Here is a 72,089-nt window from a genome sequence, read left to right as displayed (position 1 = left end):
AGTAATTATCATCAGTGTTAGTGTAGATGGTTTTTCCTGATATTGTGAACTGTTTTATCAATCTTATCATTACTTGCAGACTTTTTAAAAGATAAGTGTTCTGAATCTAATTCAGTAAGAAAGAGAGAGAGAGGAAGCTTTGTTTTGTTTTTAGATAGATGCTTTCCCCATGTCCCTAGGTCAAAATTGCAAACACTGTACTCTTTTTGACATTCACCAATGCATTCATTCATTCACTTTTTTTTCACTTAAAAAATATTTATTGAATATTACACTGATTTTATACTAGTCACTAGGGTGAGCAAATGCAACGCTATCTCTGCTTCACAGGACTTCCATTTTAGTGGAGGAGATAAATACTGATCAAAAATCAGATATATAACCACAAGCTGTGATATGTGCTATTTAGGAAAAATAGCTGATGCTGTGAAAACATGTGCAAGAAGAACCAGGCTAATCTGGAAAACTCACGAAGACTTCTGTATTAGTTTCTCAGGGCTGCCATAACAAATGACCACAGACTGTTGGCTTAAAATGAAAGAGATTTATTCTCTTACAGTTCTGGATGTCAGAGACTAAAATCAGGTTTCAGCAAGGTTCATTCTTTCTGAAGGCTCTGAGGAGAATGTATTCCACGCCTCTCTCCTAGCTGCTGGTGGTTGCTGGCAATCCTTGGTGTTCCTTGGCTTCTAGATGGGTCACTCTAATCTCTTCCTTTATTTTTACATGGCATTCTCCCCTCTATGTGTCTGTGTGTTTGTGTCTCAATTTCCCTCTTCTTAAAAGGACAGCAGTCCTCTTAATTTGATTACATCTGTAAAGACCCTATTTGCAAATAAGGTGATGTTCCTGGGTACTGGGAGTTAGGACTTGAGCGTATCTTTTGAGGGGCGCGACTCAACCCACAGCAGCTTCCTTGAGTCAATTACATTTGAGCTGAGATCATTAGAATCTAAGGAAGAGGGTTCCCTGTAAAGGTCCTCAGGCAGGAAGGAGCATCCTATTTGAAGACTTGAAAGGACACAGAGACAATTACATGCACAGGAAGCACAGGAACAGAGAGACTGAAGGACGTCCGTGCACCACACGTGGGCTTCCACACACAGACCCGTCCTCCCCACCCTATGAGGCATGAATATCACAAACCTAGTCCTCTTCATTCCAGGTCTGCATCCACTGACCAACCAATACCCTCATGTGCCCTTGAGTCAAAAAAGGGGAAAACACTTCCCCTTTCTGGGCCAGACTTTAGGAGAGAAATTCTATGTGATAAAGCTTTCTTTAGGGCCAAAGCTTGGGCTGGGGCATGACATGAACTCAGGGTTTGGAAGAAGAGTTGGGGTAAATCCCAGCTTTGTGACAACTTGGGTAATGGCATGATTCTGAGCCTCAATTTTCTCATCTAAATAGTGAAAAGAGTGGTATTTGCATCAGGGTGTTACTGTATATACTAAATGAGACAAAGCATATTCAAATACTTCATTAAATTCTAAAATAAAGGGAAAGAATGTTACTTGGACTAGGGAAGATTCAAAATCCTTGGCCTTTTAAGCCTAGCACAGTTCAGCGAAATGCCTTCGCAGTGACAGAAGGAGCTGCGGTGGGGGAGGGGGAGATTATTAATAGCATTTCTCAGTCTGTATTCGGTGGAGGAGGTGAGAAGGTTAATAATAACAATAACATTTCATCTGTGCACAGTGGAGGGAGTGGAAGAGTTAATATTAATCATTTTAATAACTGAATATATGTGCAATGGTTTATCAGTAGCACTATTTTCTCATATCCAAGTTTATGCAATGTTTGTGTCTCCTAAACCCCTTTTTTTTTTTTTTGAAGCTAAGATGGTTTTATTTTTTTTTTTTTATTTAATTTTACAGAATCAAAGAGTCTAACAGTATATCTTGTTAGATACAGTATGTCCTCATAATGTATACATTATTTCTTGTACAATGATATGAAATAATATGGGAAATGTTCATGATAAATTATTAAGTGAACAGTGCAAGTTAAAAACAATAGTTTCATATTTTTTTCCCCACCCCCCCTTTCCCGAGTCAGCACCTTCAAGTGTTACCACTCCCCAAACAGTGCGCAATGCACTCATTGTGTAGGCATACCCCCATCCCCTCCCCCACCCCCCACCTCAGTCTGATGTCCAATTGGTGTCGTTTCCAGATTTGTATTTAGGTGATGATCAAGGAAACCAATTTTCTGGTGAGTACATGTGATGCTTGTTTTTCCATTCTTGGGATACTTCACTTAATATAATGGGTTCCAACTCTCTCCAGGAGAACCATAGAGATGTTGTATCTTCATCATTCCTTATAGCTGAGTAGTATTCCATGGTATACATATACCACAGTTTACTAATCCAATCATGTATTGATGGGCATTTGGGTTGTTTCCACATCTTTGCTATTGTGAATTGTGCTGCTATAAACATTTGGGTACACGTGCCTTTGTTACAGAATGACCTTTTTTCCTTTGGGTATATGCCCAGTAATGGGATTGCTGGGTCAAATGGCAGGTCTACTTGAATCTGTTTAAGATACCTCCATAATGCTTTCCACAGGGGTTGCACTAGTTTGCAGTCCCACCAGCAGTGTATTAGTGTTCCTGTCTCTCCACACCCACGCCAACATGTGTTGTTTTGGGTTTTTTTGATAAAGGCCATTCTCACTGGGGTTAAGTGATATCTCATTGTGGTTTTGATTTGCATTTCCCTGATGATTAGAGATGTTGAACACTTTTTCATATGTTTGTTAGCCATTTTTATATCTTCTTTTGAAAAATTTCTATTCATGTCCTTTGCCCACTTTTTGATAGGGTTGCTTGATTTTTTCTTGCTGATTTTCCTGAGTTCTAAATAGATTCTTGTTATCAGTCCTTTATCTGATGTGTAGTATGCAAAAATTTTTTCCCATTCTGTAGGTGGTCTGTTTATTCTCTGGACTGTTTCTTTGGCTGTGCAGAAGCTTTTTAATTTAATCATGTCCCATTCATTTATTTTTGTTGCTGCTGTGATTGCCTTGGGGGTCTTCTTCATAAATTCTTTGCCTAGGCCAATGTCTGTAAGAGTCTTTCCTACATTTTCTTCTAGAATTCTGATTGTATCACGCCTAAGGTTTAAGTCTGTTATCCACCGTGATTTGATTTTTGTGAGAGGTGAAAGCTGTGGGTCCTGTTTCAGTCTTCTACAAGTGGCTAACCAATTCTCCCAGCACCATTTGTTGAATAGGGATTCTTGTCCCCAGAGTATATTCTTTCCCGCTTTGTCGAAAATTAGGTGACTATATGAGGATGGTTCTATATTTGGATTTTCTGTTGTGTTCCACTGGTCTGTGTCCCTGCACTTGTGCCAATACCAGGCTGTTTTAAGAACCACGGCCTTGTAGTATTGTTTGAAGTCTGGCAAATTAATACCTCCCATTTTGTTTTTGTTGCTTAAAATTGCTTTTGCTATACGGGGTCTTCTTTGATTCCATACAAAATGTATAATTATTTTCTCTATGTCTGTAAAGAATGATGTTGGTAATTTAATAGGGATTGCATTGAATCTGTAGATCACTTTGGGTAGTATAGACATTTTAACAATGTTGATTCTTCCGATCCACGAGCATGGTATATTTTTCCATCTATTTGCAAGTTCTGCTATTTCTTTTCTCAGTGTTTCATAGTTTTGCTTATAGAGGTCCTTTACCTCTTTAGTTAGATATATACCTAGATATTTTATTTTCTTTGTTGCTATTTTGAAGGGTATTGAGTCTTTAATTTGGTTTTCCGATTGACTGTTATTGGCATATATAAATGCCTCTGATTTGTGTATATTAATTTTGTAGCCTGAGACTTTGCTGTATTCGTTAATCAATTCCAGGAGTCTCTTGGTTGAATCCTGGGGGTTTTCCAGATATAACATCATATCATCAGCAAAAAGTGAGAGTTTGATCTCTTCCTTCCCTATTTGGACTCCCTTGATTCTGCTCTCTTGCCTGATAGCTCTCGCAAGGACTTCCAATACTATGTTGAAAAGTAATGGAGACAATGGGCAGCCCTGTCTGGTTCCAGTTCTAAGTGGGAGTGCTTTCAGTTTTTCCCCGTTCAGTATGATGTTGGCTGTGGGTTTGTCATATATGGCTTGTATCATTTTTAGGTAGGTTCCATCAATGCCTATTTTGTTAAGCGTTTTTATCATAAAAGGGTGTTGAATTTTGTCAAATGCTTTTTCTGCATCTAATGAGAGTATCATATGGTTTTTGTTTTTGCTTCTATTTATGTGGTGAATTACATTTATAGATTTACGTATGTTGAACCACCCCTGCATCTCGGGGATGAAGCCCACTTGGTCGTGGTGGATTACTTTTTTGATAAGTACTTGGATTCGATTTGCTAGTATTTTATTGAAAATTTTTGCATCTATATTCATGAGGGAAATTGGTCTGTAGTTCTCTATTTTTGTTGTGTCCTTTCCAGGTTTTGGTATTAATGTTATATTGGCTTGGTAGAACGTGTTAGGGAGAACTCCATCCTTCTCAATATTGGAGAATAGTTTATGTAGGATGGGCACCAGTTCTTCTTTGTATGTATGGTAAAATTCAGGTGTGAACCCATCTGGACCAGGGCTTTTCTTTTTGGGAAGGTTTTTTATTGCTGTTTCGATTTCAGTTCTTGATATTGGTCTGTTCAGGTACTCTATTTCTTCCTGGTTGAGCCTGGGAAGACTATGTGTTTCTAAAAATTTGTCCATTTCCTCCACGTTCTCCAGTTTGTGTGCATAAAGATTTTTGTAGAATTCATAGATGATATCTTGTATCTCTGTAGCATCGGTTGTGATTTCTCCTTTCATGTTCCTAATGGAGGTTATTAGAGATTTTACTTTTGTGCTCTTGGTTAGTCTAGCCAGAGGTGTGTCTATTTTGTTTATCTTTTCAAAGAACCAACTTTTTGTTTTATTAATTTCCCTTATAGTTTCTTTGTTGTCCTTTTCATTTAGTTCTGATTTGATCTTAGTAATTTCTCGCCTTCTGCTGGGTTTGGGATCGTTCTGTTCTTCTTTCTCCAGTTCTTTGAGTCTATTCGTTAGGTTGTCTATTTGCATGTTTTCTGTCTTTTTGATATAGGCATTTATGGATATGAATTTTCCTCTCAGGACTGCTTTAGCTGCATCCCATAGATTTTGATAAGTTGTATCTCCATTGTCATTTAATTCAAAGAAATTTTTGATTTCCATCTTGATTTCTTCTTTTATAGAATAATTATTCAGGAGAAGGTTATTTAGCTTCCCTGACTTTGAGTAAGAGTGAGGGTTTCTGTTTGTGATCATTGTTACTTTTATTCCGCTGTGATCTGAGAAGATGCATGGTATAATTTCTATTTTTTTGAATTTTTGAAGACATGATTTATGTCCTAGGACATGGTCAATCTTAGAGAATGTCCCGTGAGCTGATGAGAAGAATGTATATTCTGTGGACTTTGGGTAGAATGTCCTATAGATGTCAGCCATGCCCATTTGTTCTAGCATTCTATTGAGGTCCATTATGTCTTTGTTTATTTTCTGTTTAGAGGATCTGTCCTGTACTGTCAGTGGGGTGTTAAAGTCTCCAGCTATTACAGTATTGTTATCTATCATTTGGTTGAGATCTAGTAGGGTTTGCTTTATGAATCTAGGTGCACCTAGGTTGGGTGCATATATATTGAGTATAGTCATGGCTTCTTGATGAATTGTGCCTTTAATCAGTATGTAGTAGCCATCTTTGTCTTTTATTATTTTTGTTGGTTTGAAAGCTAAGTTATTGGAAATTAAGATTGCCACACCAGCTTTCTTTTGGTTACCATTTGCTTGAAATATCGATTTCCATCCTTTTATTTTCAGTCTAAATGCATCTTTGCAGGTTAGGTGAGTTTCTTGAAGACAGCAGATACTTGGATTGTATTTTTTTATCCATTGGGCCAGTCTATGTCTCTTGAGCGGGGAATTCAAGCCATTCACATTTATTGAGAAAACTGATAGGTGAGACAGTTTTTTGTTCAGCTTGTTGGGTAGAACTTCATTGTGATGTTTTCTCTCCTGGGCCATTGTGGTATCTGGAATTTCATCTTTAGCTCTTGAGTAGTTTTACATTCGTGGATCTTTCTTGTGCTGATCCGTGTATAATTCTCTTTTGAGTACTTCTTGGAGGGCTGGTCTTGTCTTGGTGAATTCCCTCAACCTTTGTTTATCTGAGAATGTCTTGATTTCTCCTTCGTATAGAAAACTTAGCTTAGCTGGGTACAAGATTCTAGGCTGGGCATTATTCTGTTTCAGAAGCGTGAAAATGGGGCCCCAACCTCTTCTTGCTTGTAAGGTTTCAGCTGAGAAATCTGGCGTAATTCTGATGGGTTTTCCTTTGTATGTTACCTGTTTCTTTCTCCTTACAGCTCGGAGAAGTGACTCTTTAGTGGATATTTTGGTCAGCCTGATGACTACGTGGCGTGGTGTTTTCCTATTTGCTATGAATCTCCCAGGGGTCCTTTGAGCTTCTTGAATCTGTATGTCTAGAGTATTGGCAAGGCCTGGAAAATTTTCCTCGATTATGTCTTCAAATAGCTTGTCCAACCCTTGCTTGTTATCTTCTTCATCCTCAGGAATGCCAATAACTCTCAAGTTAGGTTTCTTCACATAATCCCACATTTCTTGAAGACTCAGATCATTTCTCTTACTTTTTCGATCTATCTCTGTGACTGACTTATTTAGTTGGAAGGAGTTATCTTCAATTTCTGAGATTCTTTCCTCTGTTTGATCTACCCTGCTCTTGAGACTTTCCACAGTGTTTTGTAGCTCTCTGAGTGAATTCTTCACTTCTAGGAGTTCAGTTTGGTTTTTCTTCAATATTTCAATTTCTTTAGTGAATTTTTCCTCCAAATCGTGTATTTTTTTTGTGTTTTCCTTGTGTTGTTTATCCATTGATTCTTGTATATTATTCAGCTTGTTTATAATCCATAATTGGAATTCTTCCTGTGACATGTTGGTGTTTTGAGTCTGGTTTGTGTCAAATGGTTGGGAGCTGGTATTTCTCTTTGGGGATGAGCTTTCCATTTGATTCTTTTTGCTCTCCGTGTTTTTTTGCTGGGCCCTTCCCATCTAGATTTGTCGTTGGATCTTTACTTATAGGTTTAGTCTGGTTAACAGGACTCTTTGTGCTCTATTCTTAGGCTGTGAAACAGTCTAGGTATGTTGCTTCTTTTGGCAAGAGGGGGAGACTGTTGTGTATTGTTCAGAGATTTTTCTGTTTCCGTTGGGGGACTGCTTCCGATGGGTCCAATCCTAGAGGATTGGAGTGATCCAGGACCGCTTTGGTGAGTTAGGACACTGTGTTGTGATCTTTCAGAAGGCAGGCAGGGTCCACACTAATAGTAGACCGAAATTCTCTTTGTTTGTTTGTTTGTTTGTTTCCCTTTGGTTCTTCCTCTATAGGGGAGGTTTCTGACTCTATCTGCCGGCAAGATACTAGCTATGGGGAGAGGACGGTGACTTTGCTTGCTCAGCACCCCAGTTGCTGTAGCTCCCACGGGCAAAAGTCTGTCTTGGCCCAATGTCCCCAGGGATCAGGTTCCACACTCTCGCTTCTGGAGAAGTATTCAGTGTTTACACTTGGGCAGGGATCCTATATAAGGTCCGTGGACCAGGGGAGAGGGCCGTCCAGGGAGCCTCTTGGTACCCTATTGCTCCGCAGTGACTTGGCTGTGGGCCCTAGAGTGGCAATTGCGTGCCCGCAGATCTCCGGCCCTGGGGGTGACTACTCAGGATCCGGTATGTACCAGAGCCAGGGACCTGGCCCATTCCGAAGCTCACCGTGGGTCCCCAGTTAGAAGGCGAAAAGAGAGGAGAAAGAGAAGAGAAAAAAAAAAAAAAAAAGAAAAGGAAAGAAAGAAAAGAAAGAGGAGAAAACGAAAGAGAAAAGAAAAAAAAGAAGAAAAAGAAAGACAGAAAAAGAAAAAAAAAAAAGAAAGAAAGAAAAGAAACGCAAAAAGCCAAACCTAAAAACACCAAAAACGCCAACAAAAATGAACAAAAACAAACTACATAGCACTTCACCACACCGCAAGGCAGAAAGATACACAAATCTGAAGTATATAATTCAGCGACTCAATGTTTTTTTGTTTGTTTGTTTGTTTTACGCCTTAGCACAGCTCTGCCCCTTCACTTCCGCTCGGCTGGGTCCGGAGCGGCCATTAGATGTTTTTGTTTTTACGCCTTAGCACAGCTCCGCCCCTTCACGCCCGCCCGGCTGGGTCCCCGATGGTTTCGCAGTGGATTTCAAGATGACGTCTGCGCGCCCGCACAGCTCCGAGGGTGGTGGGGATCCAACCTCCGTGCTCAAAAAGGCGCAGCAGCCAGAGGCCCAGAGGGCAAAGGTGCCCGCAGAGGCTGTCCGCCGCCGGAAAAAAAAAGAAAAAGAAAAGAAAAGGAAAGAAAAAAAAGAAAAAACCCAAAAAAAACAAAAACAAACACAAACACAAACAAACAAAACCCAGAAGAAATTTACCAAGAATAAAATATACAGTTCGGCGAGCCTATTCTTCTTGTTCGTGTTGTTTTGTTTTTTTTTTTTTTTTTTTTTGCCTTAGCGCAGCTCTGCCCCTTCACCCCGAGCACGGCCCCGGCATATCCCGCACTCCTGGCGTTGGTTCAGAGACCAGCGGAGGGCGCCGGGCAAAGAGAGCCGCTCGGCACTTTATGGCTCCCGAGCGGTTTCGCCCTCGCTTTCAAGATGGCGCCTGCAGAGCTCCGGGGCTGGAGGGGACCGGCTCCCCGGCAGGCAGAGACCGCCACTGCCCAGGGGCTGGCGAGCAAGGACGCGCACCGGGGGGTCACCGGCTGGAGAACCGCCGAAAAAGGAAGCACGGGCAGAAAGAGCCGCTGGGCACTTTTTGGCTCCCGAGCCGTTTCGCCCTCGCTTTCAAGATGAAGCCTGCCGAGCTCCGGGGCTGGAGGGGACCGGCTCCTCGGCAGGCAGAGACCACCACTGCCCGGGGGCTGGCGAGCAAGAACACGCACCAGGGGGTCACCGGCTGGAGAACCGCCGAAAAAGGCAGCACGGGCAGAAAGAGCCGCTGGGCACTTTTTGGCTCCCGAGCGGTTTTGCCTTCGCTTTCAAGATGGCGCCTGCCGAGCTCCGGGGCTGGAGGGGACCGGCTCCTCGGCAGGCAGAGACCGCCACTGCCCAGGGGCTGGCCAGCAAGGACACGCACCGGGGGTGACCGGCTGGAGAACCGCCGAAAAAGGCAGCACCGGCAGAAAGAGCCGCTGGGCACTTTTTGGCTCCCGAGCCGTTTCGCTCTCGCTTTCAAGATGGCGCCTGCCAAGCTCCGGGGCTGGAGGGGACCGGCTCCCCGGCAGGCAGAGACCGCCACTGCCCAGGGGCTGGCCAGCAAGGACACGCACCGGGGGTGACCGGCTGGAGAACTGCCGAAAAAGGCAGCACGGGGTACAATGCTATTTGCTGTCCGGGAGTCTTTTGTGTTTTTCTGCCCTGGGGCAGATCCGTCCCTCCTCGCCAAGCGCTGTCTCAGCTGAGATCCCCCAGGTTCTAAGGTAATTTCTCAAAAAAAGCCTCCTGTCTCCAATGCGCCACGTATCCCTCAGTGATTCTGCGCTGGCCTGGGTCAGGGCTCTGTTCAATTGGGAGCGGAGGGCTAGCCGCTTTCCCGAGAGGCTGCACCCGCCCCGGCTGGGGGCGGGTGTATCCGACCCGCGCTCCGCTGGCTAGTGTCTGTCCCGCGTTCCCAATTTTCGTTCACCTCAGACCTCACTCGCTCTGTTTGTCCCACGCTGATTCTCCGTGGATTCACACCGCTGTTCCTGTGTGGGAGCGGTCTTCTAGCGTTGTGGCAGGTCCGGATCGATGCCTTCCTTCCCAGGAGCGCAGATTCAGGCCCCTGCAACAGGTCTGCCAAGTTTGAAGTCTAGGTCCTAAACCCCTTTTTTAAAATAAAACTCACATATCGGTGGATAAGAGGTTTTTGGGGGTTTTTTGTTTGTTTTTAGTATAGACATATGACAATGAGATTTTAATGATCGTTTTAAGATTTCCTACTTAAGTAGAATATGATCAGAAGTAAAAATAACAATGTTACAGATGCATGGAACAATGAAGTCTAGGACGGACAGTGGCGGATGAGAGTTTTTAAGCACAAATCTTCCCATCCACTAGGGCGTTGGCAGGAGTGGTTTATCACAGTAACTGATCTGAGAAGGCTGAAAGGAGTGGTGAGGAGATGGTAATTAATGAGGAAAAGGAGATAGGAAGCTGGAACAGAGCTTCAGGCACCCCCACCCCCCAGGGGGGCCCTGGAGATGGGGGAGACTGGAGAAATCGCGTTTTCACCTGGCACTGGTCCTACCCACCCTAAGGGTCTCAGTACTGCCAGAAATTGATCACAGTATGTAATCTGTCAGAGTTGTGGTCCAGGTGTGGTTTCTCATGCAGGGGGCAACGCAGTGTGCCTCATACGGTGGCCACCGAGCTGTGGAGGGTTACCTGCGGACTCACCTGGGGGGGACGAGGGGGCAGCTGGAGGTGAATTCCCAGAGGCTTTGACATGAGCAATGTAAAGCATCCAGGAAAACTTTCTGACCCCCGCGTGAGCTGGATCCCTTTACCCCATATACCTTTCCAAAATATTTTTATGCATTTGTATACATGTATGTACACAAAGAGTGTGCGTGTATATATATATGTGAATATATATATGTAATTTCTTTAGCTTTTACATGAATGACATTATGCTTTGTGCTTCATTCATCATCCTGCTCTTAGACTGAATAATGTTTGGAAGTGCAGCTATCCTCATTGGTTCATAAAGATCCACCTATGTATTTTTAGGCAATTGGGTAGTAATTTGTATATGGGACATACCACTTTATTAAGCTGTTCCCTTTTACAGAGACAATACTTTGTTTCTGACTTTTCATTATTACAGTGTTGCACAGGTGTGGGTTAGATCTTCATTGGTACCTTTTAATATGTTATATAATTTATATATTTATCTTGCTGATTTTGTTTCACTCTACTAGAGCATAAACTCCATGAGGACAAGGATTTTTGTCTATTCCATGTACAGCTCTATCTCTAGCCGTTAGAACTATGCACACAGTGCGATGATCATATTCTGCCTCCACGTAGAGTTTTGCAATAACTATTGTCCTCTTATTAGGAAGACAGCTCTCTGAAGACAGGGACAGTCACCCTCTTCTCTTTTAGCTGTGGTGCCTGGCACAGTGCCTTGCTTAGAGTAGGAGCTTAACAGATTTCAAAGACAAACAGTGTAGAGTATCGTTTCATACTTCATCAGCCTGTTCTGGCCCTGCGTCTCAGCTCAACAACTTCCTGACCCTGTGCTTCTGACCAAACATCTGTGTGGTCCATCTCCCCTCCGCCCCTGCTCCCACGCTAATCTAAGCCACTACCCGCTCTGGATTCTTGCAGGGGCCTCCAAACCAATCTCCTTGCTTCCACCCTTATGCTAATTCTCTTCTTAGCAGGAACAGTCCCAGTGAAATGTTAAAACCTAAGTCAGATCAGGGCCCTGCTCCTCTCACCCCTGCCTGTGGCTTCCCACCCACTTTGGGTGAAAGCTCGAGTCGATGTGAGATGCCTTACAAACCCCACATGATCTGCACATGCCGCCCTCCCATTGATGTCTGCCCTCCGCTTGGCCGCTGGCCCAGCCCCTCATTCCTCCAGCCTTCCTGGCTCCCTGAAGTTCCTGGACTTTGCACACCTCTGCTCACTACTCTGGAACACCTTGCACCCAGACACCAGCCTGTGATCAGATAGCAGCTACTTAGGCCTTCCACAGCTAAGTGTCCAGCCCCACCTGGACACTTCCTGTGACCCTCTGTCCTATGTTGTTTTTTTTTTTTTTTGGCATGACATTTTATCATAATCCAGCCAAGTTTGTTTATTTATTTATCGTAATTATTGTGTGTCTGTCCCCACTAACATGTTAGCTCCGTGAGTCTGTTTTACTTATTTATTCACTGCTCTATCTTCTGTGCCAAGAACAGTGCTTGGCAGCTGTGACGTGTTCCGTACTCATTTGTTGAATAAACTGATTTTAAAACAGAGCACTTATTTAACACATAACATGCTAAGCCTGCATTATTGCATGTGACTTTCACGCAGTCCTCTGAGCAGGGTGCTACAGTGATAGAGGGAGGAGAATGGGCTCCACAGGCAGAGAGCTTGGATTAAATCCCAGCTCCATTGGTTACTGGCTTTGAGCAAGTCAGTCATTTATCTTCCCTAAGCCACTGGTATGCCATTTGAATGAATAAAAGGGAGATAGTGGCTGGGTGTGGTGACTCATGCCTGTAATCCTAGCATTCTGGGAGGCTGAGGCAGGAGGATGGCCTGAGCCCAGGAATTTGAGGTTGCTGTGAGCTAGGCTGATGCCACGGCACTCTAGCTGGGCAACTAGAGCAAGACTCTGTCTCACAAAAAAAAAGGGAAACATTAACAATTATTACTATTTCTTGTATTTCATCAGTCTCTGTATGAAGCAGCGAATTCAAACTATAAGAAGTTTTTCGACCACAGTCCTAGATTTAGGCATCAAATTCCCTCTTATTTAATTATTTATCTCATGTGATCACTTAAGACATAATAGCTATTATGTGTGCACTTTTTCTCAGGAGAAAAGTACTCCCTTGTCTGTCCCCTATTTCACACTGGAAAAATGTTAAGTGCTACGTTATAAGCGCCCTGAAGAATGGGTTGTCTAAGTGAAATGTCCTAAGTGATGAACTCAGTCAGCACTCAAGGCCGTGTATTCAACAAACAATGACTACTCAGCCTTGTGTTAAATCTTTGTAATGCTCTGGACAACAAATGTGTTCAGTGGCCTTATACTTTGATTTCTATAGAACAGGACTTGTTCTTAAGTCATCTGAGAGTTTTAAAGGCAATAATAGATATGAAAAAAAAAAGTATTTTCTTTCTGATCCTCAAGCAGAGACAAGGACCATATAGTGGTTAAAGACAAATGTTTTTGAATCAGGCTGATTTGATTTTAAATTTTGACAGATCCATGATAGGTTGTCAAGAAACATCAGTTCAATCAATGAATGTTCATATGCATATAAGTTGTATGGTGCTGGGCAAATTTAAACTTTTAATTTCCTTTTTTGTAAAATAGGAAAATGATAACTACTTTATGTGTTGTTTTAGTGAAATAACACATGTGCAATGGTAAATACTGTGCTTGAGGTATGGAAAGATTTCAATCGAGTTATGATTCAACAATCTTTTCCATTCTACAGTTCAGAAAATAGAACCCTCCTTCTCCAAATTAAATGCTTTACCTGAGTTGTAAGAATACAGATGAGTTTAGGGTCAGACATAAAAATGAGCTCTTTCCAATTTCTCTTCTTCTCCTGCATCTTACCCCAACTCCAAGTTAATCAGTAGCCTTGATTCGTGTGTAATTCTTGCCAAATTTTCTTATACAATATTTACTCATTCCGTGGACCACATGGCAAATCCTCTCTCATCTTTCAAGACTCGGCTTGGCCCTCCCTTCTGCTAGAAGCATTCTTTGTCCTCCCCGGGGAGCTGTCTCCTTCTCTGAGCTCCGGTCCTGCCTGGTCTGCTTCTCTACGGTAGCGCTCATTACACCTTCGGGCCTGCAGCTCATTATTTACATGTTGGTCTCTCCCAGTGGGGAAGAGTCGCAGAGAGATTCATAAATCATACATTCAGGGCTGGACTAGATGACTTGTAACACCCACCTCAGAGCATTAAAGAGATAATGCGTGTAAATAGCCGAGCACAAGGACCAGCAGTAGTAAATGGTCAACAATAATAATTATGAATATGATGCTGATTAGCAGTAGTGGCAGTATTCATCTGTCACAGTACGAGGCGAGTAAGTGGACGAAGTATAGTCATTATCTTTACAAATGCTATTATGACCTAGCATATCATAGGCCAGGACTCCAGGGCTTTGGAATATCAAAGATTGCTTACCATACAAAGAGGAAATACTGGCTCTCAGAATCTTCTGAGATTCTGAGACGTGGAAGAAAACATTTTGACCCTTTGGGACTTATTTTTTGTAACAAAGCTGTCTATAGAAATAGCTTAAAACTTACAATGAGAGATTGTAGTTCGTAGTTTCTGTGCCAGGAGGTAATAAGTCAAAGAAAATACTGGGGAAAAAATGTTTCTCAATTATAAATTGATTACCTTTGAAAACTAACATGTTTTGTAAGCTTAATATGGGGTAAAATAGCATTATGATCAATGGTGAATTACACCTTCTCCTGTAATAGTCCGTAGTTTGGGAGAACAACATTAAGATTTTGTGGGTTTAAGGAGTTCTTTACTCTTGCCAATAACAATTCCATTTGACTCCACTCAGGTACTCCTTCAACAAATATTTTCTTTTTAAGTATTTACTGTAAGGCACTATGGCGTGAACAGGCCCAGGGAAATCCCTGCCTCTACAGAGCAAAAGGGGGTAGAGATATTGAAGGGGAAAAAGTCAATGTCCTAGGTAGTGCGATGTGTTTCCCTGAGCGACCCGTATCCTTGAGCTCTGTAGGATACGCATGGAAGAGGCTGCAGGCAGAGAGGTGCTTCCCTGAGAAACGCAGGCTTGAGAGAAAATAATGCCCCCAGCGAGTTCCCCAAAATGACTCATTCAAGCTCCAAGCTAATTGACTACATAGTCCCTTCGTGAGATGGGCTGGCGTACGTTCAGAAGGAGTTTGTTATGGCCTCGTTGATTCCAATTAAGTCAGGTTTTGCAGACTGGACAATTGTTCTGTGACTTGCTGTGGCTAATGGCTGGTTCTCTCTGCAATGGAGAGGAGCGTCCAAAGCATTCCCGGTTAGGAACAAAGTCTCCCCCACCTTTTCCTGATGTGGTATCAAAAGCATGACCAGCCTGTCCCAGCCTTCCGCCCAGCTTCAACTGGTTGTCTGCCTTTATTTTCTCTTTGCTCCCTTTCGTCACCAAGTTCTTGTGTTGTGGTTTCTTCCCCTACCCCCTCCAGAAACATTATTTCATTCATACTATAGAAGTGATACAATTATAGAAATCTCGAGGAAGAGAAAGAAAAGCCTCAGTTTAACTTAAGATCTCTTATCATCTACCAAAGAAATTATTGCTATTTGAACATCTATCTTTATATCTTTATATATGTAAATGCATGTACTATCTCCTTCATCTTAAATGTCTTAAATCATATTATGTTGATGTTTATTTCTATAGAGTGCTTGGAAATTGTTTCCCATTAATGTGCGGAATAAATTTTTAAAAATAAATAAATATATAAGATGACAGTACTGCTGTCTCTCAAATGAGATTTCTCTAAAAACAAACAGGAGTATTTCTGTTACAGCATTATTTGGAACAGTTGGGTTTATAGGCTCTGGAGTGAGGCTGTCCATGTTATGTACCAACTTTGCTATTTACCCCCTACAATTTTGCACAATCCATGTTTCTTCTTTGAGCTTCTTTTTTTCTTAGCTGTAACAGTTATAATGTAAATTAAATGAGAAAATGAATAAGGATCATTTAATGTAGTGCCTTGCAAATATTAAGCACCCTGAAAATATTTGTTGTTATTATTTCTAACCACATGGATGACTCCTTTCATCTTACTGAGTTTATTGATTCTACACATATTCTTCCAGTGTCCCTGCATAAAAGCTGGGTGTCACCTTCAACCTTTCCTTTTCTCTTTCACTACTTCCCAGTAATCTTCACATTTTATAGATTTTTCACAGACCAGCTGGAGAGAAGCATGAAGAAGCTTAGGGCTCCAACACATCTTCATTGGACCATTCACCTAGCTCTGTGACTTTGAGTGAGGGAACTGACCTATCAACTCAATTCTCCCATGTATAAATTGGTAATAATGGCGACATTATCTCATACTCTTGTTTTAAGTCTGAAATGGGAGAATGCACATAAATTGCTGCATTGTACAATGCTTGGCACATATTAAGTGCTCTATAAAGAGACGCTGAATGATGATGAAGAAAGTTCCTTTAACTTAGGAAAGAGAAAAGCCCTTCTCCTCCTCCATTAGAGTCCAAGCTTCGCTTTTTATGTCTGAACATTGGCAATGAATTCCTATGCAGACTTCCAACCTCTAGTTTCTTTCTCTTCCATTCTGCCCTGCACGTAACTTCAATATTATTAATAATTTTTCTTAAAAACAAACTGGAACATGCCTCTTTTCTTAAAAATGTTTATCAGATTCCAAGATACCCATGTTCTAGCCTGCTGTTTTGGTGAAGTCATCTATTTATTCAGAAATATTTATTCAGAATCTTCTTGTGTCCAGTACTGTACTAACAGTGGGATTTAACAAGGAGCCAGATAGACATAGTCTTTGCCTCATGATACATTTCATCTTGTTCTCACTGTGTGTGCACATGTGTTCCTTTGACACTTAAAATGGCAGATTTATTTGGTAGATACATATTGTATCATCTTCAACTCTAACATAATACCTTGCACATAATTATGGTTTTAGAGATAGTTGATCTGATTTTTAAAATGATTTTTCTGTGGAATTTGGTCCATAGGGTTACATCAACTACATTTCATTAATCAGCTTCATAGTCTTGCTTCCACGATCCCATCCACTGGACAAAAAAATGTAGATATGCATTGGTCTATGGGATAAAACTCAAAACGGAATCCTAAATGTTAAAAAGAAATCTATATTGCTCTATAATTTATTATTATACCATATTATAACATAGGGAAAATACCAATAGCCAGTTTCTCTTATGTAGAATATGGAAAATTAAATATACTTCTTTATAATAGAACTATTAATATATAATACATCCAAAAGCTATTTTATTTAAACTTTATTTACTTTTACTTAAGTAATATTAATCAGTATAAATTCTTATATTGAAATTGTTCTGCCTTTTCGTAATAGGAAGTACACATTCTTCCCCTCCTGTATAGAAATTTCTGCTCATATTTGACACTTTGTAAAAGGTGCCTTTATAATAGTTTTTTTTTTTTTAATTCACAGTCCTTTACAGTCACCAAGGAAACAACATAATAGGTTATGCACACTTCACTTATACCTAAAATAGAAAATCTTGCTGTAAATTACAAATATAATTCCGTGTAGGCCACTCCCTCCAATAATTTTGGGTGCTTTTCTTTACCTTTACTTACCAGCTTGTTTTTAATAGCAGTGCACATATACAGCAAGTGCTTGCTTTAGACAGGGGCTCTGATGCATGTTTCTTGCTCTGTCTGACTTTGAATACATAATTGTTTCCTGCTGTGTTTGAGATTCCTCCCCCATGTCCAATGAAAATGATACTTCTCGCTCTACAGCAGCTATAAAATACTTTGAATCCAGAAAGAAAAGACAATGAAATAAGAATATATGGCACTTAGAGATGTACTTTGCTAAACTCATCCTTGTGAAAGCTTTCTAAATCCAGATAAAAGAGTACAATGCAAGATGACTTGCCCAGTGCTGAGGAGTGAAATTAAGTTTGGGACTATGATGCATAAGCAGGATTAAGAAATCTCAGCAAATATTTGAGGTTGCAGTGAGCTATGATGACACCATTGCACTCTGGCCCAGGAAACAGCGAGACTCTGTCTCCAAATAAATAAATAAATCTCGTCTCATGGCTTAAACAAAAATTCATTTAATTTTATTGTTTAACCCTTAGATCAATCTTTTTTTTGTCTGAAATCAAAATAGCCATTCAAGGGTTCCCACAAAGTTAAAGAGATTTCCCATAATAAATCTTATTATAAATGATGTCTGTAGAAATTGTGAAACATGTACCTCAATCTCAGTATTTTCCTTGGATTGGGATCGATGTTAATTAAATTGAACTTCATGATAGTCACTGTTGACAGGTACTATGAGCACCAAGATGAACAGGACACAGTTTTAGCCTTAAGTGGGACTCGGTCACCTGAAGAAGAAAGACAACATGAATGGATTACGGCCACAGTCCCCTAACTGTTCTTTGTACATTTGTGTTTACCACTTTCGTCCATTCCACCCTCTATTGCCAGAGGACTATGACCAAAACCAAAATCTCATCAAGTCACTTCCCTATATGAAGCCCTTCGGTGACTACACATTGCTGTGCAGATAAATTCCATGTCCTTTAACGTCACTTATAGTATCCTCTGCCACCTGCCCACTGCTTATCGCTCCAAGCTCATCTCCTGCTGTTTTCCACTCACTCACCAAACTCTTGCCAGTATTTTCTCCCAGGGCACATCCCTATTCTCTTTTATCTCCAGACCTTCATACTCAGTACCCCTTTGGCCGAAAACATTCTTCTTTCCCACCCTAAAACCCTTTGCTGACTGATTCCTTCTCATCTTAGGGATCCTTGTGATGTATCACTTTTCCTAAGGAATCTTTCCTGACTCACCAAGACTCCTGTGCTTCTAATCTCCTATCGCTGGTGTAATTATCACACTGTGTTAAATCGCTGATTCCTCCTCTGGGAAGGACAGGGATTCTGTCTCTTGCTTAGCACAGACTTATCCTCCACCAGGTGCTTCCTACGTACGTGTGAATTAGTGAGTGGATAAATTAATGAATCAGTGACGAATGCTGTAAGTGTTTTCAAAGTGAAAATGAAAACCAAGTTGAAGGAATAATTTATTCCACCCAGGGTGTGCTGAAGAGGTGCAAAGGAAAGTGATATGAGATGACTTGATCTGGCCCTAAAAGATGAGTAGGAGGGAATTCACCAGGGAGGTGAGAAACGAAGAGGGAAGTCAAAGAACTGTATGAGCAAAGTCAAGGGTTTGCGTAGTAGATCAGTTCTGGATGAATGCCACCTGCTTTGGATTTCACCTTACACACCGCTTTTACCGAGCTTCCTGACAATCCCCCTTAAAGAGGTGGGGTGTCCCTCGTATGTGTGCTGAGCATTCTCTTCCTCTACACTTTATGAAGTATATTTCAAATACAAAGTTTTAAACCTGAGATCTAAGACACAAATCCATCAAGAGTAATAAGTTTTTAGTTATATTCTTTTCATGTTAAAAACAACATGTTGACTTTAAACCATTTGTAATGATAACAATTGCTATTATTCTTATGTGATAAAGAGGGAAATTTGGTGGAAGAACAGGAGAGAGAAAAACAAACATAAAGAGACATACAAACATGGCAATTTACAATCCTGAAGATGCATAATTGCTACTATGCTAAATATCAACATTTCAGATTCATTTTCTTCTAAAAGATGTGTAATGGATTAAAGGCCCTTTGACCCCATAGCCAGGCCACCATGTTCCCTTTATTTGGGGAAACTGGAACTCCAGGTCTGGACTGGCTTAAACAGCAACCCTCCCTCCTTTACATTAAATTTCTGTGTCAAGTTCACGAATGCACAGTGAGACACGTTTCCTGCATAGAAAAGGGTTTAAGAAGCGACAATATGTCTCTGCAGGTGACCAGGAATAAAATATGCAGGATTAATTCATTCATTTTAAACACTAACAGCATCTCACTCAGAAACATCATCTTTGGAGAAGGGAGGCTTAGAGACACTAACAAGGCTTTGTTAGAGTAGACATGTCCAAATATTAATTATGGAGAAAGATTGATGTATGCAGCTCCATACGTGTGAGCTCTAGTTAGTTTATATAACAGTTGCTTTCAAATCATAACTCAGTGACAACAGGCATATTGGAAACCCTGAGATTAATAATAACTTTATTCAGCTTATAGCTCGGGGCAGAACCAGCTACAAAGCCAAGACCCCCGGGAATACTGATCCTGTCAATGCAGGTCCCATTTCCCCAAAAGCACAAGCATGAATTTCTTTAGTCTTTTCAGGGATCTCTGTGCTTTCCTGCCCTGTCTTTTTAACACAAAGTGGTGATAAATCTGTATCTTCTTTCCTTGAAATTTAAGCTAGTGTTTAGAAAATAGTTAGGTCCTGGAAAAACAATAAATATGACAATGATAGTAATAATTTGCTAATTATTTTACACATTGTAACTCATTTATTCTTCGAAAGAGCTCAGTGAGGCCAATACATCCCTTTCCCCATTTTACAAGGAGAAAACAGAAGCTGGGAGAGGAACCTCTCAAGAATATACAGCTAGGAAATTTGATTCGAAGCCAGTTTTTCTGATTTCAAATTCCAGGCTGTTAACCACTTCCTTCTATTTCATAAGCCCCCAGCTGACACTTTCATTCTTTGCCGTCTCTGTAGCCTGCCGGCAACCAGAGCTGAGTCCTGCTGCCTCTGTAAGAAAGGGTTATGGTATCTAAGACGCTTTGGAGACTGACAGATGTGTATTTGAGTTTCTGCACTGCCATTTTGCAACTGTGTAATTTTTTACAAGTCAATTAACCTCTTTGATCCTCAGTTTCCCTATCTGAAAAATAATAAGATTAAATATCTGAAAGGGTTAACTGGGATAGTTCACTGAGCTAGCGCATAGCAGTGCCTGGCACAGCGTAAGAGCTCATTAAGGTGGTAGCATCATTTGGGCTGAGCCCAATGCTGCCTTTTGTCTGAAGTTTCCATGTTTTCTCAGTCCACTATGCGCTGCTCTCGCAGCATTTGCCATTCACTGCCCTCCTGCTATGTCACACACCATCAGTGACAAGGGCTGGTCCAGAAATATTCCTCTGTGTGCAGTGCTGCCTCCGGTCACCCTCCTTGGTGCTCCCCAGCCCACTCCTTAAGGGGTGATGTCCCTTTTCATGGCCGGTGGCTTCTCTAGAAGCCTGACCTCACGCCACTTATGCAGAGGCAGCACAAGTGTCCATCGGGCGATGACTGGATAAACAAAATGTAGTTTATCCACATAATGGAATATTATGCAGCAATAAAAAGAAATGAAGTATCAACAACATGGATGAACCTTGGCATAATGAAAACATTATGCTACAGTGGAAGAAGCCAGTCACGTACACGCACAAACACACACACACACACACACACATACACAAATATATGTTGTATGATTCCATTTGTACAAACTGTTCAGAATAGGCAAATCCATAGAGACAAAAAGCAGACTAGTAGTTTCCCTGGGCTGGAAGACTTTGGGGGAGAATAATAGTGAATGACCCCTAACAGATACAGGGTTTCTTTTTGGGGTGATAAAAATATCTATTAATAAAATTGTGATGATGTTTGCATAACATTGTGAATACACAAAAAACTACATAATTGTCCATTTTAAATGGGTGAATTTTATAGTATGTGACTTATATCTCAACAAGCTATGGGAGAAAGAGGCAGCGCAAGGACACAGAAGAGTTGTAGTGAAATTAGAGTCCGAGAATCATGAGATTGCCAGGCGCCCATCACAACTGGAAAAGTCTTTGGAAAGTTTTCCCCACCAGAGGGGTGTATAGGATCGTAGTTATAAAGTTGCTTACCTTAAGGTGTCCGTAAACTGATTCTATCAGTCATTTCCTATGATGCCTTTTTCTCTTCTGAACATGAATCTGATTTTTCCACCCTTTCCTTTTCCTTCCTGGGACTAAGTTCACAGTACTTCCCAGATTAAAAATATGTGAAGTCAGGCATACGGTATTATATTTTTTAGAAAGGATTATAATTTTAAATATACAATGTATCTATTGTATCTGTTGCTTTGCACATTTTTGCTGCCAGAAATTTCAAAGAGCCAGTGCCCATTATTTATAATGGGAGAGGGGAATGTTCAAACCAGCAATAATGTTTAAAAATAGGGCATGATTCCATCCACGTCTCCATTGTGTCAAAATTGCCACCTCCTTGTTGTCTATGCAGGGCTGCATTATCTCTCACATAGGCCTTTAGAGCAGCCTAATTCCTTCCACTGGTCCCATCTTCCGTGACACTGACAGCCACCTCCCTAAAACGCAAACGTGAGGTAGCACAGCCCAGAGGATAAGAACTTGGGTGTCACTCTCAAACTGCCTGGATCTGAATATCAGCTTTACCACTGATCAATTTGGTCAATTTAGGCAAGTTACTTAATCTTTCTGGGAATCATTTTTTTTCATAAATTTTTGCAAATATTAAATGAGAGCAGTATGTTATGTGCTTAGTCTAGTGACAGGTATATAGTAAGCAGTTAGTCACTATCAGCTCATTAGTACTATTGCATATACTCAGGTGCTGCCGTGCTTCATTTCCGCATAATTCAGTCCAGATTTTGAAATCTGACTGCGCTCTGTCTTCTCTCAGGACACAACCTTCACTAAACACATCAGGCAAATGTGTGGCTCCAAGTTTTTGCTCAGGCACTTCCCACTGCCATTCCCTGTCTCCAATCAGAAATTCCCTTTCTTCATTCCAAAAGACCATACAACTATGAAGGGACCATGAAGCTTTTCCAAAGCTCCTTTTTCCTCTGTGTTCCAACAGCATTTTAGGGATTTGAGAGCAGTTGGCCAAAAAAAAAGTCATATTTTGTAGATAAAGTAAACAGAACTTCCTGGCAAACTGTATAAGAGAAACAAGGAATAAAGTAGAAGAAAGGATGACTTCTAAGCTTATATCTGGAACAACCGGGCATGTGGTGGTGCCATTTAATGATAGAGGGAAAAACGTGGGGAAATTACGGTTTCAGGACTATAATAAAGATATCTGCATTAGTTACATTTGGTTTGAGATGCCAGTCAGATACTCAAGTGGATTTCCCACGTAAGCAGTTGGATGTACATAAAAGTCTGAGGCTTGGGGAGTGGTCAGGGCCATGGATCTAAAACTGAGAGTTATCACTATATAGGTGAGGCCAGTGGAGGTCACCAAGGGAACAGCAACATTTAGAGATCAACTAGAGGAAGAGAAACCTGTTCCACACCGATATGTGAGTTTACTCACCCCGGTGCCTACTTGAGGTTAAGTACTGTCTTTATCTTTATGTCTAGAAGTGTGGGTCACACAAAGGTTCAATAAATGCTTGCTCAATTCACTTCAGTACTAAAAGCAAAGAAAGGTGGCCTCTCAGAGATCTCCCAGCCCTGCAATTTAGCAATTTGGCAAGTTTGCAAAGAAGCGTGAAGGGCAACTTCAGCATCGAGCACAGGACGGGACTCGTGGCGGACGGTTCCACGACTGCAGTAGAAATGCTCGCCCTCCCTGTCCCCCAGCCTCTCCCTATCTCTGTGCCCCCAGGGACACTCCAAAGAGCATAGCCCCAGTGTTCATGAGGGGATGGCACAAAGCCCAGGATCCCAGCATGGACCTCGAAGCTAAAGGGTCTTAAGAGAGCAGCAGCTGCTGGAACATACGGGGGACCAGCAGGAGTTCCCCTCAGCCCTGGCCTGAAACTCCTCAGTGTACACAATACCCGGTTTTCTGAAAGGCTGCGTGGGAAACTTTCTCTCGGATCTTGTCATGTTTTTTCCATTGACTTCAGTGGTTTAATATTCATGTTTTTCTGCCCCCCTTGTCCTTATGAAGGATTCAAGGATTTGTAAATCAAAACACATGTGCCCTCCCCTTCTCCCCTCTTGCCACTGTTCTGATTAGGCTTTTGTCATCCTTTGCCCAGACAAATTCAGTAGCTTCCTACCTGGTCTCCCTGCCTCCTTCTCCTCCCCTCGCTCTGCCACCAGAATAACCACGCCACAGCGCTGCTCTGTCAGGGCGCCCACCTGCCAAGAACGTCAACAGCTTCACCACAATTCTAAGCTCGGAATTCTAGGTGTCCCACCATCTACCCTTTCCAGGAAACTTTTCCAGCGTGATTAGTTTCCTTCAACCATATCCAGGGTTGTAATTAATCAGGCCCCATTTTTCCGCACAAAATCGTCACTGTGATTTCTCTCTGTTGTGTCTCAGCACCTGCCATTTTCCTCCTCCAAGATGCTTCACCTGTTTCTCCATCTGTTATTACCTAACCCACTCCTCAAGTTCCAGGCCAATGGCGTCTTCTTCAGGGAGTCTTCTGTATTCACCCGAGGCAGCAGGAGAGGTCCCTGCCTACCCCTCTGAAACATTAGTGTGTATTTCTTTAAAAACTCTTATCAGATAGATGATGGGTGATGATGTTGATTAATAAATAAATGGGTAGGTTTTGTTTTTTGCTTTGAAACTCTGACTTATTTTTTAATTCAACATACAGTACCTACCACAGCACGTGGAAGGAACTCTAACAATATTGACTAAATGAAAGAATTTGTGAGTGATTCAATTAATCCAGTAATCCATTAATAATCGTTAATCCCCACTTCTCACAGTTTAGCCATTACATAATCCTCTGTCTTCGTATATTGAATTTTCTTAAAGTTGAGACCCTCTGCTTTATTAGGCCACCATGTAGGGGACTTCCTTTAGCAGCTGTGCACCTTGTGGCCAGAGCATCAGTGAGTGACATTCAGGAGAGAAAGACAGAAGAGTGGGAGGGTTCCGACACATGGGAAAGATAGATGCTTATAGGGAAGGATGTTATTAAGCAGGGCACTGACATGGTCAGACCGACCTTTGAGAAAGATCACTCTAAATTTACCTGCAGAGTGGACAGGAGACACCGGGGTACAGGAGAGGCTCAGGAGGTGGCTGAGAGCGGACTGACTGATGCTTAGCCCAGGTCTTTGTCAAAAGAGTAACTGCTGCCTCTTTCTCTTCCCAGGGCTTCCAGGGCAGCGGTTGAGGAGACCTTACCAAGGAGCACCACGCAGTAGATGCGGAGACATCGCCCTCCAGGATAAGAAACAGTAACATGGCAGCACCTGTCTGAAAGGAATTAAAAACCAACAGACTCCATTTAGAAAGGAACAATGTCCAAGAAAGGGCGAAATAAGGGCGAGAAGCCCGAGGCACTCATCGTCGCCCTTCAAGCTGCCAATGAAGACCTCAGGACCAAGCTCACAGACATTCAGATAGAGCTGCACCAAGAGAAGTCCAAGGTGAGCGAGGGCCACCTGAGGCCAGGCCCTGAGGGCAGCCCTGGCTGTGTCCACATGCAGTGAACACAGCTCTGCCTGCTGGCTCACCCCAGGGGACTTTGCCAGAGAGGGCAGCACCCCCGTGCACAAGGAGATTCTCTTGCACGTGGCAGGTGAGAACTGCACACAGGATACACAGGAGGGACAATAGCATGCTCACTGGACAGACCCTGCCTCCTCGGGAAGCTTGGTTCAGGAAGCCAGCTAGAAAAATTGAGACAATGTCTCCCCCACCCCCCACCCCTGCACCACTATCTCCCAACACTTAGTAGTTGTGTGACCTTGGACAGGTTTCACCCTTGCCCTCTATAGCTTATTCCTCGTAGGGCATTCAAAGCAATCCTTCGAAAATGGATCATATCATGTCACTCCACCACGCAGTACCCTCCAACGGCTTCCTACCTCTCTTGAAGTCAAAGAACTTTCCCTACAACTACAGGATATCACTTACAGCCCCTGTTTGACTCATCTCTCACTTCTCTCTCTCTCTCTCTCTGCTGGCTCCAGCCCCTTCGCTGGATCCAGAGAGATGCTGGTCACACTTAGGGCCTCTGCTCTTATTCTCCCGCCATTTAGCTACATGATCCTTCCTTCTCCTCCAATAGGCGTCTGCTCAAGTACCACTCATCTGACCAGGCTCTGAAACAAAACACTCCCCCATGCCCAGTTACTCCCCATGGCCTGTCCTTGACTTATTTCATAGCAATTTGTATGTTTATGCATTTACCTGTTTAGCCCTACTTCTCCCCAATCCAGTGTAATTTTTATGATAGCAGGGACTTAGCTTACTTCGTATCTCTAGAGCCTAAATGATGTCCAGAACTTAAAATCTCAGCATGTATTTGTTGAATGAATAAAGAAATAATTGAAAGAAGGTTCATTCCTTATACCTTCATTTCTTCATCAGTAAAATATCACTGCCATCTCACGGGGCTGTTATGAAGTGTAAATTAGACAAGTACGTGAAGTACTTATGAGGATTAAATGAGAAAATTTATGTCAAGTGCTCAGAGAGCTGCCTGGCACGTAGTAAATTCTCAAAAAGTTATTCGTATCAGTATTTTTCCTAATAGTCTCTGGATTTGAGGCAGTTGCTAATGGAGTTAGAAAAGTCTCTTTACTTCTCTAAATCTCATCGTTTGCCTGTATATACTAACACATACCTCCCCAGGACAGTGTGAATATCAAATAGGGCCATGGCTAGGAAAACATTTTGAAATATCCAACCTACATAAGACCATGAGAGGTTTTTATTTAGATAACTTTTTGTATAGTAAGAAAACATTCTTTATCAACAAGCAATAGGTCACAAACCAACAAATAACCTTATTCCATCTTATCTATCTCTTCCCCGTTAAAATCACTATTACATTTTAATTTGTTATTTTTCCCAAAATCTATTTTTCCTAGTTTCAACAATAATAATAAATAGGCTTTAGATCTGCCAAAACCTGTGGCTGCCTGCCTTAGGTAAGCCTTCACCTTAAATAAAAAGATGGCAATGAAAAGTTTGCAAAGGAAATTTTTTAGTTTCGATGAAACCAAAGGGAACATCATGCCATTTTTAAAAAAACATTTGAGAGTCAGAAGACCTGGGCATTATTTGTCTTTATCTCTCCTTGGCGACAAAGGTAAGTGTCTCCATTTCTCCATCTGTAATTCAGATGACTGAATCTCTTTCTCCATATCTGTGTCTTTCATGCATCACTGTGCAAGAGAATAACCTGGGGGAACTTATTAAAAATTGAGATTTCTCAGCCCGAGGATTCTGATAGAATAGGCAGGTGAGGCCCAGGACTTGTAATTCTGAAGCAGTCCAGGTGGTGCTCGCTCAAGCCTTTGTGTTGACAAACACTCCACCGTGAGATTTCTTCCAGGTCGGACAATCTGTGAACATTGCACTGGTTTTCCCTTTCCCTGGGGCAACGTACCATTTCAAGGGAAGCAGAACTCCTTTAATTATAGTAAGGACAGGATGACAAACTGCATTCATAGGAAGCAGCTTGTCAGTCTGGAGACGGGAAACCATAAATTGCCGCCGCTTTACAGAAAACAAACTCACGAGGTTCCAGAGAAGCAGAGGCCCTGAGGACGTCACCGCTGCCAATTTTTCACACATTCAGACCTGTTTAAAATGGGAAACACTCGAGCTGGAACGAGGCTGCCTGTTTCTAAGGGGCTGGCACCGGTGTCTCAGCCGGCAGGCCAAGCACAACCTCCCCTTCCTCTGACAACAGCCAGGTGGCCTCTTGAACCAGAGCACACGGCCTTCCTTCCCCTCCCCTCTGCTGGCTGCCCCTGCCTGGCTCACTTGCCTTGGCGGTGAATGACAGTCCCAGCACAGGAGCCCAAGCAAAGTCTCCCTGCCTGTCAGCAGCCTTCCCTAAAGAGCAAAGGGAATTTGGAGGACAAACAAGTCATAAAGCAGTTTTATTATAAATAAATATGATTGTGTTTTCAAAGGGCCAGGCTTTAAAAGAGAGCATACGAACAATGCCAAGATGTGAATTTACACTCCCGGTTTGGCTCAGAGGCTCTGATGACAAAATGACAATTCAGCTACAGGGGAAAAGACGAGTTACAGAGTGGAAACCTTCAGGGTGATGGAGCATTACTCATTTTTCCAGCAAGACAAATAATCCCATTGACATTTACAGAACCTCCATTGTGTATAGAGCAGAGTCGTTGAGTGCTTTGGGGGGACGATATAAATAGCTACAATTTATTGAATGTTTACTCTCTGTCACACTCTCTAATAAGCGCATCACCTCCTGCCAGAATCCCAGCTCTTCACGTAGCAGCTGAGTGACCCCGAGCAGGTTACAGAATCCGTCTGTGATTTTCTTTCCTCGTCTGTCAAATGGGGCGATCATGGCATCAACCTCACAAGGCTGTACTGTGTGTGTGTTAATTTTTGAGCAATTGTTTGTGTCGGGCATGGAAAGCCATTATCTCATTTCATCCTCATCACCCGCCTCGGAGGTGGGCATGGTTGTTATCCCCATTTTCCGTATTAGGAAACTGCCTGGCGTGTGGGAGGTGCTCAGAACTACCTGTGGAATCAATTTACATGATTCCTTTATAAACTTTCCCAAAACCCTGTGGCGTAAGTATTGTTATGGCACATGTTTAGGTGGGAAACCTGAGGCTGGATAGAGAAAGCATTCCCTCCCAGGTCTGTCTTTTCCTTGGACCATTAAACAGTGATATTTGCCTTTGTTTATCTCTTCTATGGACACCATGAGGTCATGATCTGATGCTTAGTGTGTCTGAACACTCCAGGGACTGCCCCAGGGCTTTCTACTCTTTTTTTTTTTTTTTCTTTTTTGAGACAGAGTCTTGCTCTGTTGACCGGGCTACAGTGCCATGGTGTCAGCCTAGCTCACAGCAACCTCAGACTCCTGGGCTCAAGCAATCCTCCTGCCTCAGCCTCCTGAGTAGATGAGACTACAGGCATGGGCCACCATGCCCAGCTATTTTTTTCTCTATATATTTTTAGCTGTCCAGATAATTTCTTTCTATTTTTAGTAGAGACGGGGTCTCGCTCTTGCTCAGGCTGGTCTTGAACTCCTGAGCTCAAACAATCCCCCCACCTCGGCCTCCCAGAGTGCTAGGATTACAGGCGTGAGCCACGGTGCCTGGCCAGCTTTCTATTCTCTCTCAGAAATAGACTACAGTTGCATGAAGAGCATGAGCACAGTGACAGAGCAGGAGAAGGGACAGGAGCAGAGAACGGGGTTCCCGGGGTAGAGGCAGCAGGGCAGCAGGCCCGGGAGGAATCTGCTCCAGACAGGAGCTGCCACTTGGAACAGCCCTTCAGACTGCAAAGCACTTTCACAGCAAACCTGCGATGACAAAGGCCCAATTACTATCCTGATTTCACTGAGAAAGGAAATGAGGTTCAAACCGTTTAACTCATTTGCTCCCAGAGACACAGCAGGTGGAGGAGCCCCGGTGGGAATTCCCATTGTCTGTATGAAGGTGGCCATCCGGGTGTGATGCCGAATATCTCACTCCACTGCACTCCTTTGCCTCCGGGGCACTCTCAGAAAATCGGCCAACCTTTTATATCCTCGGTGACTGTTCCCAGAGCCTCTCAGGGAGCAAATTTGGGATGGGGTATTTCTCCCTATCTGCACCTTTAGTTCTGTTTTTAGGAAGCATAAGTGGCTGAAATCAAGAAATTAAAAAAAAATAGACTCTTTTGCGCTTCCTCAAGTTGTGTGAGGCTTCCCTCACAAGCCCCTTCCTGTCGTGGCTCCTTCACCATCTCCTGTTTGAGAGTTACTTTGTGCCCAGGAAAATCCCTGCTCACTTACTGTGAGTTTAGATCCCAAGGAATAGCCAATGCAGGTAATCCAAGCCAAAGTGTATGTTGGCTTGTCTTGCCTTGATAACCTTGCAGCTCCTTCCTTACCTTTGACTGAGCTGTCCAGTTTTTAATCCTAGATTCCTAAGATCACTTTAAAGCTCAAATCACCACCGTCTTTATCTTGGCAGAATTTACACTGACATTTTCCAAAGGCCAGACTAGAATTAGAGAAGAAAAAAAAAAAGAAGAAGAAGAAGAAGGAAGAATAGGAGAGAGGGGGATATTTTATATCATTTTAGGCAGTAAGTTATTAGCTTGATCACAAGATCAAACTATGAGCGATCCCGAGACACCCCCATGTGTCGGTTTGGATCTAGCGAGGGTTGTGCAGTCTGAAAAGCTTTCCAAGTGATCTGTATTGAGCTCTTCCCCACCACTGGGAAAACTACCATAGCAATACTTTGTAATTTTACTGTGCATACCAGTCACCTGGGGATTTACTAAAATGCACATTGTGAAGCATAGATCTGGGAGGGAGCCCGGGATCCCCCATTTCCAGCAAGCTTCTGGGTGACCCCGGCGCTGCCTGTCTGCAGACCACACAGCGCAGAGTAAGGCCCCGGGACATCAAATATCTGTCTGAACAAAGTCACACCACCATCCTTAGGTATTTCCTCCTCTTACACACCGTATTCCTAGCTTCCGGGCCTGTGTTTCTTTTCCCTTTGGGGGCCTGGAATTTGAAAAGAGATGAGGGATTAAGAGATCACAGGGGCCTGAGCCGCAGATCCTGCCTCGGAGCACACCCTTCCTTGGAGGCTCATTTCACTTCATCCTCTCATCTCTCTGCCTTTAGGTATCGAAGCTCGAGAGAGAGAAGACTCAAGAAGTGAAGAGGATCCGGGAGCTGGAGCAGCGCAAGCACACAGTCCTGGTGACAGAACTCAAATCCAAGCTCCACGAGGAGAAGATGAAGGAGCTGCAGGCCGTGAGGGAGAATCTCATCAAGCAGCACGAGCAAGAGATGTCGAGGACAGTGAAGGTGCGAGACGGAGAGATCCAGAGGCTCAAGTCGGCTCTCTGTGCTCTCCGGGACGGCAGCAGTGACAAAGTAAGGACAGCGCTCACCATCGAGGCCCGGGAGGAGGCCAGGAAACTGTTTGACGCGGAGCGCCTTAAGCTCTTGCAGGAGATTACGGACCTGAAAACGGCCAAGAAGCAGGTGGACGAGGCTCTGAGCAATATGATCCAAGCGGACAAAATCAAGGCCGGGGACCTCAGGAGCGAGCATCAGTCCCACCAAGAAGCCATCTCCAAGATCAAGTGGGAGTCGGAGCGGGACATCCGGAGGCTGGTTAGTACAGTAGTCCCTTCCGAGCGGTGCGGACCCGGGTCCTCCAGGTTGCAGACTCCGTGGCATTTGCTTCCTCAGGGGTTTGCTTGTCAGTGGCTTGTGAACGATGCCTACCTTTCGTCAGATGCTCTAAGATGCGGGGTCGATCAATAGGTGGGCAGGTAGATAAATAGATAGAGATGCTCAGGCCAAACTTGGAATTGTGAGAGATTTTGGAATCACCTCTCCCATAAAAACTAGATTCTCCCAGCCCCACATACGGAGACAGTATTCGTTCAATGACTCGTGTTTTCTTGGATATTTTTTGAAATATTACAAATTATGAACTCTTCCAAAGTCAGGCTAATTTTGTGGGCTTTTCATTTATAAAATCTTACTGGGTTTTTTAGAGGGGGTAGGGGAACTTTCTGTGGCTTTCAAGATGCCTGAAAACGGTGGCCCCTGGGAACATCTTGAGTGACTCACCAGTCCTTTTTTCAGGAACTAAGTCTGGAAGCAAGACACAAAACTATAAAATCCTTAGTCGTTTTAAAAATAGATCTTTTCCCCAAAATAAACAGGGGCCATTTAAAACAGGAGCCATTATAATTTTTTAGTTGGGTGTCATTCCTAAGTAGCTTGTTTGCTGTTTATAATCTCTAAGACTTACCTCAGCCCTTACGGAGTTGGGGCTTTTCTTCTAACACGTATGACCAAAAGCCACATGGGCCTCTTGCCAGGCTTAAAAAATAAAATAAATGTAACTATCATCTGAAAACTAGAATGTCCTTTTTCACCTTATCCAATTATTTGAGTAGCAGAAATATTTAAGTTCATCTACACTGAGATCTTTAGCATTAGTTATATCTTAGTTGCATCGTATCAAATTAACCATCACCTGTTATAGTGTACTTTGTGCTTCTCTAAAAATAATGTTTTCTTAGGAAGAACTGCACATCTCCTCTTTTGTCTTCCAGTTCTAAGCAATTACTTTCTGAGAATCTTAATTATGTTCCGTGGATGATATCTCTAGGATTTTAATTTTAAGGTCAAAGTGCTAGAACATTTTTAAAAGCTAATGTGTGATTTTCTTTGTACTGTGATACAGTGTAACTGTAAAATATTGCCTTTGCCGTACTTTCTGAATTCTTTATCTGCAACTTATTCTATTGCGCTCTTTGACAATAACGACCAAACACAGTGCAGAAATATTGGTCTCTGCCCTGCCTTTGGTTTTTGAAATGACAATGGCTGATGAAGAATGAATTGGGACTTTGAACTCTGGAGTTGGCAGGTAGGTAAATGAAAAAGAAGTTTTGCATTAAATATTTTGTTTGTTGATGGTTTTCAATGTAAAAATCTATAAATATATCTACTTGTAAATCTGTAAATTTTTGCCATGACTTTTTTTTTTTGCCAGCAAATTGCTGAAGTTGACATGAAATCCCTTTTTAATAATAGTATAAAATCTAAGCCACCTGAAGAATAGTTAAAAAAAAAAAAATGGTTGCAAAGAGAATAACATGGGAAACTTTTCCAGTAATGCAGAAATACTTGTCTTCATTTTTTCCTTCTTATTGCCTTGTGCCTATCCCCACCCTCAGCTCCATTTTTGGAACTGGAAGGGAGAAAAATGGAAGCCTTTCTGTCTAGAAAATTTCCCCAGAGAATTCTGTAAGTACCCCTTGCCATTTAAAGGTAGAGTCTTGGCTGAGTTTCAGTAGTCTGAGATCAGAGCCCATGGTCATAACCATTATGCAACAGAGCCTCCTCAGTACTAATTACTACATACTCCACAGAAAACCACTCTGGGAGATGCTGGAAGTATATGAATGATCTTGGAGCCGGTGTAGTATAGTGCCTAACTGAATGGGCTCTGCAGTCAGAAGATTGAGTTAAAAATCAGGTTTCACAATTTACTAGCCATATGATTTTGACCAAGTTTCTGACCGTTTGGGCCCTCAGTCATTATCTGTAAAATGGTGATAACAGAACCTACTGAATGGGATTGTTATAAAATAAGGTGTGTAAAGCTCTGAGTGCAGTCCCTTGGGTATAGTAAAAGATTGGTAAGTTTCAGTTATGGTGATGGTGATGATGAGGATGAATGTGGGCAGTAATGGAATGCCTTCCCAGCAAGTTCATTTAGCTAGAGTACATAAAAACCAACTGGGAACATGCAGATATGGAGCTTTATTAAACTGTAGATAAAAATAACACTCTAGATGACAGGTCTGACAAATGAAGGTGCTACTCAGTTAAGAGAAACACTGGACTCCAATCTTCTGCAAGGAGATAGAAACTGAAGACAATACTTTTATTCCCAAATTAACAGGACAATATTTGATTCCTCACCAGGTTATCAGATAATATTATAGGATCATGTGGAATTTAGTCCAGTGCCCTCCCAAAATTGACCTAAAATTTAATCATGTGACTTAGAGGCAATAGCTCACAGATATTTATATGTAGAAAATATGTGACTATGTAACATCATTTCTGTCCCAGATATTTTTGTTCCCGGTCTAAGAGCACTGCAAAGAAAGATTCATACAAAGTGATTTGTTTTGTATAAGGAGACACTATTAGAGAAAAGGGAAACAACATATTGATGTTTGTATTAAATATCTTTTCCCTATCGCCATTTTGAATATTCGATAGAATGTAATGAAATGAGAAGAAAGGTTTCACCTAATGGCTATGCTCTCTTTGAAAATTGTTTCCAGACATTCACCAGTGGAACTCTGATCAATTGGTATCGAAAGCCTGTGGTCTTTGGTTGAGAAATATCTCTGAGGCCATGCTCAGGCTTAACAGAAATGAGTGTTAAGATAAGTAAATATATCCCACAGATGTGCAGGGGGGATATAGTGGCTAATATTACCAGGTATTTTCCATCCTTTTCTAGTCCCAACAGTGATTTTCTGATAGCAATGGTAAAATGGTTGCTAAGAACTGGCTGCTCTGAAATACCCATAGGAATGGAAAGAGCCATAACACATGAACCGTGGAAGGACCTCCCTCCAAATTCACCACCTGAATGCAAGCATATTAGTCTTTGGAAATGACTAGGCCACTGGAGGTCTGTAGTTTCTTCAGTTGCAAATGACCTACTAATAGTAGCAACTGCTATTTGGGTTGAACTTGAATGCCCAATCCCCCCAAAAGGAGGTAACATCAAAATTTGTCCTGAGGAAACACTACAGTGGAATGTTTAGTATTCCTTGTTATTAAGATTAATGACTCATTTCAAAGTTAGCCTTTCCTTTCCATATCTAACCAACCCAGACCATTTCAAACAATATATCGAATCAAAACATCTACACAGGGTATACTAGAGAGAAAAAATTACTCTCCTTGACATTAATGTAGGGTAACCATTCATTATACAATGTTGCCTCATCTTATTCATGAAACCAATACACTTAATACATTTGTAGTAGTAATGATTTTTTTAATCTATCAATCAGATGAAAGAAGTTACACTCATATCATAGTAAAAATGCATTTCTTTAGAGCATTGTTAAATAAAATGTCCTGGGTCTCATTTAATTCAGATGGATGAAATCAAAGCCAAGGACAGGATCATCTTTTCCCTGGAAAAGGAACTGGAGACTCAAACGGGCTATGTACAGAAACTCCAACTGCAGAAGGAAGCTTTGGACGAACAGCTCTTTCTGGTCAAGGAGGCCGAGTGTAACATGAGCAGTCCAAAACGAGAAATTCCAGGAAGGGCAGGAGATGGCTCCGAACACTGCAGCAGTCCTGTAAGTCCCTTCCAGCTGAAGCTGAGAACTCTCCAGTCATCTTTTATTTAGCTCCCAAGTTCTACTTTTCACTTAAGCTCTTTTCCTGTTTACTGCAAAGCAATCAATTCTGCCTCCTACCAAAACACCAAACTCAGACAACAAAGTGGTCTGCCCTGCATTAGCAGATCACACGAGAATTTCAGATTTCTTTAAATCCTTTATAGAGCTTTTCCAGCCAGATGATACCTATCCAAATTTAAGTCTGTTGTAAAAATCATAAATTAGATGAAAATATTTTCCTCTTGCCAAGATTGGTAAATTTCCCTTTTGTGAACAATTGGGTTGGAAATTGGTAAAAATGGTTATCATCTTCAGAGCTTAAAATGTATAACTGTATAAAAGCTGAAACCATTTTATAATCTTCGTCTGAAAGCTTCTAGTCTGGTTGCACTTGCCACTTATTTCCCTGGATTTTCATCATTTTATATGAGAAACTATTTTCAGAAGTGCCGTGATAGAAATTGGCTTGCATGTAGTTGGCTATACATATTATACCTTTCAAATTATTTAGCTGCTATAATGATGAAAATGTATTATTTAGGAACAGAGATGGGTTCCAAAGTACTACTTAGAACTAAGTAATGAATAATTTATGAATCAGTATTCAGGATATATATATCCTAGTAGGTGGTGGGATGAATACTGATCTAGGATTTAGCAGATGTAAGTCCTGTCACTGACATGCACCTGCACTATAGTGTAATTGTCAAGAGAATAGTCTCTTGAGTTAGACCCTTTGGTTCGAATCCTGGATCTGCGATTTATTGTGTGACCTTAGGTAAACCACTTTACCGCTCATCTCCCTCCTATGTAAAATAGAGGCTACAGTAGTACTCCACAAGGCTGGTCTAGGGATTAGAAGAAATGATATATAAATGTTGAGCATAGTGTCAGGCACATAGTTAACATTCAATACATATTAGTTATTGATCTATTGATATTAGCCACAAGGTCTTGATCGAGTTATGAACTACCTGAATTTTTACCTGCTTTGCTGAATCCTCTAGGCTATTGTGAATCTAAGGTTATAATGTATGTGGAACTTCTTTGTCAACAGTACAGCACTATCAACGTGTAAGATGGTAACAGAATTGCAAGCATGTGATAATAACAGTCCTGTGCACTCTACGGCAGAGAATTAAGCCATGACTGCTGTGTGTCAGGTGATTCATGGCAATTCTGCCAATGGGCAAGCCAGTTGTATTGGGCAAAATAGACTAGTGAAGGCTAGCCTATAAATTGCTGCTTTTTGTACACAAAGGTTATGCACCAACCTTTTCTTATTCTGACCTTTTTCTTCAGGAGAATGCAGGAATTTACAAAGCCTGTCCCTGCCTCCTGCTCTGTTCCCTCTGTGGCTAAGTATAATGGCCAGACAGCTGTCTGAGCTGTGGGAAGCAATGTGCAGCCATGAGACAAGGGATGCTCCTTGAACCCTGTGTAATCACAGTGTGACCTGGGTCTCACCGCACACAGCTCTGATAAGCTGATCCAACCCTCTGCATCCCCCCTGCCCTAGATCCTGGCTCCAGGGAGTATCTGCCACATGGAATTCATTTGCATTTTCAACCAGGCTTGGTCTCCAACCCAAGTGGTGATTGTTGGGAGTTATAAAAGGGTAAAATTTACTCTTCTCTGAATAAGAGAACATTTTACTCTCACTTCATGGGCCAGATAAATAGAACTGAGCCCATTACTTTTATGAGTAATGAGTGGTATTCCAAAATGTTGTGAAAAGTGTTACTGAAGAATTATCCATCTTAATTTTCATGTGTAGGATTTGCGAAGAAATCAAAAGAGAATAGCTGAATTGAATGCCACTATAAGAAAATTGGAAGACAGGAATACCTTGCTTGGAGATGAACGAAATGAATTGGTGAGTTATACTCAAAATTTTGTTGTTGTTGATGTTATTGTTAAGCATTATGTTACAGAAGTGTATATCGTGTCATAGAAATATACCATAATAGAAAAGAGTGCACAAATAAGAAAGTTACAGTTCAATAAATGTTCACAAAGTGGCACACCCTTGTAACCACCACCAAGATGAATAAGTGGAAGACTACGAGTGCCTCAGAACCTCCCCCTTGTCACTATCCTGTTAAAGTTAACCACTATTCTTACTTCTAGCACCATAGATGTCTATCACTTTTTCAAAATTTTTTGTAAATGGAATCGTACAGCATTCACTCTTTTGTGTCTGGCTTCTTGTGCTGCTTTAGCTCAGCAGTATTTCCGAGATTCATCCACTGTGCTGCGTGTAGGGTTCATTCATTTTCATTACTCGATAGTATTGATTGATATATTACAATATGTTTATTCATTCTAATGTTAATAGACATTAATGTTGTTTCCTAACACTTTTCAGCTGTTAAGAATGGTGCTGCTACATGTGTTTGGTGAAAAATGTGCCCATCTCTGGTAGGAATATACGAAGGAGTAGAATTACTGGATCTTAGCGTAGACACGTAGTTAGCTTCAGTAGTTAATACCAGTTTTCTCAAGTTGGGGTAACAATTTACATTCCCACCAACAATGAATGAAAGTCGCAGTTTCTCCACATCTTTGCCAACATGGAAAAACAATTGTTAATTTTAGCCATTTTGGTGGTCTGATGCCTTGTATTGTGATTTTAATTTTTATTTTCCTCCTTATTAATGAGGTTGTACAGTGGCCTTTTGGCTATCTTTTATGATTTTTCCCTTAGCCCATTTTCTGTTATGCTACCTTTTTCTTTTCTTTTTTTTTTTTTTTTTTATGTTAGAGACAGGATCTTACTCTGTTGCTAAGCCTGGAGTGCAGTGGCACAATCATAGCTCACTGTAGTCTTGAACTCCTGAGCTCAAACGATCCTCCTGCCTCAGCCTCCCAAGTAGCTGGGACTAGAGGCGTGCTCCAACACACGCAGCCTATTTTTCTTACTAAAATTAGAATTTTTTTTTTACATCATTTGTGGGACATTTGTATTTAAATATTCTGCTTTGTGGCTTACATTTTTACATTTTAAGTGGCATTATTCAAATAAAGGAGTTATTTTCAGCCTTTCCTTATTTTAAATATATGCATTTTAGGCCATAATTATCCCTCTAAGCCTCTCTTTAGCCTCATCCCACAAGTTTTGATGTGTCATAATATATTGCTAGTTCATTCAGAATCTTTTCTAATGTCATGTAATTTCTTCTTTCATCTATGGGCTATTCGAAAATGTATGGCTTAATTTCCAAATATTTGGAGATTTTGAATTATCTTTCTGTTATCAATTTCTACCTTAATTCTACTATAGTACTAAACACACTTTGTATTATTTCACCCCTTTGAAATTTGTGGAGATTTTCTTTATGATCCCACCACATGGTCAGTTTTAGAAATGTTACAAGTTTACATGAAAAGAAGAGATACTCTGCAATTACTAGTTGCAGTTTGATTCGAGTTTGTTAATAGTCTTGTTTAAAATTTTCTATGTCCCAGCCAGGTGCGGTGTCTCATGCCTGTAATCCTAGCACTTTGGGAGGCCGAGGCGGGAGGATCACTTGAGATCAGGAGTTCAAGACCCCCGTCTCTACAAAAAAATAGAAAAAAAATTAGCCAAGCGTAGTGGCGCATGCCTGTAGTCTCAGCTGCTTAGGAGGCTGAGTCAGGAGGATCATTCGAGCCCAGGAGTTTGAGGTTGCGGTGAGCTATCATGACACCACTGCACTCTAGCTAGGGCTACAGAGTGAGACTCTGTCTCAAAAAAATAAAATAAAATAAAATAAAATTTTCTATATCCTTATTGTTTGCTCTTCTTCCAACAGATTTGTCTATATCTCTTCTTAGTCCTGTCAGTTTTACTCTATATATATTTGAATTAATTACTAGATGCATATAAATTAATATTTGTTATATGTTTTTTGTGAATTGCTCTTTTTATCATTATGAAATGTTTTCTCAAGGAATACTTTGGACTGAAAGTCTTTGTTATTAATTGAACTGTATCAAATTTTTTCTTTTAGTGTTAGTATGACTATATATGTGCATATATATATGTGTGTGTGCATGTATATTTAAAAATATTTATATATAAATATGTAATATGTATTTTTAAAATATTTATATTTATAAATATACACACATACAGACATAATATGTATATTTAACTTTCAACCTTTCTCTGTTATGTTTAAGGTATATCTTAAAAGGAACATTTTGTTGGGTACTTTGACACGGTGGTTAATGAAGTATGGAATGGTAGAATTATAGATATTTTCTTTGTGCTTATCTGCATTTTCGATGAATAGTATATACTAAATAAATTTAAATATTTAAAACTCATGTCATTGACCTCCAGGAAATAGACCTAGATTAAAACAGTGAACCTAGTGGAATAATTTATTTATCCTGTGTACACAATATTTCATATTAATGCTTCAGGTACTGCAGCTCAAGGATTGAGGATTAAGTCAGATTATTTATGAAAAATAAATCTAAATTTGGTCTTTAATATAAATGGAGTTTTCAAACTGAGATTGGGGTGGGGTTGGGGCCGTGCTATTTAGGAACCACAAGGGGAGCTTTTACAAACATTCATAGATGCCTAAGTCTCCTACCTCAGCACCTCCCACGTTAGACTCTGTAGAACGGAAGTGAATACTTTTAAAAATCCTCCCAAGTGTTTCTGATACACCCCTCCCTTTTCCCTGCTTTGGCAGCCCCTCCCCCAATACATAATCACATTCTGAATCATTAGTATGAAAAGAATGAACTAACCATGAAAACTTTAAAATGGAAATCCACTATGTATAGGATGATCATAAAATGTATCATCCAAACTGGAGAGTTTTAAGAATAAAAGGGGAGACTATTAACAATTACCCCAAGACAACATTCATAAATTTAAAGCAGTGGTTCTCAACTAAAGGTGATTTTGGCAATATCTGGAGACATTTTTGGGCTGTCACAACTGGCAGGTTGTTACTGGCATCTAGGAGGCAGAGGCCAGGGATGCTGCTAAACATCCTACAACACACAGGATAGCTCCTCACAGCAAAAACTATCTGGCCCAAAATGTCAAGGCTGCCGAGGTTGAAAATCTCTGCTTAGACTAATCTGGCAAACAAGAGTATGGTAGCTCTTAATTATGGGTGGGTAACAGCACAATCATACTTTTCCTAGGCTTGGTAAAAATTAGATATTCTTAAACACAAATATCAATATAGTTTCATTACCTCTGTGTGTTTTTCCCTCCATAAAACTTCCTTAAAAATAACCTTAGTGTGAGTCAGGAGATTTCAGTAAGATCTCCTAGGGAAAGAACTGGCTTTGGGGATGACCAGTCTTGGGTTCAGGTCCTGGTTGTGCCACTTAGGGACCCCATGACTTGGATGAACTCCCTTATCTCTCTGAGCCAATGAGAACATTGGAAGTCCAGATTGAGGCTGAGCACAGTAGGAAAACTGAGGTAGAGGAAGCGGAAAGGGAAAAAGAACAACAGTGACTCCCCCAGGTATTTCCAAAAAGCAGTCTCTCTGCAGCACCTCGTTTAAGGTTATAGATTGATACGGGGGTATGAAGAGTACAAAGAAAAGCCATTAAAAGAAAGGGAAAACGGAGCAGTCAGTCCGCTATGTGGAGGACTGAAGTGTCCATAGTTAGTTCTGAGGCTCAGAGTGAAGCAGACAAAGGTGACTCCAGAGGTCCTTTCACTCCCACCAACGTACTCCCCCTGCCCCACATCCCCCAAACACAAGAGACAAATGTTAACTTATTTCTTCCCAGTTGAAACGCGTGCGGGAAACTGAAAAACAATGTAAACCTCTCCTGGAAAGGAACAAGTGCCTCGCCAAGAGAAACGATGAGCTGATGGTGTCCTTGCAGCGCATGGAAGAAAAACTAAAAGCCGTTACCAAGGAAAATTTAGAAATGGTGTGTATCACAGACTCTGCAAAACTATAGCTTCCTTCTTTGTATTACTCCAATAACCTGCCTTATTGTTGTTTCTCAGCTTATTCTTAAAATACAATGCTATTTGGCTTTTCCCTTATGTAAGCAAGGAAGCTTTAAGGAAGAAAGCAAGAGAAGCTTGCTGGCTCTGAATTTTATGGGGTTTCTAAATTTGCAGAACTGTGGGAGTGCTTCCAGGAATCTACACGTTCCCCAAAAGCTCAGAAATGGAGAAGCAAAGCTTCAACATAACTCCTCAGCCACAGAAACCCTTCTTCCAAGATTTCACTAGTGTGCTATTTACAGACCTGTACACCAGGCACACCTTGTCTTCTAAGCTCTTGCATAATAGTTGGGAAATAGATACCATTACTTATATTATGTATGGACAAGTGATATGCTGATGTTTTCCTTAATAGACTTCCAATACATCCACAGAGATCTTCAGGCAATCCCCAACAATTTTGACTTACTATAGCACATAAAATATACTTGAGGATTTTAGTTGATGTGTGTGTATATTCAAGCTAGGCAATTTTCAAATTTAGCTGGAGCCTCATAAACTTTCTACAGATATTTTATGTTAGTAACTAAAGTTTGGGATCCTTAAATTTTCCACCTTACCTTCTTCTTTTCCAATCCAGAGAGAAAAAATAACATCCCATCCACCTTTGAAGAAATTAAAATCTCTGAATGATCTCGACCAAGCGAATGAAGAACAAGAAACAGAGTTTCTAAAACTTCAAGTCATTGAGCAACAGAACATTATTGATGAGCTCACAAGGGTAGGTCTTGATCGATCTGTAAATTCTAAATTGTTCCCAATGACAAGTAGCCAACAAGACATACACTGAAAGCACTTAATAATTTGGGATAACCCCAGAGGCTCAAATTCATTTGTTCAATATGTAATTATGTTTAAAAGACTGTATTTCAAAAATATTTTATGTTATTAAACTGCTTTATACCTTTTCAATTATAACCCTTTGTCAACTAATTTGATAACATAAATAATAACTGCAAAACACATTAAAAGAACTTTCAAAAGCATTTTGTAATATAAGTTGGTAGGTAGGGTGGATGTGTCTTGTAATTGCCTTCCAATACCAGGATCCTGAGGCTCAGAGATTGAATATGTTGCCTACAGTAACAAGGTCATGTATCCCTCTTGCTTCCCAGCACCTAATTCAGTGTCTAGCACATAGTTACAGTTTAAGAAATGTTCATTGGGTGAACAGCAACACCGCAATTACATAACAGAGCTGAAATTCCAGTCCAGATTTTCCGACCATTGCTGCAGTACCTGCTGAGTGGGCAGGGCAGTTACTATTCCCATCTGCGTCTGGCTGTGGTCTGCACCAGCAAAAATGGACAAAGACCTCTGGATGCCGTTGGCTTTTCTTCTTTGCCTCTCTTTCTTCTGTGAATGACATCTTTGGTTGCTCTCACTTCAGGACCAAGCCAAGGCCTAGAGACCTGAAGAACCAGGGGGATTTAGCTAGTACTTTCCGGAGTAGGGTGAGCAAAATGATTCACTGCCATTGAGAGAAAGAAAGATTATAATTTCTGTTTATAGTTATAGTTCATCTTTTTAAGATCTTATGTTGAGTATATGTTATAATGCATATACTAGATTAGGAGGGTAATCTAAGGATAGAATGTATAAATTTTAAAAGTCTCAGGTATACTGAGGTTGCGTGATAAAAATGTTTTTACTTATAAAGGTGAAAAATAAAAAAAGCCTAAACACCGCTAGCTTAAACCACCTCATTTATTAAATGTGGTCTGAAGCCTCTTCCCGTCACTTTATTTTCACGTCCTAATAAATCATAAATCTTACAGATTCACTAGTCCAGGAATTTGCCTGGCTTTGAGTATCCTGAAATTAAGCTGTAAGTTTCTTATAGAATTTTAGGCTATTTAGGCATATTAATCACACTTTCAGGAAGACATGCCATGTAGTTTTTTTGTTTGTTTGTTTGTTTGTTTGTTTGTTTTTTGAGATGGAGTCTCGCTCCATCACCTAAGCTGGAGTGCCGTGGTGTCAGCCTAGCCCACGGCAACCTGGGCTCAAGCGATTCTCCTGCCTCAGCCTTCCAAGTAGCTGGGACTACAGGCATGCACCACAATGTCAGGCTAATTTTTCTATTTTTAGTAGAGGCAGGGTCTCGCTGTTGCTCAGGCTGGTCTCGAACTCCTGACCTCAAGCTATCCTCCCTCCTCGGACCCCCAGAATGCTAGGATTACAGGCGTGAGCCACCGCGCCAGGCCCACACCATATAGTTTAAATTTGTGCAGTAAATACATGGAATATTTGGTGTTTAAACCCTAAATTCCTAGGCTATCTCCACTCACAGCAAGAATGAATCAAGAAATTGATCATTAGCTCAGGTGTGAGCCCCGGCCCTGAAGCTCTACACGAACATCTGCAGATCAGGAAGACTTTACTCTCTTCTTGGGGCCTTAAAAAAAAAAAAGAAATTGATAATTATTTCTAGGCATTCTTTGAGATTCCCAGAAAATTAAAAAAAAGAAAAAACCAGAAGTCAAAATAAAAACACTAAATGACTCCAACCAACTGGATAAACCATATACTCTCTCTGTTCTCTGTCCTATTTTCAGGGATTGCAGGTGAGAGCAAAGATCCCAAAATAATCCAAAGACAGCTTTCTATGCATTTAAAATGACTCAATGAAAAGAATAAGGTTTTACTTTATTGTGAAATGATATTTTTTAACACAAATTTAAAGTAATTTTAGATTTGGGAAAACTGTAGAACTGTGCTTAGAGGGAATATGAGTAATTATTTTTAGAGCTATTTGATTTTTAAGTATAAAATAAAGAATTCTGATTAGGAACACAGTACACTTTCTGATTGTGAGGCTCTAAGATCCACATACATTATCAGCCAAATTGTAGACTGTTCTTACTTTGAAAATATTTACATATCCAACCCAAAAGTTGCCAAAATTTACAAAACAAAATCGTATTCTATTCTAAATGTAATGCCTTAGGGGGAAAACAACTCTTTTCTTTACCAAACAAAACAAAACAAAATTAAAAAAAACTATAGGGAGATATCTACCAACTCTCTATCTGAAAAGTCCTTCATCTGTTTTCCAGGATCGAGAAAAGCTCATCCGCAGGAGAAAACATAGAAGAAGTTCCAAGCCAATTAAGGTAATAAGAAAACTGTGTTATCAGGCATTTGCCACAAACAACCAGAGAAATGAGGGTTGGCGTGGAATCTGTCTGCAGAGGTGTGATAAATCAGATGTTCCTGAACTGCTGCAGTAAACCATGGCCTTCACCTGTTAGAAGAAAATCTTTTGTCTGGGCATTTCTTAGAAGTCTAAAAATGATTGTGTTGTGGAGTTTGGCCTGAAAGGGTTTGCTTTAAAATAACTTTCTCTAAATGGAGATGCCACTAGGTTTGATGTAGAAAGGGTTGTCTGACAAGTTGGAGAGTCACACTCCAAGAATGTGTAAGAGAAACACATGATTTGATGTCTTCCACTGAATAATTAAATTAGAGTCTGATGCCCAGCCTATAACTGAATAATGTATTTTCATCATTCACTCAGACAATATTATTGGTAATGATACTCCAAATTTATCAATATCTGGATAGTCTTTTATGATCCACAAAATTTTGTTGTAGTTTATCTATTTGTTTGATTTTTGTTTTTGTTTTTACCAAGTCCATTATTTGTTTTCGATGTGGAACTGGATAACAAGACTTAAATCTGATAATCCCCTCCATAAAGGTGCCTTGGTTTTTCAAAATTATTTGATCATAGTTTAAATACTGGAAAGAGTAAGTCACATTAGCTCACCATGATATAAAATATAATATAAAAGAGGCTTCAGTGTTTCTATGAATCTTTCTTGAATGTGTTAGAAGTGAAATAATACGGGGGAAACATTTATTGGCATTATTCTGTTCATGCCTAATGTTTTTATTATATCAAAGAAGGCTTAAAGGATCCATGTCTTTTTTTTTTTTTTTTTTTCTATTTTTATTTACCCCACGGTGACTTGGGAAGGATCCATGTCTTTTGTGTTCAGTTACACTCATGCCAGTTGGCAGTATTTTAATGTTCAACTTTCCCAACTTTTAGCTGTGTCGGTAAACATGTACTTTCCCTCCATTCAGAGACCTGTTTTGGACCCATTTATTGGCTATGATGAGGACTCCATGGATTCAGAGACATCATCCATGGCCTCCTTTAGAACAGACAGAACACCAGCTACTCCTGATGATGACTTGGATGAAGTAAGCTTTTCCACTTCTCTAGTCTTGGGTGATATTGTCACTAAATCTTTCCTGTAAGGGAAAGAAAAACCATTTTACTTTTCATCTGTTTTATGAGCAGCACAAAGTGATCTCATGATAGTGACCAATTTTGAGACCACATGTGACTTTGTTACCACTTGAAAAATAGCTTCACCTATGTCAGGTTAACCCTTTTGGAAAAGTCTCTACAGTTCAGCTCTATAACTTGAAGGCTCCTTTCAAAATAAAAGTTACTCTCCGAAATTCTTCATCTAGGGAAGGTATGAACCTAAGAACCAGCTTAGAAGCCTTTTGGATACAGTCTAAGATACTGTTTAGCAAAGCATGTTCTGTGGACCACTATCATCAGAGTGATCTAGAGCAGCGGTCCCCAGTCTTTTTGGCACTAGGGACCAATGGGGAATTAGGGGTGCGGGGGGGGGGGGTCGGGGAAGAAGGCAGAGCTCAGACGGTAATGTGTGGCCTACTTCTTAAAGGCCATGGACCGGTACCGGATCTGATGCCAGGGGTTGAGGACCACAGATCTAGAGGGTTCAGTTACAATGAAAATTCCTGGATCCTACCATATAATTCCTGACTCAAGATCTTGGGGGTGAAATCCCATAATCTGCATTTTTCACAAAATTCCATGGTGATTGCATTATACTGCGAAGTTTAAGACCTAAAGTTGTAAAAACAGTTTTTATAATTTATCTGGGAAAGAAGCTGTGGGAAATGAATATATTGAAAAGAAATGAGTAAAATTCTAAGAAATCTAGAATCTAAAGACGTTAGAACCAGCTAATTGAGGGAATTTAGATGCAAAATCTAGGTATGACTCTTTATCATTTGGATCCGAAATTGACTGAAATCCATGTCCAAATGGGTAATAATCAGAAATGTATAAATAAACAAAAATGCTTCTTTTTTAAAAATAAATATTTACATATTTCTGCAATGTCCACCTTGAAGGTATTAACAGTATCTGTGCCCATATATACACTTCAGAATTAAAAATAAAATCAAACAGAATGTTAAGACAAACCTTTTACTTCTTTTTAAAAAGTTGAAAAGAAGTTAGTATTTCACACTGAACACAGGACCTGAACATAACACGATTATGTTTTGGCTTTTTTTTTTTTTTTTTCCTCAAGAGTTTAGCAGCTGAAGAATCTGAGCTACGATTTCGGCAGTTAACAAAAGAATACCAGGCCCTCCAAAGAGCATACGCCCTCCTGCAGGAGCAGACAGGAGGCATCATTGATGCTGAGCGAGAAGCCAAGGTTAGTGTGGCCTGTGAGAGTGCTCTGAATTAGCGCACAGCGGTCACAGCACAGAAGTGCCAGGGACATAAATGTATCAATAGGACAGATTTCCCTGCACCTTTCTCTGCTCTGCAGCTTGTGAACTGTTTTATCTTTTATGTCAACAAACCTTGAATCTACAGACATTAGAACCAGCTTAGATCGATGCTTTTGTTCCTTTAAGGATAGTTGAATATATAGTTCTTATTCTTGCTATTTGAAAACTTCCCATTTGCAAAGCTAGACAGTATTGGATTTTGATGATCCATTTTTAGTTTCTTGCTTGGAAAAAGAACTTTTAGCTTTCAAAAGCAATAGTTTCTTTTCTTAGTTTATAAGGGCACAACATTACATTTGACAGCTTACCAAGAATTTTCACAGACAATATCTGACTTAACTCTTGTGACAGTCCCCTAAGGCAGGTATTTTCTCACAGAGGAATTTGAGATTCAGAGAGGTTAATTGAATTGCCCAAGATCACACAGCTAGTAAATGGCAAACCTGGGATTCCAACTCAAATCTCACTGGGTCATGTGTTCTTTTCAATATATCATAATTGCCTATCATAAACCTATTTCAAAAAAAAGGAAAAAGAAACACATACAATACCAATACTTAACATTTATTGAATGCTTTCTGTGCTCTAGGTATTGTGCTGAGCACTTTACATGAATTATCTGTGTAATCCTAAAACAACCCTGTGAGCTAGATCCTGTTATTATCCTCTTTTTACAGAAGAGGAAATAATAGCTTTAGTAGAAGTTAAATGTAGCTTAGTGAAGTTAAATTATTTACCTAAAGTCACAAAGCTAGGATATGAACCTACCCTTCTGACTTTAGCCATAACCACCAGGCTGCCTCACAGATAAATTTATATGAGGCAAAGGGATCATGACCACCCAGTGATTTTATCCCAGTTTCTTTTTGGAGGGTCTACAATGCACTGAGGAGTGTTATAGGAACTACTGTTAGTTGTTTAGTGGGAAAGGATAGATATAACACTTATAAATTTTTAAGTGGTAATGTGCATACACACGTGAATGCGTAAGTGAATAAACATGTTTAAAAAACACTAATTTGGAATAGACAGGCAAACAGTCATTAGAAAGGAATGTACCTGTACACCTTCGTGTCTATGCCCCAATACTTTAATATTTGTGGTTTTCACTATCAGTATTTACTAAGCATTCTTACCAACATAGGACTGAGCAATTAGAATAGTTGCATATGTCTTGTTTTTTGGAGAAGTGATGATGTAGAAACCAGTCCTCTCTCTCATTGGATTCTCTCATCTAAAGGTTTAGCATTGTCTCTGGCCATTAAAGTAAAAAAAAAAAAGTAACACATTGAGCAAAATACTCTGAAAGAAATCAAGATGTTAGAAACAGAACAACAGAATAAATTCAAAGAACATAGAAATGCAAAAATAGATAATATAGATGAAAGCATTAATAAAAACAGAAGATATTTTGATATAAGAAAAAATATATTACAGTCAACATAAATTCAAGGTTAAAATAAATCTTAGCAAAATTAAGCATAGCCCTTTTTTTGGAGTTGATAAAGGTAAATAGAGTGTTTAACAGTCCAAAGAAATATTCTGCTCACAATGAAGAATAAGAAAATTGATAACTACCATTGCTGTTTTTATTCAACCTTGTACTGAAGAATTTAGCCAGATCCTAAGACAACAGCAGCTAAAAATAGGTATATGGGCATGAAACAAACAAACAAAAAAAACCCTAATTTTTTACAGAAAAATAGGATTGTATAGAGAGAGAATACAAGAGATTCTAAAATCAAATTGCTGGACTAAATGACATAGTACAGCAAAGTTGCTCCAGAGAAGATTAGTGTCTAAAACTGCTTATACATACGCACAAAATATACAAGAGATGAGAGGTAGATAGGTGGACAGATAGAGATTGATTTGGCTCCAAAAGAATGGAAAGAATTTGGAGAAGCAAAATGGGACAAAGCTTTACTGAAAGGGAACTTATTCAAATAAAGAGAAAAGCAGAGAGTTACTAGGCATATTTAGGAGAAAAGGATTTCAGCAAAGGAGTAGACTCTAAGTTGATGAGTAGTAGGAAAAGATTGGAAATACAGTGGGAGTCCTTGAATGCCAAGCTAAAGAGTTTGAATATTAACCTGACAATAAAGGGAGCCCCAGGAAGTTTTTAACAAGCATTTAGATCATGAAAGTAGTTTAGAAAGATTCTTTTGTCATAGAAAATTCTTTTTTTCTCTCTCTTGCTTGTTGAGTTCTAGTCAAGAAACATGAGAGGAAGGACAATATTGAATGACCATTTTACTTGTTGAGTTCTGGAATTTTGATTTCACCAGGCTCAAGAACAGCTCCAAGCAGAGGTGCAAAGGTATAAAGCCAAAATTGAAGATCTGGAGGCGACCCTGGCTCAGAAAGGGCAGGTAGGCATTTGGTTGCTGGCTCTTCTGCAAATGCAGACAATTCAGTCTGACCTTCCTCTAGCTTACCTGTGCATGGGCCACCTCCAAGACACGGCTTGGCTCTCCATGGGGACCTTTCTCAAACTGCGTCAGAATGTTCAACTCTGTATTTCTGTCCCCGCTGTTGTTCTGGCCAGAGTGTGAACCCTGCTACAACAGTGAATGAGGTTGGGCAAGAGAGAAAAGTGCCAGAGGAGGAGAAGCCCTGTACAAATAGCCTGGAGTTGTCACAAGCTGCGTCCTTTGCCTCTATGCTACATTTATGGTTCTGCATTTTAATGTTTTCCATCCATATGTATCTAGCCTGTGTGCATTCTGACCCTTTTCACTTTTTGCCTGTGTGGTCACTTCTGAGTCCCCAGAAGGCTGGTCCTGGATTATTCAGACTGAAAAAGGTAGAGGGTAGTGAGTGATGATGAGAAGGGGGTTAAATTTTCCTGGCAACTTTGGCCCCAGTGTCTTTGAAGAAGGAGCTGGCAGGGGTGGGCGTCATTTACCAGTCGATGGCAGGCAAACAAATGGGGTGGAAAGAAGACTTCTCTGGCAAAGTGGTTTGACGACACAGGCTCTTTCGTGCCACTCTGAAATGCTGACTGCGCGATATTCTTTGTCAAACAGGATTCACACTGGGTAGAAGATAAACAACTTTTCATTAAGAGAAACCAGGAGCTTTTAGAAAAGGTATGTTGGGCGCAACACCTTAGTGGGGCACAGGAGAAAATGATGAGAGATCCAGGAGCAGCAGGAGGTGCTCTCAGGAGTGGCACAGGGGCCAGGGGAAGGGGAGGCTTTTCCGGCGCTGCTCTGTCCTCTGCTGCGTGCTCAACCGCATCCCTGTCACCGCCATCACCATCAGCTAAGTGGCACATGTGCATGGCTCTGCGCTGGGCATTGTGCAGACTCGAAAGGTCGTGACCCCTGAAACCTACCGATTTGTTAATCATATATATGTACTGTATCTTACTGTGCATATATATATATATATATATATAAACACACACACACACACACACACACACACGCATGCACATCCTATGTGGTTGTCCATCTATAAAAAAACACTTTATGAATAAGACTTGTTATTTTGTGCAAGGAAATGACAGAATCTGGCTCCAAGATCATGCTGCAACCTAGCAGACTTGTATTCTCACTTTTAATCTTTTTGCTAAGCTTGGCTGTTTCTACTTCTTTTTAAAGGAAAGGATTTTTTTAGCTGCCTCCAAAGCACAAAATAGTATGTCCAAGAAATTGGTCAACAAATTAAGATACAAAAACATAGATTAGACTCAAGAGGTAGAATTAATTCTGGTTGTCTGAACGTGGGCTTTTGATTTGGGGCAATTAAACGTAACAGAGATCGTTGTTTAAGTTCAAAGATGGCTTTTCCTTTGGTATCTTACCTTCCACAAATCTAGTGAAAGATTACAAAACAATCTTGTGTTATCCTTGACAAAAACAGGATTTGAAGGCCCATTTGAATAAGGAAAGTAATTCTGCAGATCCATTCATAGTTATGTAGGAATGATTTTAGAATTATTTCTACCAATATTTTCTATCCTTAGCAAGTAATAAAAGTTAACCAAAATGCCCTGAGAAGTAAGCATGAGAAGGAGAAAAAAGGTGCTTGTCCTCCCTCCCCTCTAGTCTGGCAGAGTTAGACATCCTGTATCTTACTTTCTGCATGATGTGAGACAGAGCCGATGTATACATCATATAGAGGCTTGACGGCTATCCAAAATTGAGAACTGGTACTCTCAGAAAGGTTAAGAGGCCCTTTAAAGAAACATCATTGGCATTGGTCCTGGTCTATGAATTGCAATCTGTGAACCACTGATCTAATTGCTTCACTAACCACCAGAACCAGCAGTCTCCCCAAATATCCCATCACTGATCCAATACAAGATTCTAGGAAATAGAATCTCCTTTATAAACTAAGTGAACTTCTAAAACCTTTTGAAAGTTCACTAGACCACCAGTATCTAGGGTTGACTACATTAATTAATGTCACGTAATCTCTCACTATTTCCCCACCTTTATTTTCCTATTAGTCTCAGAGATGCCCAAGAATAAGTGTTATTACATCTCTTTATCATCAAAACAATGATTCCCATTATGTTTTCTATCTGATTTTCCTTTCATCTTGATTTCTTTGGGCTAAAGGGGGAATTTTTGAACCCAGGCTTCTAAGAATAAAAGGATGACAGAAGTGACAATGAAGCTAAACATTTTACTTCAAACATATAGATTTGGGAAAGTAAGATACATCCTATGATTGTTAAAAAGCCCCTGGGTTTGTATTTCTAAATTCAAGATTTTAAATAGTTACTGTGCAGAAAGCCCACACATACTACTACTATCAAGAGAAGCCCAAAACCTATTGCGCTTCATGAAGATTTTCTGATCCCTAAAAATCCAAAGATTCAGATATGGACCCTGTCTACAGGGGAAGGCACATTTGTCCACAGATAACTGAATTTTATGCTTCATCGGGTCATAATGGAGATCCTCTAAGAAAGTCTATAGGAAAACAGAAGGAAGAGGTGTCATTTCTGAATAAGGAGACTGGGGAAGGCTCTTATAGACATTAGAGCTCAGTGTTCAATGAAGTGTAGGATTTTGTCACATAGAAAAGGAGATGTCACATAGAAAAGGAGATGTCACATAGAAAAGGACCTTTTCAGGCAGAGGTGAGCAGATACAGAGTTCCTGGAGTAGCCAGTTGATTGGGTGAATCAGGGTTTCTAGATTCTAGTGTGCACGATCACACATGAGTGTGTGAATGTGTGTGTAGAGAGGACAGTGATAATACTTAAAACTGGAAAGCTAGGTGGTGATCAGATTTTTAAGGCTTTTGAATTCCCTAGTAAGGAGTTTGACTTTATTCTGTAGGTATTTGGAATTCAGCAAAGTTTTATATATAATGAGAGCTGTTTTTAAAAATTTATTAATATTTGATTTATTAAAATTAATAATCTGACAACTTTAATTCCAGAAATGGGAGGTGTCAATCCCTCTTATGTAGATCATTAAATCTGGTTCTAGTATAAACTGTCTATGACCCACCACAAGGACATAGTAAGTTTTCTCAGAGTCATAGGATCCCTAGATTTTATCCCAAGGAACAGAGCTGTCTTCTAGCATTTTTCTCTATAACTAAAAAAATTCAATCAAAGGATAACGAGAAGGAAAGCCAAAGACTTATTTTATTCACATCTACTTGGGAATATTTTTCATGATCTGGAAGATTTATTCACTGAATAAATGAATACTATCCATGCTTGCTTTGCAACATTGTGGATGTTTTTTGCAATGCTCACCTAACTTCAGGATTTACTTTATTAGATAGAAAAACAGGAGGCAGAAAACCACCGGTTACAACAGGAACTACAGGACGCCAGAGACCAGAATGAGCTGCTGGAGTTTCGAAACCTAGAGCTAGAAGTAAGGAAATGATGATGATGATAATAAAACTATTACATAATAATAATTAACATGTACTAAGCACATCAAGGAGCTAGGGGCTGAATTAAGCCTTTTAGATTCATTCTCTCATTTGTCCTCACAATCACCCTTAAGATTACAAAGCTGAGGCAACTGAGATTAAATGACTTGCCTAAGTCCCATGACTAGTAAGTGGTAAAGCCTTAATGCAGCTCAGAATTGTCTGCTTAGATATTGTTCTTTTCAACATTGCTGACTTTGTAAACAAGGCTAATGAATAATTTTTAGATAGTTAAATTAATAGATTTCAAACCTCCTCAATATTGCATTGCTTTTAAATAACCGTGTCCATTCTTCATTGAATTTTGATGTATTAAAATTGTCACTTCAAGAATTATATTTCAAAATGTGTTCTCTGTATAAATATTTTTAGTTAAATTTGAATTTATAAAAGTAAATTTTTTAGTCCCTAATGCATTTATGAAAAAAAAAAAAAGAGTTAAGGTGCAAGGTAATTTGTCTTAGGAAATACCTTGATTAATCTGACCCAATTTTAGGGGTCAATTTTTTTGTTTTTCAAGTAAAACATACAAATCAAATCAGATTTTGATTGTATCCTGCAGCATGTGGCATAGGATCTGGTTGAACGTATGTGGATATGTAAAAGGATAAGAAAAATTCCCATGGGATTTCACTGTTATTTTGCCAGTGATTTCTTCTTGAGGTTATTTCAAATCAGGTCTGGGTAAAAAGTTAGCAGTTGGCATGCTTCAGTGAAGAAGAGTACGTCATCTTTTGTAGCCCACATGCCTTACTCATAAAGCCTGAGTGGATTGAATATGCAGTAGGCTGTTAGACCCCTCTTTGTGATATCTGAAAGCTCTAAATATTCATACAGTTTAAATTGGAACTCCACTTCCTGAATTTCCCTGATCAAAAAATTTGCAGATATGGATGACTCCATCTATAAATTCTTCTCCCCTACCTCTTAGTTGACTAGTCAATTCTTTTCCATTAAATTTAGCATGAACATCTTGAGTTTGATTTTTTTTTCCAAATGACATTAACTGCTGAAATACCATAAAGAGACCACTGATTTAGTCTTTAATCAGTTACTTCTTTTTTATTTTAATTTCTATATATTCTTCACTGTATTTCAAGGAAAGAGAGAGACGATCCCCTCCATTTAATCTCCAAATTCACCCATTCTCAGATGGTGTGAGTGCTCTACAGATCTACTGTATGAAAGAAGGTGTCAAGGTAGGCAGCTATTTGATTTTTTATGTTTGTAGAAATTAGAAACACTGGGAATTGGAAAAAGGGAGGTTGCTCGTGACTGTTTGGTCTTTCAGTCACTGGATGTCATTTTGATACAAACCATGTAGAAATTGAAAATAGACACATCTATTGGAAAATCAATAGAACATAAACAAAATATTAATAAATGTATGACAGATGTACGAATGGTCGCAGCAAAGAAGACAGGCATCCATGATTATTTAGAACAGAGTAATATAAAGAATGATACAGAATCACAATATTTAAGGTAACTAGCCTTAATTATCTAGGAGAAATACAAAATAAATTTAATGCTTCAAGAAACATGTTTCCTGTCTGCCAGATGAGAAAGTTTTCTTTGAACCCCTTTGTTGTGCCACGCTAGGTGCTGTGGAATTCATAATCATGGAGTTTCAGAGTTGGAGGAGACCTTGAAGTCACCTAGTCCACTTTCTCTTTTGCTGTGTTTAATTTAGGGAGGAGTTCTCTTTTGAAAACGCTTAGTATTTATAATACATTGCTAACTAGATAAAACATGATTTTATCTTTAGTGCTACTGAAATACATTTTAAATATTAAGGTTGAATTGAGGTGTCTCTGTCTCCCAGGAAATATATTGTCCTTTAATGTAATGAAATCACACTGTGAATATATATTCCCTGGGGTGAAGTTGGGATGCCTCTGCTATTCCTGGTCTCTCCTTTACCTTCCGCATGGCCCTTCCTGCTCCCACTCAGCTGCCAAATATACTTGCTTCAGTTGCCTTCCCTCTTCCTATGACATTAAGCCAGACTTTCCCTTTCCTGGTGGTAAGGCTTTGCTATACTGCTGTTTGAATGTGAGTAAGAGGAGAAAGTGGTACTAGTGAGGTACAAATTGGGAGAAAAATTGGGCAGTAAAATTGTGCTTCCTTGTCCTTCATCTTAAACCACTTACATGATGTTTAAACTCCTGGCTTTCCTGGGCTGCATGAAAATTTCCAAACCAAAGCAATTGTTTTGATTCAACTCTAACTAAATAAAAAGCAATTTTCTTTGTCTTTTTCCTAGATGCTTTTTTTTTTTTAGATAAATCACAAACAACCTAATCCAACGGATATAACTTATATCCAAGGGAACTCATTCAAATGGTGGAGTTCAGCTGCTTCAAACTAACTCAAGGAATAAAGAAAAAATAGTTTCCCATAGGGTGAAATTAACGTTAAACACCTAAAAAATGGAATTTGCACTATAGTTTTTCTTGTGGCAGTCAAAATTCTGCCAGGTCAGAATTCTACTAATTAGAATGAAATTGGTTGATTCCTTATATTTATTAATATAAACTATTACTTTTCTTTGTGCCTGAAATCTATCGTAAGTGGGAAAAAAAAGTTTGGTAATTATAAGAAAAAAGTCAATGATCATATATTCCAAGTCCTTACTACATGCTGGACTCTTTACCACATCGTGTCTTTATCCTCAAGATCAGCCTATGAAGTAGGCATTTATTATCTCCATTTTGCAACTGGCAAAATTGAGAATGAACTGTTAGGTAGTATGCCCAAGTGCACGCAGCTTGTATGAAGCAGTGTAGAAACTTAAAACCAGGTGTGTCTGATTGAAAACATCCCAAGGAAGGACAGCCCTACATACAATGTCTTCCTCTAACTTAGTGTTCCAGCACTGATGGAATGGTAGGCCACCTTTATACCTTTGACTTGAATGCATCTCCTTTTTTTTTCAGGATGTAAACATCCCTGATCTCATAAAGCAGCTTGATATCTTGGGTGATAATGGGGTAAGTAATGAATTAAGTGTAGTACAGATATGAATTTGCCTAAATAGAGGCAAGAAATACTTTCCAGTGCATCATGTGTAAAATAATAGCAAGTGAGATGCCATGTTTATGTAAAGATTTTAGCTCCCTGGAGAGAGTCTACAATTTATCAAACAACTTGGCTAAGGGCTTGGAGGGATCTCTGGAAGGTAATATCAGAAACAGGTCCTGGTAAAGTGTTTTTCATGGACATATTTCAGGTTTGAATGCTGACCACATCTGCAGTGATTAAAGCTAATTACTGCCTGACTGTTGCATAGAAGCATCCAGTGTGAAATTAAGCAGTCATGCAGTTGCAAATGCTGCTAAATACTAGGGTTGTTGGCGGCCCCATAAAAATGGACCAGGAAGCTATAATCCCTTTTCTTTCTAAAAACACCTCCAGACAGGGTCGAGGCATATTAATTCAGTGGGAGGACCATTCATTGTGATACTAGATGAATGATTGTATACGCTGAAGGAGTCTCCATGTTTTTCCCCTTGAAAAATTATCAAAGGAGAGAACAGAATCAATAAAAACACATCCAAACTGCTATGAAGAGATTGCTCTTTATTTCATTTTGGTGTCTATAATTTTTCTCATAACGTGACTATGAATGAAGTGTGCTTACAATGACACAAATTAACACAGTATTAAAGAGATGTAAAAAAAATCATATTTAATATATTTCTTTGAGGTTTTGCATTAACTCTTTGTTAATTATTACTAGACAGAATAGGATTTGTTACAATCCCACACATGCATATTCAGTACTGTCTGGCAGGCAGTTAGGCAGTATTTTTAGTGTAAATATTATAACTATCTTTAGGCTTATTTTCTCTCTTTTTTTTATTTTTCACAGAATTTAAGAAATGAAGAACAAGTAGCCATAATTCAGGCCAGCACCGTGTTGTCCCTGGCAGAAAAGGTAATTATTTGTACTAACATTTTAATCATCTCTGTGTCTGGCTTAACACCTAAAGAGCAGGGTAGGGTGTGAGGGAAATTCCTTTTGCACACGATTTCATGTTGTTGAATACATATTACACCTTTTATTTTTAAGGGCGATACAACCTAGAAGGAATGAGAAAACACAAAAGAAAAGTCTACACACTGATTTAGGATGGGTGGATAAATTTGGCTTTGAAGTCCCTTAAAAATATAGTTCTTTAAAAATGGGAAACTTCTGGATTACATTATTCAAATAATCCCTACAAAGCTGGGAAACCAACAAAGAAGGTTTTTGTTGAGAGGTGGTAAACTGGAGCGTTGCTTTTGTCATAGACTTTTCCTTGGGTGTGTACCTACCGACTGTTCCCAGTTGATTCGGTAGCTTAGTAGTAGCTTATTGCTGTCTCATTCACAAAGCCCAGTGTGGGGACTTTCAGGAGAAAATCAATGCTGAGTGTGCTCTTGCCCCCTTGTGTCTAAACCTGGTAAATGGCAAAAAAGAGAGAGGAGGAAAGAGCCAAGTGGAGAAGCCAGATAACTTGTATTGAGGGCGCCTCCACAATCAGCGCATGAAGCCAGGACTAGTAGCAGATACCTGTAGTTCATTACTCGGGAGGCTGAGGAGGGAGGATCACTTGAGCCCAGGAGTTTGGAGCTGTAGTGTGTTGTGATCACACCTGTGAGTAGCCACTGCACTTCAGGCTGGGGAACATAGCAGAACCACGTCTCTAAAAAAAATAAAAAAATAAAATAAAATAAATCAGCACAGTTGAGAGCCATGTGCACCTGGATGGATAAACGGAGAACTGTATACATTCATTGAGATGCTTCCTTAATTCCTAATGCATAAAACGCTTGTTGGAAATTAAATGAAACCAAGTGCAACCAATTAGCTTTTTCCAATCTGAAATGAGAGACTGTTACAGGTCAAATGATACTGTTAAGTTACTCAAAATAATGACATAAAAAAAAGTAGGAGAGCAAGAAAGTATTGCTATAAGATAAAAAGATACTTAGAAATATTGGAATGAATATTTGTTGGATCCAAATTTAAGCAAAACCAGATGTATGTTTTTTTTTTTTTTTTTAAAAAGGACATTTTGCTGACAACTGGGGAAATTTTCACATGGACCAGATATCAGATGACAAAAAGAATTGATGTTAATTCTGCAAAGTGTGCAAATAGCCTTGTGGTTATGTTATCAATGCTAACATCAATACCATATAACAGAATGATATATTCTGCATATTGGGAAAGATAAGCTCTTTTTATGTGATTTAAGTGTTTCCACTTAATTCCTCCACACTTTGCTATAATCAGTTTTAAATACTGAAAAATTGCCATTTCTCCAGTCTCCCTGGCCATCTTCCTCTCGTCCTGCTCCCTCCAGCCATGGAGCTATGAGACATGGTGTCCCTTCTGCTTGGAACTTCCTTTTCATTTTTTCCTAGTCATCTCCTTTCACCAATTCTTCAGACTCCAGTACAATTAACACTTCCAAAAAAGCCTTCTATGTTGCCCTCCAGTGAGAGCAGAAGTCTTGTTGGTCTTGTTCACCATTACAGCCCAAGTACCTACCTGGCCCTTGGTAGACATCCATGAATGCATTTGTTGAATGAGTGGATGGATGAATGAAACCATAGAAGACTATAGTTTTGTTTCTCAACTAAGTGATAAAAATACATTGTTTTCACTTCAGTTCTCAGTATGCTTCCTGATATGTAAGGGAAGGAGACTAAGCACCTTAGTGGACAGCACACAGATTATATGTCATATCAAGCAATCATGTCACACACTTTTGTCTTTTTAACCCTTTAGTGGATCCAGCAAATCGAAGGAGCAGAGGCTGCCTTGCACCAGAAAATGATGGAATTGGAAAGTGACATGGTGAGTACAAAGTTGAGGTCTCATAAAAATTAAGAAAAATTTACAAGGCAAATGGAAAATGAAAGTTGCCTCTACCTGTTTTATCTGGCACCATTGAAAATATGTAGCCTCATTATTTTGTGTTCAGGCCATGGAACAAAATTCCCAGAAGTATCCAACAATTTGAAGTTACAGTCTCAAAAAAAAAAAAATTGTATTTTTGGGAAATTTCTAAAACTAATGCTGAAGAAAATTGAATTAGGTGTTTCCTTGTGTTTTCTTTCTTAGGCTAAATAATTTTTCTACTGTATTTAATTATCAGGTAAACCTTAATGAAAGGGTGGATGTAACTCTGATTTTAAAAATCCTCAAGACACCTCCCATCCATTAGGATAGCTCCTATCAAAAAAACAAAAAATAACAAGTGTTGGCAAAGATGTGGACAAATTGAAACCCTTGTGCACTATTGCTGGGAATGTAAAATGGTAGAGCTGCTATGAAAAACAGTATGACAATTGCTCAAGAAATTCAAAATAGAATTACCATGTGATCCATAAATACCACTTCTGAATATACATCCAACAGAATTGAAAGCAAGGTCTGGAAAATATACTTGTACACCCATGTTCATACTAGCATTATTCACAACAGCTAAAAGGCGGAAAAGCCCAAATGTCCATAGATAAATGAATGAGTAAATAAAGTGTGGCATATACATACAATGGAATAGTATCAGCTTAAAAAAGGAAGACAATTCTGATATAGCTAGCTACAATATTACTTTGAGGACATTATGTTAAGCTAATAAACTAGTCATGAAAAGATACTGTATGATTCCACTCACGTGAGGTCCTAGAGTAGTCAAACTCATAGAGACAGACAGTAGACTCTGGTTGCCAGGGGTTGAGAGGAAGAGGAAATGTAGAAGTGTTGTTTAATGGGTATAGTTTTAGTTTTGCATTATGAAAAAATTCTGGTCATTGGTTGCATAACAATGTGAATACACTTCCCACTTCTGAATCATACACTTAAAAATTGTTAAGGTTGTAAATTTAAGTTATGTGCATTTTACCACAATTTAAAAAAAATTAAATCCCGAAGTCTTAGGAATTGGTTATTATTAACTTACAACAATGACTAGAATTTTATAACAAGACTATCATTAATATTAATCATGATAACTAAAACACATGCAATGGATTCCTATCTGGTCAGGGAGTCCTGTAATAAGAACAACCTGCATCTATACAGCATGTTGCAGCTTACAAGTCATTTACTTGTATTTTATACAGGGTTCACATTTTACTAAGAGGTTAGGCTCTAAAGTTACAACATATAACAAGACCCGTATTCAATATTACCCTTGAAAGCTCTTTAAATGAACAAATATTAATTACATCATGAGCCTGTACCAGATACTGTTCCAGGCACTGGAACCCAGGCATCACCAGGAAAGCTGACAACAAAATTGCTGCATGCAGACATATATTCTCTCAAAAGTCAACACAATTGGGTTTTTCTCCAGGGTTGGAAGAGGTCTTTGTTTTTTCAGTTAAGCACCCAGTGAAACAATTAATTTGTGCTTGGGACTATGTTGTACGCAAAGATACAGTTTTGAATGCCGACGGCAAGATGCTCATGATATGAGAGGCACACAGAAATTGCGAACAAGTGAGGGGACGTCAATTTTATGTCTCCCAGCTCATGTGGGCTTTGTGGCAAGGGCCGACACCCACTCATTAAGCAGCAGTGTGGGTGGATTCACTCCCACTTTTTATCTTTTTGTCTTTTTTTTTTTTTTGCCACTTCCACTTTTTAAACTGTTATTTGTCCTTGTGTTTGCTAATTGTACACAGATGAATTTGAATAAGTTAAACATGTTTTTTATACAAGGCAGCTATGTATAACATTTTATAAAAGTCTTCCAAAGATATACTATCAACACAGATAGGCGGGGCGCGGTGGCTCACGCCTGTAATCCTAGCACTCTGGGAGGCCGAGGCAGGTGGATCGCTCGAGGTCAGGAGTTCGAGACCAGCCTGAGCAAGAGTGAGACCCCGTCTCTACTAAAAATAGAAAGAAATTATATGGACAACTAAAATATATATATACAAAAAATTAGCCGGGCATGGTGGTGCATGCCTGTAGTCCCAGCTACTCGGGAGGCTGAGGCAGGAGGATCGCTTGAGCCCAGGAGTTTGAGGTTGCTGTGAGCTAGGCTGAAGCCACGGCACTCACTCTAGCCCGGGCAACAGAGTGAGACTCTGTCTCAAAAAAAAAAAAAAATTAAAAAAAAAAAAAATTATAAACACAGATAGACTTGTTATTTAACACTTGTCAAAATGTATACTTACTTATATACTCTCAGATTGGCATTAAAAGTCTTTTAGAGCATTCCATGTGGGTTTTTCATTATATCGTTTATGATTCTTTCCATTGATGTTCGCATTCCCTCTGTGAGACTGTGAAAGTTGGACAACGTCCCCAACAGGCAAAATCTATGACTCTACAAATACTAGTGATTTGTCTTATGGTAGAATTACAGAAAACATTAATCAATACAATTTACATGTCACTTTCTAGTTAACTAAGCTGACTCTATTTATCAATATGGCCCTTTATTATAGGAACAATTTTGCAAAATAAAAGGCTACCTGGAAGAAGAACTAGACTACAGAAAACAAGCTCTTGACCAAGCATACATGGTAGGTACAAGCAACAGACACCCAGAGTATTCACAATTATATGCCATGGAGTAAAGTATCCTATTTACTTTGCCATGCCATGTACTTGAATAGACCACAACATTCAGGAATTATTCATTAGTTTCCAGTTCTAATTTTAGAACAAATATATCCTTAGCTCTTTGCTATTATAATAGTCTTATAATATTTAATAAATATTACATGGTATTCCTTTTTTAAAATTAAATATATATTGTTAGATAATATTTAGATGAAGGACAGATTGGATGGCAGTGTAGATTAAAAAGAAATTTTTTTTTCTATTCCTGTTCCTTCTGTATAAAGAGAAATTTTATTAAATCCAATTTTGGGGGAATCTGATCTAGGTAGAATACTAATTTGTTTAATGTTTGTTATGTATATATTTAATTCATTTATTTCTCACAACAACCCTATGAGGTATATATAAGATTATTATTAGTATCTTATATATGAAGAAAGTGAGGTTTAGAGAGCATAAGAATTTTGCCCAAGTTGGGAAACAGGTAGTGTGTAGATTTGACTCCGGACCCTGTGGCTCTAACTACCATAACCCAGCCACAGAGAGGGAGCCTGTGCTGGTAAGTGGGTTGTGCCTTTTTCTCTCCCACAGAAGATTATGCTGATTGAGAAGCACATTTGATCCATTCCCTGTATCAAATTCATATCACACAATTCCTAATATTGGACTACAGCTCACATTTCTTCTGTCCTGATGCCAAGCCTCCCCCTCCCCCATTAATTCACAGTAATGAATCAAAAGAAAAAGAGCAAACTAGAGGAATATTGCGAGGAGTTGCTAGCAGAGGTTTTTATAATGCTTTCCTGGAAGCAGCCTGAGTCACTTTTGGGAAAAGAGTGAAGCACTTAGCCCCTGCTGTAACAAAGATGAATTAGTCTTCCCCCTCCAAAATGAGTAAGAGATTCTGAGCATTGTTTGAGAAGAGAATGCGAGTTGGTACTAATTAAAGAAGAGAAAAGAAAGTGACTTTTCTCTCCCTTCCTACCCTTTCACCTTTGCCGCTTCTACCTATACATAAAATAAGGTTAAGATGTATGTTTATGTGGTACCCAAGACTATTGAGTACTCATTCAAAAAAAGAGAAAAGAAAAACCTATTTAACTTTTAAAAGATGAGATCTTCTTAGTCTAGGACAATATTCCCCACCAAAGCATGTCTAGTTGCTTCTGTCAAAGTTACAGGGGATAAGAATGTAGATTTTGGCCACTGTATCTGCAGCTTATGGAAAAAAATAAAAACCAGAAATGAGGCATTAACCCTTCATCTATAAAAGAGGAGAGTCAAAGAAAAATATTGTAGCTAGAACAACTATAGATCTCAGAGAACTAAAAAACAGACTAATTCCAAGACTGCAGGTCCTTTTTGATCTTATTTCCTAATTTTATTTCAAGGAAAAAATATGGAGACTATAAAGCCATCTTCAAGTACAGAGGTTTGTCATGTGGAAAAGAGAGGGCATTTTTTGCATGAGATATATCTCCAATTTCAAGTATTTTGTTCCAACTTAGACCACTTATTTTTAAAAGTACAGTCACCATGATAGATGACTTTAAATATCTGAAGAGTTGTCAAGTGGAAGAGAGAACAAACTTATTCTCAGCTACATTTGAGAATAGGAGGTACAGTTAACTATAGCCGAGTAAGGGCTTTCTAAAAATGGAAAGTATAGGGAATGGACAGGATCCCAAAAGAGAGAACACATTTCCCCTTGCTAGAGAAGTTCACATATTGGCTAATGACCCTTATGGAATGTTATAGGACAGGGATTTTCAGAAGAGCAGTTAGGCTAGAAAAGCTTTGAAATTGCCAAGAGCCTGTAAGTCTAAAGTAATGCATCTATGCACATACATGGTGTACTTTCCCCCACCACACCTAAATGCCAAGTTCCAAAGTTAGACTTTTCTAATTCTATTTGCCAGAGAATCCAGGAACTAGAAGCTACTTTGTACAATGCTCTGCAGCAAGAAACTGTTATCAAGTTTGGCGAATTATTAAGTGAAAAACAGCAAGAGGAGCTGAGGACGGCAGTAGAAAAGTTACGGCGGCAGATGCTGAGGAAGAGCAGAGAGTATGACTGTCAGATTCTTCAGGAGAGGATGGAGCTCTTACAGCAAGCCCATCAGGTGAGGACCGAGTCGCTGCATCTGTGTAGGGTCAGCACTAAGCCCGTGGGACTCAGTGCTGCGTACATGGTGTGGAGTGTGGGTATGGACAAGCCCAGGAGGCAGAAGTTGTTTTCAGAGACAAAAATAAATAGCTGTTGTTTCTCACTTTCACTCAGATACAGGATGACAGTTTTGTCATGATTTAGTCTTGAGAAAATTGGCATGTCAGAAGCATGGCATACTGCTACTGTTTTTAGAACTTTGTCAGAAAATACTATTAGAATCTCAAGGAGGCTGATGATCTCCCCTGTGCAGGGAAGCAGGACCCTCTCCAGGGCTTCCCTCCTTCCGCTCCTGCCAGTCCGAAACCTAGGCAGCCTGATCAGATACTCTGAATAGGGTAGAAGAGAAAAGGGCCTTTTTTTAATTCCCAGAAGAAACAGCAACAAGAACAAAGCCTGGAAGGTCCATTTACTTCCTGGCACTTGCTGTATGTCAGGAACTTAACTAAGGGCTCTTACTCACATCATTTCATTTAATTTCCATAATAGCCCTGTGAGGTAAGTATTCTTATTGTCCCCATTTTGGAGATAACAATACTGAAGATAAGAATGTATAAGCGATTTGCCCAAGATGACACAGAAAGTAAGAACAGAGTCAGGATTACAGCAAGGTCTGCCTGACTCCAGACTGGTGTGTCTAACCACTGCACTACACTGTCAGCCATGACTTGTATGATTCCTCCAGACCAGCAAGGCTTAAAATAGGCACCCAATACTAATTTCCAACCAAAATTCTTAATTTCAACTCTTCATTCATGGCATAGCTTGACAGGTAAAAAAGCAGATTCAATAAGTATTCCCCAAACTGAAAGTGTCAGGCTAGAGTATTGAGTCCCTAGAAGCTATAAGAAGCAACTGGTACAGTTGGATACATAAGAAGTAAGAAAACTGTGGTCATTAGCAATCAATGAGTGGAAAAGGAACAGGGTTTACTTTGTGACATGAATAAGAACAATTCACGGGGAACACGACACTTAGCACACTCCAGAGGCAGCCAGGAGCACTGTGGATCTTTGTAGGCTAACAGGTTACCCACGTTAGCAGGAAACTCTGAAGCCATGTGTCCCCAGAGATGATAAATACAAGCATGTTTCTATCAATACCCCTTCAGATTCCATCACAAAGTTTTGGGCTTTGACCCATGGAAAGAGTTTTTAAAGCCTTTATTAATAGGCTCTATGGCATCACTGCATTACTTCATGCATTCTTTCCTTCTAGCACAGAATAAAAATGTCCTCTGCACAAATCTTAGGCTACGATAACATTTAGTTAATTTCAACAAATTGGGAGTTATATCATGGAACCCCAAAAAGTGTGTGTTGTTAAGATGGACTAATAGTTATCTCAATTTTTTATAAAATCCTTACCCCATTTGAGTCTCTCTTTAAACCAGTTAGCTAAGGTACTTCACTCCTGAAAGAGTGGGTTTTGTTTGTTTGTTTTAAGTTATACAGTTTGAGTTCATAGGCACATTACATTTCTGAGCCTCAGAGGGTTCCATTGACTGTCTCTTCCATTTCTGTCTCCCAAACAAGTGTTCATTTGAACATGCCTTTTCCAGTTATTTCTTACTCTCCTTCTTCCCTTTTAATCAGTAGCTTAATTTCATAGAATTATTCCAGAAAGCATTGGCCAGGATTTGTCATATGTAATTATGTAATACACTCTAACTTCTAGAGCATATTAGACATTTCTGCTTGAATGTTTCAGAGTGAACTTAAACATTCATTCTTCTCCTTCTCTCCTCTCACCCCATCTGCCTGTCTTGGTCAGTAGAATTATCATATCCACATCATTCAGGCTAGAAACACTGGAGTCTTCTCTGTCCTTTTACCTCCAAGAATTAATGCCAACACCTCTGTTTCGCGTTTCCCCTGAAATGTTTTTGAAGCTGGTCCATTTTGTTTGCACTTGTCACCCAGGCATGTATGTGCAGGACCTTTGATTATTGCAACAGCTTCTAGGTACTGCCAGATGTCCTCTATGGTAACCTGACTCCATCATCTACACACTTATTCAGTCAAATCTTTAAATGCATTTCCTAGATGCCGTGCTAGGCAAAGAGAGTTCACTATGGACATTCACAATGAAGATTAATACAAAGAATAATTATGATACATCTTAATAAATGGCACTTTAAAAAGTACATACAGGTGCCATGGGGTCTTAGTTCCAGCTCTCCTCTCCTTGGTCTACCATGCATATCACCACAGACTGTTCTCACCTTTTCTCATGGTACATTCTTGCCCAGAAGCCTCCATGGTTTCAATTTCCACTTGAGTCAAGCGTTGTGCAAATCTCTTCATTAGCTGGCTACCTCTCCCCAAAAATCTTGATATGAAACAATCTCCAGAGCATACTTTCCATTCCACTCATGCAAAACTTCCTGGTACCACTTGGGCCATGATTTCCCACCTCTAAGCCGTTGTGTGTGTGATTGCTCACTCTAAAATGCCCTTCAATGCCCATTTCATTGATCCAGACATTCTCATTTTTCCAGTCCCAGTTTAAGATCCACCACCTTCAGGAGCCTCTGCCTGATGAAAAAAATGGACCACACACTGCTGAAAACATCTACATTCCACACCCTGTTACACACTCATTCAAAACCATTCATTGAGAAGCCACTGTGTACCAGGCACTGGGAATGTAATGGCAAACAAAGACATAAAGGTCACTACTGTCGTCTGTCTTACAGATGGAAAGGGACAAAGCCACACATGGACAGTGACCAAGACAACTTCAGAGAGTGGCAATAAGTGCTATGAAGAAAGTTATATGATTTGTGTGAGTTTGGGAGTAGGATTGGCCACTTTAGACTGGCTGGTCAGAGAAGGTCTCTCTGAAGATGTCTAAGACCCAAGGAACCAGTCACACAAAGATCTTAGCAAAGTGTCCCCAAAACATAGGGGCAGCAAGGGCTAAGTTCCTGTGGTGGGAATAAGTTTGGAATATTTGAGGAACAGAGAAAAGGGTAGTATGTCAGGAGCACACAGAGCCAGGGCAAGATTGATAGGAGGTGAAGTCAGAGAGCTAAGAAAGGGCCAGACCACGTAAGGCCTTACTGGAGTTGGGTTTTATTCTGAGTGAACTCAGCCACTCTTCCTCTTTCCCCTTCCCACCTCCTTAAACTGGAGGGCCGGTGGTGAGCATTCACATTTAGAGAGTTCACATTGTCTGCTGTAGGTGGATGTAGGATGGTCAAGATAGGAGGTAGAAAGAGCCAGTGGTGAGCTATCACGCCAGTCCTGATGAGGGATGACAATGACTTGGTGAACTTGGTCACAGTAGAGATCAAAAGAAGTAGGTAGAAAAAGGATCTATTTTGGACCTGACAAGGTTTCTTTCCTGTTGGATTGGATGGCAAGTGGATGGGAAGGCAAAGGAAATCAAGCATATGTCATACAATGTAGCATAGCAAATTCATTTAACAAATATGCATGGACAGCTTCTCCATGCCAACCACTGTGCCAGGAATTGGAGATGGTGATGAAGCTGTACTGATTTTTGCTGTCGATTACCATTTTTACTTAATTTTATTATTCAATCTGGACCTGATAGTTCTTTGTGATCAGGAACTAACTGATGCCTTATCTGTATTCTCCATTATATCCAGCACAGTCCTGAACAGGCAACGAATGAGGTGCCCAACAAGCACAGACTTGATGGCTGAACAGATACTGCAGTACTCTCGCATGCTCATGACTTTATAATACCTACCAACAGACATGCCAAGGAATTACTTGCACACTTAAGGTGGAAATGTCTTGCAAATTTATGCTTTTACTGTAGCTTTGGAGCATAGCCAGCACTATGGAAATATACACCAGCACACACATCACACACATATATACACACCATCCCCTTCTCCAGCATCCATTGTCATGTAATTTCAAGGTCAACTTCGATGGTCTCACTCTGACCAAAGCACACCATCCTCTCCTGCACAAACCTCAGCTCCTTTCCTTTAGAGCAGGATTTCTCAAACTTGGCAGTACTGACATTTTTGAGCCAAATAATTCTTTATTCTTTACTGTGGGGGCTTGGGGGAGGTGCTGTTCTGTGTACTGTAAGATGTTCGGTAGCATCCCAGGCTTCTACCCACACCCTAACTTCTAACTGGGTACACACAGTACCCAGTTGTGACGATTGAAAAAAAAAAATGTCCAGGCAGTTAGATAGTAGCAGTGATTGCACAACTTTGTGAATATGATTAAAAAAACCACTGAATTATACAATTTAAAATAAACAAATGTATTAACTAACTCTTAAAATATCCAGAAATTGCCAAATGTCCCCGGGAGGGGGGGGCAGGCAAAATCACCCCCAGTTGAAATCTACTGTTTTCGAAAGAAGGAGATGTGATTTCCAAGTTCAAGTATCCTTTGTTCTAGCTTCCCTTTTTTCTCCCCATGTTGCATTATAAAAACCTCTCTTTTTAAATTATTGCCCCATTTGGCTTCTAGTGTTTTCTTCTTAGACTCCCCTAGTTTTCTATTTTCTAATTATTCCCAACAGAGGCATTAAATAACAAGCCTGTGTGGTATATCTATGTGCAGGAACACAAAAAGCCTTTCAACTGCTAGATATAAATGTGAAGTTTTTACCTGTGAATAATTATCTATGTAATGTCGATTTCAAATTTGTTTTGTTTAAATTAGTGGAATTTTGTTAAATAGTTGACAGGTAAGTTCAGAGACGGTCCCAGAGCTGCTTTGTCTTTCAGATTACTTGTGCTATTTTTGTTATGTTCTGGGTTTTTTTCCTAATTTATGGTTCCCTCCTGGGAATTTTTGTTGAAGCATAATCTCTATTTTGTTTTATGAGAATTGGCCAATCCTGTTTGGTGAGGCTATACTACCCTGAAACAGTTGAAATAAGGTTGAAAAAACAAAGGTTAGCATAGAACACTGGTATTGTTTACATTTGTGTGAGTCAGCCTTAGCCATTTTTAATGTGATAATAAACAACCCAAAATCTCAATCCAAATGGTTTACAATAAAGCTTGTTTTTTGCTCACTAGCTCTGGGACATACTGCTCTCTCTACAAGGATGTAATATTCCCACATCTCCCTCCAACTCACATTCCACTGGCCAAAACAAGTCTCATGGCCAAGCCCGATGTCACCCGATGTCAGCGCGGTGGGGTCTATACCTCTCTCACTGGGAAGGCATTGGCAGGCATAGGCCCAGTACAAATAGGTGGCAAGTATTTTTTGAAAATATAATCAATGACAATGATTTTCCACCACAAGTATGGGTAATTTTTGAAACATGCAGTACCCTTTTGGGTAGGGAAAAATGTACATGTAATGTTTCCATCTGCTAGTACAAATGTTCATATTTTTATAGTACGTTTTGCATTTTAGTTTGGTGAACGACTTTTCTGTACAACTTAACACCCACTAATGCTTTCTTTTTTTTTTTTTTCTTTCTTCAGAGAATCCGTGACTTAGAAGACAAAACAGACATCCAGAAAAGACAGATAAAGGATTTAGAAGAAAAGGTATGTGTTGAGTTCAGTATCTATTTTATTCTCTATTTGTTCAATTGGAAAGTCATATTGATGTTGCTCACTGCATTTGCTTTCTGGCTGCTCAGTTATTGTGTATCTTGCAGAGGCAGGTGTAGCTACTGTAAACATAGCCTTCACCTTCAGTCAGGCACCAGAATTCCTGAAAAGGTTCTGGCATCAGTAACCCAGCCTTGACATGTTTGCCCTTCGTGTTGATTTTTTATTCTTTTCTGTAAGTGTTTTCATTCTTCATCATCATTTCCTTTCCAAAAGTTTCTTCTGAGTTTTGTCATTCTACTTTGCTCTTTCTTTTAAAAATATTTTTAGAACCTTTTTAAAATCTTTCCCATTATTCATAAAAAAAGACCTTTCATCTTTGTGTAGTTTCACCTGGACAGTAAGTTCAGAAACTTAGGTTGACCTATGATAATTAGAGCCTCCTCTCACTTGCCTACTGGTCGGAAGGAGTAACTGCTGCTTCCAAGTCAGCCAGTGTTTGGGGGTAAAACACAGTGGTTCTTAGAGGGCACTGGGAAGTGGGTGTGTGGTGGAAGAAGGGACAGGGTACTGGCCAGCAGGCTGCAGTGAGCCAGACTGTCCCTGCCCAGGACACAGCAAGGATGGCAAGGAGGTTTTTTCTGGATTCCAATCTTATCGACTAGAAGTAGCTACCCGAATCCCAGCATTGAAAAAGGAGAGGGCTGTTTTGCAGTATCTTCCACAGGCACACAAGAAGAAAATAGCAAACCATCTGCCATTCCTGAGACAATAGTTAGAATTTGGTTCATCTCAAATTGCTTCTATAGTTACCCAAATATGTGAGGTCAGAGAGAGTTGGTGGGGTCTAGTAGCCAGACCACCAGGCACCCAGATTCACCCAGATTCCTATACAGGTGGGTCTTCAGGGACTCATCTGACCTCGGGTAAGTGACTGTACCTCCTATATCTAAGCCAAGTCTATAAAACAGAGATAATACTTGCCCTTACCTTTTCTCATGAGTTCCATGAGGAACAAATGAAGTCACTTTATATGAAAAGTAGGATACACTAAGAAAGTGTAAGTCAAATTAAAAGTATAATTTTTCAAATTTCCACCTCTCAAGTACACATCTTCTGCAAAATTTTAAATTTGAATTTCCCTCATTTCAGAAGTGGACTGTTTGGTTCTGCAGGATCAAACGAGGCAAAGATAAAGTGCAATAAGCCAAGGACTGAGTCTAACTTCCCAGTGATTGGCAGGAAGACCCACAGAGGGCAGGGATTGCTCCCAGCTTCCCTGGTTGTCAGAGCCCATGCTGGAAGTCTTCCATTGTCCACACCATTGCATGGCCAGATCTTAGCCATCCTTTCTGCTAATCCATAAACTGTCTTAGGGCTGGCTCAAGGGGAAGTCAAGGTTAAGGCAGCTCTGCCCCCAAAACTTCATGATACCAGTCAGTCCTCATTCAACTGAGGTTTAAAACCACAAATAAAAGGGGGAGTTTTTTTAATATCTATTAATGTTAGCACCCTAGATTATTCTCTAAATCCCATGGAAATGTTGGGAAAAGGGGAATTAATATTATGTTCACTGTCAGAATTCAGTATGAACTTTTTCACAATTCTTTTGCCCAATATACTTTACAGGTCTGAATTTCCTAAACATTTATGACAAAGAGGTAATATACAGAACAGAAAACAAGGATTCTTTAGTTATCAAAGCTGCATATTTCATAGATGATAGCAAATTAAACCACTTCAAAAACAATTCAGTTGATTTCAGATTAGAGATTTGACTGAGAGGTGAGGTTTACAACTCGCCTTCTAGTCACTTGACTTCAGTTCTGTTTGCCCTCAAGTCAGGTTAAAAAGGCTAAAGATCCCTTATGTCAGAGATACTCTTCATTGTTTCCCTTGGGGTGCTTGAACACCCAGTCAGGGTACATGCAATATCCCTTCCTTGTTGCTCATTTCCATGCTCACAATTAGTACGAGTCAGGGGGTGACAACAAATGCAAAATTGCTTCAACTGTGCGCAGCACTTTACCTTATCCAAAGCACTTCCACTGCCATTATCTCATTTGATTCTCAATTATTCTGTGAGACAGACACAGCAGATGTTATGATCCTCTTTTATGCAGATAACAAAACAATGGCTCGAAGAGATTAAATAACTTGCCCAAGATTAGGTAACCAATCTATGGCAAATTAAGACCAGAGAGGTCAGGGTGTCTGACTCCACGTGCCATGGTCTGTCCCCTACACTGCAGGGACCAAGAATCTCATTACAGACTAAGTGATGGGCATCTCCTCATGCCCAGAGAGGTAGCTCTGATGTCTGATAGTCTCTTAGGTTTAATGGGAAGCCTTCCATTCCTCTCCTCAAGCTTCTCCTGCTAGTTATATCTTCAAGGAATGAAAAAAAAAAAAAAAAAAAAAAAGGACAGAGTTTCTGCTTTTCAGAATAATAAACCAATACATGGCTCCTAGCACCATATTTATAACTTGTTTGTAAAATTTAGCAACAGTGAAGCAAGAACTTTACATGCAGTGGCATTAAAGGAAATATGCAAATAACATGCACAATATGGCAATGCCACAGCCTTGATTCAAAAATGTGTCCAACAGGATGTTCCTGGAGTGTAATAGTCAGCAAAAGACTTACTGATTCTGCAAAGGTGAGCCACCAAGGAAATCAGTTATCTTTTGAAAACTGACCTGACCTGTGACCTTTTATAATTCACATACAGTTAGTTATATACCAGTGCTACACAAGCATGAGTTTGTCTATTCAATTATCAGCTTCTCTAGTGAAGTTTCTTGTAAAGAGAGACAAATCAGACTTCATTTAACTTCTGTGAGTCAAATAAAGAAAAGTCTATCTCAGAGGCATGACAGCTAGAGCAAACTGGTACTTTCAGTGTCTGAAGCATCCACTGATGTAGAAGCATGTTTCATACCAGTAGCACGGCCACCCACCCTCACTTGCCCAGGGCAGACCCCGTTTATACCTCTTGCCCCAATGTAATTACCAACAGTGTCCATTTCCTTCTCAGAAGTGTTCCACTGTGAATAATTAATTATATGTTTACCTTACATATTAATATTCTCCTTACTGCGCTTTGGTCCTAAAACCTACCATATAAACCAAATAACGATAGCATTGAGTGATTAAGTGTATGTTCTGATCATCTTTTGTGTTTTTGAAATACCCTCCTGTATATGAAAGACAGAGCAAAGGATACATAATGAATTAAGACTCAGGATAGCTAAGCTCTAGCCCTCGCTGTGCCATGAAATTGTGTGAACTTAAACTATTGATTTACTGCTCTGTGCTTATTTTTCTCATCTGTAAAATTAGAAGCTTAGACCAATTATCTGTAAGACCCACTCACAATTCTAAAATGTATGAATCAGTGTTAGCTGAACACCAGCATTGCTGTCAGTAAATACATGAAAGGTATGGATTGTTTAAACAAAAAGGTAATTGAGGTATATGTGAGCAGTGGTCATGCTTGAGCGATGTGGAAAAGCTGAGGTTTTGTACTACCTGAATGGCACTACAGAAATTCAGATTTACATAATCTTCTTCTTTTTCTTCTGCAGTTTCTGTTTCTATTCTTGTTCTTCTCTCTTGCCTTTATTCTATGGCCTTGATGTCAAGGTGCCTCTTAAAGGTAAGATTCCATTTAATTCTCAAACTGTGGTTCTAAGAGGTATTTGATAAGAAGGATGCTGCGTATAGTTACTATGCTGTGTTTTTTAAAAACAGACACACTTGGTTTGGTTAGCCTAAATACCCTAAAATGAGAAAGAGAGACAATCTATTTGGGTGATTATTGGATAAATAAAGAATCTATAAAGTGTGCTGGGAACCAAGAATATTTTCCACTTAACTGTATTACTTTGGGTAGTCACGATATCTGTGGACCTTAGTATTCTCATCATAATTTCCCATTACACAGAAAGAGTTGCTTCTATAAATGCAAAATAAAGAAATATGACTTTATCTT

At 39.9% G+C, this 72,089-nt stretch overlaps 1 protein-coding gene across 2 annotated transcripts; it reads left to right on the top strand.

Annotated features, from left to right (window-relative positions):
• The first annotated feature begins 24,748 nt into the window (after positions 1-24,748).
• Positions 24,749-71,733, top strand: JAKMIP2 (janus kinase and microtubule interacting protein 2). Of its 2 annotated transcripts, XM_069484172.1 has the most exons (20): positions 24,749-24,877; positions 30,085-30,582; positions 34,119-34,328; positions 36,148-36,246; positions 40,125-40,271; positions 40,934-41,074; positions 43,413-43,469; positions 44,446-44,565; positions 45,720-45,848; positions 48,216-48,299; positions 48,957-49,019; positions 51,681-51,779; positions 52,941-53,039; positions 54,780-54,833; positions 55,715-55,780; positions 57,623-57,691; positions 60,298-60,375; positions 62,335-62,538; positions 68,023-68,088; positions 71,683-71,733. In XM_069484172.1, exons 1-20 carry the CDS (start codon positions 24,749-24,751, stop codon positions 71,731-71,733), a joined length of 2,463 nt encoding a protein of 820 aa, XP_069340273.1. The 2 variants fall into 2 exon arrangements, with proteins under 2 accessions (XP_069340273.1, XP_069340274.1); XM_069484173.1 differs by lacking the exon at positions 48,957-49,019.
• The last annotated feature ends 356 nt before the right edge of the window (positions 71,734-72,089 follow it).

This window comes from Eulemur rufifrons, chromosome 10 (genome assembly GCF_041146395.1).
Source record: "Eulemur rufifrons isolate Redbay chromosome 10, OSU_ERuf_1, whole genome shotgun sequence".
In the NCBI taxonomy this organism is placed as follows: Eukaryota; Metazoa; Chordata; class Mammalia; order Primates; family Lemuridae; genus Eulemur; species Eulemur rufifrons.
The sequence above is the reverse complement of the archived record's forward strand: the minus strand, read 5'-3'. Positions and strand labels throughout refer to the sequence as shown.

Bases quoted from the DNA above. Each gene is read 5' to 3' on its own strand.
- JAKMIP2 (XM_069484172.1), top strand. From the start codon at position 24,749: ATGTCCAAGAAAGGGCGAAATAAGGGCGAGAAGCCCGAGGCACTCATC. The intron at 44,566-45,719 runs GTAAGCTTTTCC...TTTTTCCTCAAG, and splicing joins CTGATGATGACTTGGATGAA to AGTTTAGCAGCTGAAGAATC. The intron at 45,849-48,215 runs GTTAGTGTGGCC...TGATTTCACCAG, and splicing joins ATGCTGAGCGAGAAGCCAAG to GCTCAAGAACAGCTCCAAGC.